This window comes from Solanum verrucosum, unplaced genomic scaffold (genome assembly GCF_900185275.1).
Source record: "Solanum verrucosum unplaced genomic scaffold, falcon-dt-bn FXZP01000078.1, whole genome shotgun sequence".
NCBI lineage: Eukaryota > Viridiplantae > Streptophyta > Magnoliopsida > Solanales > Solanaceae > Solanum > Solanum verrucosum.
This window is the reverse complement of record NW_026020150.1, coordinates 1,326,266-1,398,354: the sequence shown is the minus strand read 5'-3', so window position 1 is coordinate 1,398,354 and position 72,089 is coordinate 1,326,266.

The following is a 72,089-nucleotide window of genomic DNA, read 5'->3' as shown; positions in this document are numbered from 1 at the left end:
ATGAGTTTGTTTGTTGTTGGGTTATCCCATCTATCAAGGAAAGAGGGCAGGGCAACGATGCTAATTGGGGACATGGATATATCGAGGTTAATGGTATATTTACAGCAGGTTGAGGAAGAGAAGTTGTGGGATAATGAGGAGTTTAGAAACAAGAAGGCTAAGACAGGGAATGAGTTCGTGCAACAGAACAGTAATGTGAACTGTTCATCCTTTCAGCAAAAGGAAAAGGGGCTTGCTCCATCATCTACTAGTGTACCTGCACCCAGAAACAAAGTGGAGTATAATAGTCAGAATTCCCAGCACTTCAGATCTAGACCTGCACAGTCTCAGAGTAGTGTGGCACAAGGAGTTAGCTAGGCTCCGACATGTGCTAAGTGTGGTAGAACCTACCCAGGTAAGTGTTGTGATGGTCAGTCAGGTTGTTTCAAGTGTGGACAAGAGAGTCACTTCATGAAAGAGTGCCCAAAGAATTGGCAAGGTAGTGGAAATCAGGGCAATAGAGCCCAATCTTCATTAGTTGCTCCACCAGATAGGGCTGCACCTAGAGGATCTACATCTGGTACTGGTGGAGGAACAAACCACCTTTATGCGATCTCTAGTCGCCAAGAGCAAGAGGACTCTCCAGATGTTCTCATTGGTATGATCCAAGTCTTTACTCTTGATGTTTATGCTTTGCTAGACCCAGGAGCAAGTTTATCTTTTTTAACCTCATATGTTGCAAATAGTTTTGATGTTCTTCCTGAGAAACTTTGTGAACCCTTTTGTGTTTCTACACCTATTGGGGAGTCTATTCTAGGTGAGCAAGTATATCGTGATTGTGTATTTTCCTTCAATCACAAGGACACCATGGCTGATTTAGTCGAATTACACATGGTAGATTTTGATGTCATTCTTGATATGGACTGGCTTCATGCATATTATGCCTTACTTGATTGTAGAACTTGAGTTGTCAAGTTTTAGTTTCCAAATGAGCTAGTCTTAGAGTGGAAAAGTAGTTCAGCAGTGCCTAAGGGTCGTTTCATTTCATCCCTTAAGCTAAGAAAGTTAGTTTCCAAGGCGTGTGTCTATCACTTAGTCTGAGTTAATGACTCTAGTATTGAGATACCTCTTATTCAGTTAGTTGCAGTAGTAAGAGAGTTTCTAGAAGTCTTTTCTGATGATCTTCTTGGAGTCCCTCTTGAGAGAGAAATATACTTCAGTATAGACATTCTTCCAGATACTCGTCCTATATCTACTCCGCCATATAGAATGGCTCCAACAGAGTTGAAAGACCTCCTTGATAAGGGCTTTATTCGACCAAGTGTCTCACCTTGGGGAGCTCCGATCTTATTTGTGAGAAAGAAGGATGGTTCCTTTAGGATGTGTATAGATTACCGTCAGTTGACCAAGGTTACCATCAAGAACAAATATCCTCTCCCAAAGATTGATGACTTTTTCTATCATCTTGAGGGTGCTACCTGTTTCTCTAAGATAGACCTCAGATCAGGCTACCATCAGTTGAGGGTAAGGGAGTGTGATATTCCAAAGACAACATTCAGGACCCGTTATGGTCATTATGAGTTCCTACTTATGTCCTTTGGTTTGACCAATGCTCCTACAACATTCATGGACCTTATGGATAGAGTATTCAAACCTTATTTAGATATGTTTGTTATCATCTTCATTGATGACATACTAATCTATTCAAGGAACGAAGAAGATCATGGTAGTCATCTCAAAATAGTTCTCCAGAATTTAAAAGATAGAGAGTTGTATGCCAAGTTCTCCAAGTGTGAGTTTTGGCTTGAGTATGTGGCATTCTTAGGCCACATTGTGTCTGGATAAGGAATTAAAGGTTATACTCAGAAAATTGAGGCAGTACAAAATTGGCTTAAACACACATCTCCAACTGACATTAGAAGTTTGTTGGGTTTGGCTGGCTATTATAGAAGGTTCGTAAATGGGTTCTCATTTATTTCATCCCCTTTAACCAAGTTAACTCACAAGACACCAAAGTTTCAATTGTCTGAAGCAAGTGAGAAAAGCTTTCAGGAATTGAAAAAGAGGTTGACTACTGCCCTAGTTTTGACCTTACCAAAGGTACTCAAGGTTTTGTGGTGTATTGTGATGCGTCTAGAGTTGGTTTGGGTTACGTATTAATGCAGAATGTCAAGGTTATAGCTTATGCCTCCAGACAGTTGAAAGTTCATGAGAAGAATTAGCCAACCCATGACTTAAAGTTGGCTGCTATAGTATTTGCTTTGAAGATATGACGTCATTATTTGTATGGTGTTCATGTAGATGTATTCACTGATCACAAGAGCCTTTAGTATGTGTTTACTCAGAAAGAGCTTAATCTCAAATAGAGGAGGTGGTTAGAATTACTCAAGGATTATGACATGAGTATTCTTTATCACTCAGGTAATGCTAATGTTGTTGTTGATGCTTTTAACAGGTTTTCTATGGGTAGTACCGCCCATATTGAGGAAGAAAAAAAGAGTTAGCGAAAGATGTGCATAGACGTGCATAGACGTGCATGCCTGGGAGTCCAACTAATGGATTCCACAAAAGGAATGGTAGTGGTGATGAATGGGGTTGAATCATCATTAGTGTTGGAAGTAAAAGAAAAGCAAGAACAAGATCCATTTTGCTTGAATTGAAGGCAAATGTCCATAAGCAAAAAGTAATGGCTTTTGAACAAGGGGGAGATGGTGTGTTGAGGTATCAAGGTAGGTTATGTGTGCCAATGGTGGATGAACTCCAAGATAGGATCTTGGAAGAAGCTCATAGCTCCAGATATTCCATCCATCTAGGTTCCATAAAGATGTATCGTGACTTGAGAGAAGTGTATTGGTGGAGTAGTATGAAGAAGGGCATCGCATAGTTTGTTGCTAGGTGTCCAAATTGCCAACAAGTTAAAGTAGAGCACCAAAGGCCCGGTGGGTTGGCTCAAAGTATTGAACTTCCAGAATGGAAGTGGGAGATTATTAATAAGGATTTCATCACAGGTTTACCATGGTTTCGCAGGCAGCATTATTCTATTTAGGTGATTGTGGATCGCATGACCAAATCAGCCAACTTTTTGTCGGTAAAGTCTACCCATACGGCAGAGGATTATACTAAGTTGTATCTTCAAGAAGTGGTAAGGGTTCATGGGGTTCCGGTCTGCATTATTTCAAACAGAGGTGCACAGTTTTGGAAGTCATTCCAAAAAGGGCTTGGGTTCAAAGGTGAACTTAAGTAGTACCTTTCATCCTCAGACAGATAGGCAAGCAGAGTGCACTATTCAGACCTTAGAGGATATGTTGAGGGCTTGTGTGATTGATATCAAAGTTAATTAGGATGATCACCCACCTCTCATTGAGTTTTCTTACAATAATATACCACTCGAGCATACAAATGGCTCCTTATGAAGCTCTTTATGGGAGAAGATGCAGATCTACTATTGGATGGTTTGAAGATTGTGAAGCTGGGTTGATAGGACCAGGCTTAGTTTATCAAGCTATGGAGAAGGTGAAGGTTATTCAAGAGAGGCTGAAAACAGCGCAGAGTAGCCAAAAATCCTACACTGGTGTTAGGAGAAGGGAGTTAGAGTTTGAAGTAGATGATTGGGTATACTTGAAAGCTTCACCGATGAAGGGTGTTATGAGATTTGGTAAGGAGGGGAAGCTTAGTTCCCGGTTCATTGGCCCTTACAGAATATCGAAAAGGGTTGGTAATGTAGCTTATCAGTTGGAGCTACCACAAAAGTTAGCAGTGGTTCATCCGGTATTTCACATCTCCATATTGAAGAAGTTCATGGGCGATCCTTCATTAATCATACCAACTGAAGATATTGGGATCAAAGATAAACTATCTTATGAGGAGATTCCGGTTCAGATTCTAGATCGTCAAGTTGACAAGTTGAGGACTAAGGAAGTAGCATTAGTCAAAGTTCTTTGGAGGAACCAGTCTGTCAAGGAAGCTACTTGGGAACCTGAGGAAGATATGAAAAAGAGTTATCCACATCTCTTTGAAACCGGAGAAATTCTAGATCAATGTACTAATTCTCTTCTTAGTACTCTTTAATTTATAAGTTTGCATGTTGTTTTTGCATTAGTTGTTGGGTGTTTGAGCTGAATATAGTTGTTACACCCTAAGCCTAGTAAAAGTGATCCCATTCAAGGACGAATGTTCCCAAAGGGAGATATTGTAATATCTCGCTAAATGAAAGAACTAGAAAGAGTTAGAATTGGGAATAATCATTTGTTTTTGGAAAGAATATAAAAATCTGGAAAATGTGTTAAGTATGTAATTTGAGTTTTTGGTCAACTTCAAAAGACCATAACTCCTAGCTCAAGATGAGTTAGGTGTTCTTCCAGATACCGTAAGAAAGATCGTTAAGTTATCTTTCCAACGCCGCAAAGTTTGCACGATTCCCAGTTCGTATGAGTGAGATATGCACATTGGAAGTTGAGTTGTTTGGATAAGTAAAGTCCAATCCAGATTTTTAAAGGGTAGTTTGGTCTTTTCCTTGCCCAATTATTTGATTTCGTTTTTGGTAATTAAGTTAGGGACTAATCTTAATTAGATCAGTTACGCTTTTACCAAAATATATTAGGGCTTAGAGAAAAGAGAAAAGAGGAGAAAGGAGAAGAAAAGTTCATAGTTCGTTGAGTTCTTCGAGATTTTCGTGTGGATTTCGCCAAGGGTTAATCCCTATAAGGTATGTGAAACTTTCATAACGTTGAGTTTGTTCACCCACGTGCTTGTTTATTTCAGTATGAATTCGTCCTAAAAGAGTTTGGAAGTTTGATATTCTTGATATGTATTCTTGAATTTGATGTCGTTTTTGAATTGGGATGAGATGGAGAAGTTTCTGAGATCATTACGTCGAATTATAAAGTTGTTTGGAGTTAGGTTCTTAGGTACAATTGTTGGGTATCTGAATCTAAAAAGAATTTGGGAAGAAGAACCGAGTTTAGGCAAATTGGGGCTAGAAAATGAAGAAGGAAAATAGTCGGGCGAATATAGGTACAGGCTCCGCGTCGCAGACCTGCTCGTCAGATTTAGCAAAAGTTCTTCGTGTCGCGTAGCTGTCATGGACCGTTCTGCCTCAAAAAGTATTTTCATGATCAAAAATTTAAATGCATCTCTGCGTCCCAGACTAGTATCCAGACAGTGATTTCTTGTTTTTTTTTCTCATGTTTAACTATCTAAAAACACTCCTAAACATCATGAGATCGTTCTTATCACAAATCACAATCCTTGAATCCATAATTCAATTCATGGAAAGTTAAAGAGTCGAGTCAAGGAAAGTCAAGAATTAAGTTAAGAGAAGTTCATAAAATTTTCAAAAGTCTTTCACAAACGTTTTAACTTTGTTTTAAGACTTAAGTTTCGAGTTGACTAAAGAGTTAAGAGTAAAGTTCATTTCTTCAAAGATTATATGGGAACTAACAATTCCCAAAAGTTAGAAATGTTTTCACATTTGAGCAAGAAAGGGAACATCGATTCTAAAAGAGCTTTTAAGCTAAGTTTTGGGTAATTGTTTCAAACCAAAGAAAGGAGTTTTTTTAAAAAAACATATGAGCTAAGCATATTTTGGGAGTAGTATTGAGCACCGATATGGGGATGTGAGTTCATATTAACTCAAGTCTCCATAAACCATTTAGTCATCATGGGTAGTAAAGGATCATACTTTTTAGAAGACTCCTAAAGTTGTTTCTTAGCATAGACTAGTGGATCCATTTAGTTAAGGCGTTCTATATGACGGCAAAGTATAGGACAGTTCTGGCAGCATGGGAAAGACACTGTATCACCACTTAGGCTCATAGTGGTGGTTGTCGGTTAGAGAAATTCCCACAGAAACTATATTACTTTATTACATGAGAAAAGTTGAGTTTGTTATTGCATTTGTTTAACAAAATGAGTTGCTTTCTACTGTTTTAAAAGTTTTCTATATATTGCATGTGTTTTATTGCTTTATATTGAGTTAAGTTATTCATGAGTTGAGTAAAGCCAAGGTAAGTGTTCCTTTCAGATTCTTTTCAAGCCTATGTATGTTTAGCATTTCAACTCGCATACTAGTACATTCAAAGTACTGATGCCTGTTGGCCTGCATCGTCTTATAATGCATACACATGTTACCAAGATCGGCATCCAGCACCTCGTTGATCAGGTTGAGCACTCAGAGTCAATTGGTGAGCCTCTTTGCTTTCCAAAGGGCTCCTTCTTACATTGCTTTCTAGTTTTCAGTTGTTAGTATGATCGGGGGTCCTGTCCCAACATCCCTCTTTGTTTTAGAGGCTTCATAGATAGTTAGTAGTTCAGTTGTCTTGACATGATTATTTCTTATGTTAAGACTTGAGTTGCCATTTTGTCCAAGTTGAATGTTTTACTTTTAATCGTTCTAAGTTATTTTATTAAACAAGTTGAGTAGATGTGTATTTAATCATTGTAATAATGCTTGGAGTCTTCCGTTGTGTAAGTAAGCAAAGCCAAGGGTTCGCTTGGGGCCAACAATGGTTCTCGATTGCCGGCCACGTCCAAGGTGTAGGCTCGGGGCGTGGCAGGTTCCATCTTTGTCAAAACCATTGGTAAAGGGGGATTTCTTCACACTTCTTGATTTACCTTCTCTTTTCACCACACCCACAACTTAGGCTCTTGGCCTAAGTTGGCTATTCAAACAAACCATAATTCATGAGGATTATGGGTAAAGGGATAAAGAGAGGTTTCATTTGCATCAAGTTTCTTCCTAGAAAAGGATAAGGCTCAAAGGTGTTCAAGGAAAGTTCACATAGTCACAAGGTAGGCCACAAAAGAGGTATAATGTCAAATTGTTTCACTCTTTAAACTCGTTGCCTAAGATCATTTCAAGAGCTTTCATCACTTAGTCAAATGGACCAACGGGGTAAATTCTAGGTGTCATCACACATGGTTCACGGTAAGCTCATCACACAAGGCATTGACAACAATATCAAACAAGACTCCACAGTTTCGTTAGTGTGCAATGTTCATCACAAGAGACTCAATTTGATAATTGGTTAGTCACAACGCGATGCAAAAAGTTCACAAATTGCCTATGCAACTTTATTTGGCCTTATCATAGCCGCACAATCATTTTTTTGTTCGATTGAGAACACTATTCAAGTCATCGGTATTGATCAAGACCGGCACTCAAATTTGCATAAGAACAGCCACATTCAAACATAATCAAGAGGTGGCAATTTTTTTTGAAGGGTCCAAAAACCATTTACATTCAAAATAATGAGCCACAAGCTCAAACATCACAAAACTATGCCAAAACACAATTTACAGCACACAGCCCAATGTATAAACAAAAGTAATAGTCACAAGAGGTAGGTATAGAAATACCTCACCCCACCACAAATAAAAAGCAATTGGTCCTCAAATGCAACAAAATACTAAAAATCAATAAAGAAGACAGAGAGTGAGGTAAAGAAAATCTTGTCTACGCAGTCACTCCATCTGTTGGGGCATCAGTGCCTGGTGTCTCATCAACAACACTCGAAAAATAAGGGCCTGCCATGGACGTCTCTGCCAGCGATGTCTGAATAACTGAGTGTACAATCATCTCCTCCAGATCTGGCAGGTCTCTATAGATGCTCTCCTCTCGCACCTCAATCTGCTCCTCGTCGTCTCTGCCTCTGCCTCATCAGCTGCCACATCATCCATTGGCACATCTCCGGTGGTGATCGGAGGAATCTCAAAACTGGCCGGGGCATCCACATCATCTACTACCTCAAATAATGAAGTGACGTTAGTGGACTTCAAGTAGTCCATGTCCTTCCTCAAATCTGCAACTTTGTCTTTCAAAGGCTTCACCTCATAAGACTACCCCTGTCTATGCTCACAAGTCAAGACTCTCACTGTCAAATCATTAATAGAATTCTGGAGGGGTGTCAATGTAGCAAGAATGACCCTCTCAATCATCCAGGGTACCTCAGCGTCCAATCGAGTAGCCCCTCACATTCACAATATGGGCTAAGTGCCCTATCTTAAGGATCATGGCCTGCGTAATCCTAAGGGGTAGGGAGGTAGTGGACGCACTAGGAGTTTGGGAGAAAGTGGAGGTACCTGAAGCCCCGAAGGCCGGAGTACGCAAAGATGCCTCTATAGGTATAGAGTCTATATCCACCTCTGGGATGCATCCATAGGGGATGCTCTCCTCCTGTCTGCCTCCTCCCGAGTGTACTCAGCCTCTATATGTCGGATTTCAGTGGAGGATGTAGGAGTGACCTCAAAATCTCGCGTCTCATCACGAGAAACCCCAACTCACCAGTACAACTCGGTAATCAAAATCGAGAAGGGAAGGGATGTCTGATGTTGTTTGGACCTCATGACCATCTCCTGCTTTATGATAAGTCCCATGTCGATGCTCCTCCTAGATATGATAGACCCAAGGCAGGATACCTTAGGATGGCGAAGGATGGAATCATTCTGCGATGGCATGATGGAGCTGCTGATGAATCCGAACCATTATCTCGCAGCTACCTTTAGCTCTTTCTTCTCAATGGGAGCTCCTGCCTCTATCCACCTCGGGGTGGTGCAAGCCAACCCTTGAGATCATCCAAGGGAGTCGTAGTGGTGGCCAAGTTTAGGTAGTCAAAGACTACCCCTTTCTCCAACAAAGCGTTGATATGATCGCGGCTGCATCTCACTACTGCCCCTCGTACCAAAACGGAATCTACCGGCCGGAAGGTGCTGGCCTTCTTCTTCCCCTTGGGTACCAGCTCTCTATATGCTATGTAGAACTCATAAACCCTTGTAGGAATATAGGGGCCTCGAGGCCTGGTGAACTGCTCGAACTAGTGGAACTGGAGGGTGTCCCTCACTGTGGAGTATCTACCCATTAAACCCTCCATGGATAGTAGCTTCTCCTCTAGGATAGTCCTCAACTTATCGGCCTTTAATTTGTTAAGTAGCCGGGGAGGAGGAATCCGTACTGCTGGCACTGGGGCCACAGGTGGTGCCGAAACAGGTACTGTATCTGCTGTAGGAGGGGCGGCTGCTGGAGCTCTCAATGAATCAGGACGAGACCTAGTACGGTTCTCCGCTCGCCTGGACTGCAGTGGCTGGTCATCATCCAGCTTGGGAGTCAACGGACTCTCCCTCGCTGCCGGAGTTCTGCTCCTAAACCTCAGTCACGGGCTTCTTGCCGTAGCCCTTGCCTCCCTTTGGAGGCTTTGTCCATACCTTATTAGGAGTATTTCTCGCCCTTCATTTATCGCTATGCCCCGTGCTTTTTTACAGGGTGGCATGTGGAGGTTGGTTCTAGCCATATCTGCAAAAACATAAAAAAAAGTTATATTTATTTTTAAAAATGTTGCAAAAAAACATTTGCAGACAGACTTACCGAACGCATTGGCTAGTCACCGAATCACTTTGGCGAGCCAGATCGGGCTCGCCGAAAGGATTGGCTCAAATATTCCCAAAAACATTGGCATCTTGGCGATGGGAAGGGTCTTTCGACGAATTGTCAATAGTATTTGGCGAGCACAGACTAGGCCGCCAAAAATTACAGTTTATTTTAAGGATTAGGGGCGCAGAAAGGGCGATCAAAGAAGAATTTCAGCGAGTGGCTGAGTGCACTTGCGAACTCAGGCTTCTTGCCGAAAGTTACTGAACCAAAACTCAAGAAATTCATGAAAATAAAGGCGATCTAGGGGGATTCGGTGAACTGTCGAATGGTTCAGTGAGCTCGACCCAGCTTGCCAAACTGCCCAACATGCCTATTTTCAACCCCGACTTCCAAAATCAACCCTGCAGCCCTCGAAAACAAAATCAAACCACACACTAGTTCAATTAGACTAAGGCCCATGCTACCCATGCCCCCCGGGATACTCAAACTTCTCCTGGTTTGGCTAAATTTGACCATTTGACGACTTTAGCCCTTAAGAATGACATCAACCGCTCAATCATTAGGCAGAGCACGGCATTTGGTAAAAATTTGGGTTACTCAAACTTCACTAGACTAGAACCAACATTAATTACACACAACCCAACAATTTTGATCAATTTTAAAGAACAAAAATCGAGAAAATCGACATTAAAGGCAATTTAGGCATGATATTCAAATTAAAACAGGCACAGAAGCACACAATTACAGATCAGAGAGGCCCAACACAGATCACTAACATAAAAACAATTACAAATTAGTAAAATTGCTAAATACGAGTTCGGGGTTCGGAAAAACCAACATTTAATGTCGAATAAATAATTTGAAATGCTTGGCGGCAAATATATCCAACTCCAAACACACAATCGACAACTAAGATGTAGTAAAAACACGAAAATATGGGAAAATATAGTGCAGGTGTATTTTGGGAAGTTAAAAAGTGAGGGAATGTGAAAAAGTTTACAATTTAAACCTTTGGCCTTTAAAACTGTCCAGTTCTCGCCATTTCGGCGATTTTAGTTTTGCTCGCCGACCCACTCGGTGACACGCCGAGTGGGCACTTACCTCGCCGAGTTTTACAGGACCTCCAGTTAATGTTAGCGTCCAAACGGTGGACAAAGTCGTGATCGGCGACGTGTTCGGCGACACGCAGATTTGCTCCTGGGCTCCCCTAGTTTTACAGATTCCAACCTTAGAATTTCTTGAGTCCAACGGCGGTCCAAGTCTGGCTCACCGATATCTTCGGCGAGTCGTCGACTGGACATTTTGCTTGCCAATCTGCACTTTTCAAACACATTCCACACTTTAACCTGCACAATCAACACATGATTATTTCTAAAACAAAAATAAAGAAAATAAAACTTGGGTTGCGCCTTTTGGGCACCCAAATTTTTTTCGGTTCAAATTATATGAGGACCTCCGTAATGAGTTGGGGAAGCATTACGTACAATCCCACTATTTTTTATGAATATTTTCACATTTATGAGCCAACTTTTACGAATTACCTGAATTTCGCCATTTTTTGTGTGTATTAGCCCATAGATCAGGCGCCTTTGGGGCACCAAAAAGTTTTCTGAAAAAACTATATGAGGACCTCTGTAATGAGTTGAGAAAACATTACGTACAATCTTGTCATTTTTTTCACGCATATTTTCGCATTTATGAGTCTAGTTTTACGAATTACCTGAATGTCACCATTTTTAGTGTGTATTAGTCCATGGTTCTGGAGCCTTTGGGGCACCAACTTTTTTTCCTGAAAAAACTATATAATGACCTCTGTAATGACTTGAGAAAGAATTATGTACATTCTCATCGTTTTATTCAAAAATATTTTGGTACTTACGAGTCAACTTTTACGAGTAACTTGAATTTTGAAATTTTCCATGTGTATTAGCCATGGATTTGGCGCCTTTGGAGCACACATTGTTTTCTAAAAAAACTATATGAGGGCCTCTGTATTAAGTTGGGGAAGCATTACATATAGTCCCACTTTTTTTTCATGTATATTTTCATATTTACGAGCCAACTTTTACTAATTACCCGAATCTCACCATTTTTCATGTGTATTAGCCCACAAATTTGACGTCTTTAGGGCAACAAAACTTTTTTCGCCAAAACTATATAAGGACCTCCATAATGAGTTGGGAAAGTATTACGTACAATCTCATCTTTTTTTTATCACATATTTTCGCATTTACTAGCCAACTTTTATGAGTTACTTGAATTTCACCATTTTTCATGTGTATTAACCAACGGATCTGGTGCCTTTGGGACATCCAAATTTTTTTCTGAAAAACTATATGAAGACCTCCGTAATGAGTTGGAAAGTATTACGTCCAGTTCCTCCATTTTTTCACGCATAATTTTGCATTTACTAGCCAACACCAACATTTACGAATTACCCAAATTTTACCATTTTTCGTCCATGGATCTGAATCCTTTTGTGCACCAAAATTTGTTACTGCAAAAACTATATGTGGACCTCTGTAATGAGTTTGGGAAGCATTACGTATAGTCTTAAAGTTTTTTTCTCGCAGACTTTCATATTTACATGCCAACTTTTACGAATTACCTGAATTTCACCATTTATCGTGTGTATTAGTCGATGGATCTGATGCCGTTAGGGCAACAAATTTTTTTTTTGAAAAAACTACATGAGGTTCTCTGTAATGAGTTTGAGAAGCATTACGTACAGTCCCGTCATTTTTCACGCATATTTTTGCATTTACAAGCAAACTTTTTACGAATTACAAGAATTTCATCATTTTTCGCGTGTATTAGCCGATGGATCTAGGGCCTATGGGGTACCCAAATTTTATTTCTGAAAAAACTATATGAGGACCTCCGTAATAAGTTGGGTAAGCATTACGTACAATCCCGTCTTTTTTTTCAAGCAATTTTTTTTCATTTTACGGACCAACTTTTACGAACTAACCGAATTTGGTGTGTATTAGCCAATGAATCTAGTGCCCTAAGGGCACCCATATTTTTTTCTGAAAAAACTATATGAAGAACTCCGTAATAAGTTGGGAAAGCATTATGCACAATCTTGCTATTTTTTCATGCATATTTTCGTAATTACGAGCCAATGTTTACAAATTACCCAACTTTTGCTATTTTTCATGTGTATTAGCTCATGCATCTGACACCTTTGGGGCACCCAATTTTTTATTATGAAAAACTATATGAGGAGCTCGGTAATGATTTTGAGAAGTATTACGTACAATCCCTTAATTTTTCCATGCATATTTTCGCATTTACGAGCCAACTTTTACGAATTACCTTATGTTTGGTGTTTTACGTATGTATTAGCTCATGGATTCAGCGCCATCAGGGTAACACAATTTTTTTTCTAGAAATAACAATATGAGGACCTTCGCAATGAGTTGGGGAAACATTATGTACAGTCCCACCATTTTTCGCTCATATTTTTGCATTTATGGACAAACGTTTACGAATGTGAAGAATTTCACCATTTTCGTGTGTATTAGCCCATGAATCTGATGACTTTGGGACATCGAAATTCTTTTTCAAAAAAACTATATGAGGAAATCTATAATGAGTTTGGGAAGCATTATGCATAGTCTCGCCATTTTTTCACACATATTTTTGCATTTACGAGCAAACTTTTATCAATTAGCTGAATTTTTCCCTTTTTGTGTGTATTAGCCCATGGATCTAGTGCCTTAAGAGCACCCGAATGTTTTTCCTGAAAAAACTATATGAAGACCTCCGTAATAAGCTAGGGAATCATTATGTACAGTCCCACTATTATTTTCACGCATATTTTCATATTTACGAGCCAACGTTTACGAATTACCCAAATTTCACTGTTTTTCGTGTGTATTAACCCATGGATCTGGCACCTTTAGGGCACCCATATATTTTTTTCTGAAAAACTTTATAAGGACCTATGTAATGAGTTGGGGAATCATTACATACAATCCCGCCATTTTTCACACATATTTTTGCATTTACGAGCCAACTTTTACGAATTACTTTAAGTTTGCATTTCTAGTGTGTATTAGCCAATTGATCTAGCGCCATTAGGGTAACAAAATCTTATTCTGAAAAATTATATGAGGATCGCCATAATGAGTTGAGAAAGCATTACGTACAGTCCCGCCATTTATTCACACATATTTTTGCATTTATGAACAAACTTTTATGAATATCAAGAATTTCACCATTTTCGTTTGTTATAGCCCATGGATCTAACACCTTTCAGGCACCAAAAAAATTTTCTTATAAATTTGTATGAGGAAATCCATAATGAGTTTGGGAATCATTATGTACAGTCTCGGTGATTTTTTCACACATAATTTTTGCATTTACAAGCAAACTTTTACGAATTACCTAAATTTTGCTATTTTTCGTGTGTATTAGCTTATGAATGTTATGTTTTGGAACATCCAGATTTTTTTCTGAAAAAACTATATGAAGATCTCTGTTATGAGTTGGGGAAGCATAACATACAGTTGCAGTATTTCTCCACTCATATTTTTGCATTTATGAGTCAACTTTTACGAATTACCTAAATTTCACCATTTTTCGTGTGTAATAGCCCATGTATTTATTGACATTGGGGCACAAAAACTTCTTCTTTGAAAAAATTATATATGAGGACATCTATAATGAGTTGGGAAAGCATTATGTATAGCCCTGTCATTTTTCACTCATATTTTTGCAATTACGAGCCAAAATTTATGAGTTACTTGAATTTTGTCGTTTTTCCTATGTACTAGCTCATGGATCTAGCGCCTTTGGGGCACCCAATTTTTTTCTCTAAAAAAACTTTATGAGAACCTCTGTAATGAGTTGGGAAACCATTACGTACAGTACCGCCATTTTTTCCATGCATATTTTCGCATTTACGAGTTAACTTTTACGAATTACCGGAATTTTGTCATTTTTCGTGTGTATTAGCGCATGGATCTGGCCCCTTGAGGGCACCCAAAATATTTTTCTGAAAAAACTATATGAGGACATCCTTAATGAGTCGGAGAAACATCACGTAGAGTCCCCTCATTTTTTCACTTATATTTTCACATTTACGAGCTAACTTTGATGAATTACTCAAATTTCGCCATTTTTCATTTGTATTAGCCCATGGATCTAATGCCTTGAGGAGACCCGAAATTATTTTCTGAAACAACTATATGAGGACCTCTACAATGAGTTGGGAAAGAATTACATATAGTCCCACCATTGTTTTGACGCATAGTTTAGCATTTGCAAGCTAACTTTTATGAATTACTCAACTTTCGCCATTTTTTGTGTGTATTAACCCATGGATCTGGCGACTTTGGGGCACCTGAAAGCTTTTTCTGAGAAAACCATTTGAGAACCTTCGTAATGAGTTGGGGATGAATTACATACAGTCTTGTCGTATTTTTCACGCATATTTTTGCATTTAAGAACCATTTTTTACGAATTACCCAAATTTCACCATTTTTCGTGTCTATTAGCCTATGGATCTGTAGCCTTTAGGTAACGTAAATGTTTTCTTGAAAAACTTATATGAGGACCTCCTTTATGAGTTGGGGAAGCATTACGTACAGTCTCACCGTTATTTTCACATTTACGAGCCAAGTTTTACGAATTATCCAAATTTCAAGATTTTTCATGTGTATTAGCCCATGGATCTGGCGCCTTGGGCACCTAGACATTTTTTCTGATCTACTGTATGAGGACCTTTGTAATGTGTTGGGTAACCATTATGTACATTTCACTGTATTTTCATGCACAATATCACATTTACTAGTCAACTTCTACGAATTACCCAAATTTTTCATTTTTTCGTGTGTAATGTCCACGGATTCGGCGCCTTGGTGACCTGAACATTTTTTCTGAGAAAACTATATGAGGACCTCCATAATGAGTTGGGGAAACATTATGTACACTCCCGCCGTTTTTCACCCATATTATCGCATTTAGTATCCAACTTTTACGAATTACCCAAATTTCACTGTTTTCGTGTATATTAGCCCATTGATTTAGCGCCTTTGGAGCACCCAAAAAATTTTTAAATAAAAATTATATGATGACCTCCGTAATGAGTAGGGAAATCATTACGGACAGTCCAACAATTTTTTTCACGCATATTTTCGCATTTACAAGCCATTTTTTTAATTACCCGAATTTCACCATTTTTCTTGTGTATTAGCCTATGTATATGGATCCTTTGAAGCACCCAATTTTTGTCTTCTGAAAACACTATATGAGAACCTTGGTAATGAGTTGGGGAAAAACTACAGAGAATCCCACCATATTTTATGAATAACTTGAATTTCGCCATTTTTTTTGTATGTATTATCCCATAGATCTGGCCCCTTAGGGGGACATCCAATTTTTTTCTCTGAAGAAACTATTTGGGGACCTCGATAATGAGTAGGAGAATCATTCTGTACAGTCCTGCCATTTTTCAAGCATATATTCGCATTTACTAGTCAAATTATACGAATTACCCTAATTTCTCCATTTTCATATGAATTAGCCCATGAATCAGGTGCCTTAGACACACAAAAAAAATTCCGAAAATTATATAAGGACCTCTGTCATGAGTTTGGGAAGCATTACGTACAATCCAGCCATTTCTTTCACGCATATTTTCGCATTTACGAGCAAACTTTTATGAATTTACCTAATTTTCGTCGTTTTTCGTATGTATTAACCCATGGATCTAACACCTTTGAGGCACCTGAATTATTTTTTGAAAAAATCATATGAGGACCGCTGTAATGATTTGGGGAAACATTATGTGCAGTCCCACCATTTTTCATGCATATTTTCGACTTTACGAGCCAACTTTTTTGAATTACCCGAATTTCACCATTTTTCATGTGTATTAGCCCATGGATATGATGCCTTCCGGGCACTAAAGATTTTTTTCTGAAAAAATTGTATGAGGACCTCTGTAATGAGTTGGGAAAGCATTACATACTGTCCCTCCATTTTTTTTACGCATATTTCTCACATTTCCAAGCCAACTTCTACAAATAACCTAAATTTCACCATTTTTTGTGAGTATTAGCTTAAGGAACTCCCGCCTTGGGCACCTAGAATTATTTCAGAAAAAACTATATGAGGATCTTCGTAATGAGTTCGGAAAGCATTACGTACAATCCCATCAATTTTTTTCATGCATATTTTCGCATTTACAAGCTAATTTTTACAAATTACTCAAATTTCAGTGTTTTTTGTGAATATTAGCCAATAGATCTGGCGTCTTTGGGGCACCTAAATTTTTCTTTTTTGAAAAAACTATATGAAGACTTCCTTCATGAGTTGGGGAAGCATTATGTACAATCCCGCTATTTTTTCATTCGTATTTTCAAATTTACAAGCCAACTTTTACGAAGTACCCTAAATTTGCCATTTTTTTGTGCGTATTAGCCCATGAATCTGGCGCCTTTGGGGTACCCAAATTTCTTTCTGAACAAACTATATGAGGAATTCTGTAATGAGTAACGGAAAAATTACATACAATCCTGCCATTTTTTCACGCATATTTTCGCATTTACAAGCCAACTTGTTACGAATTATCCAAAATTCGCTATTTTCATGTCTATTAGCCCATAAATTTGGTGCCTTTATGGAACCCACTTTTTTTACTAAAAAAACTATATGAGGATCTCCGTAATGAGTTGGGGGAGTATTACATACAGTCCCGCTGTTTTCCATGCATATTCTCATATTTACGAGTTAACTTTTACAAATTACCCAAATTCGCCATTTTTCGTTTGTATTAGCCATGGATCTGGCGCCATGTACACCTAAAATTTTAAAATATATATATGAGTACCTCCAGTTGGATAAACATTACCTACAGTACCAGAGTTTTTCACACGCATATTTATGCATTTATGAGCAAACTTTTACGAATTACTCAAATTTCTCCATTTTTCGTGTGCATTAGCCCATTAATCTAGCACCTTTATGGAACCCAAAATTTTATTCTAAAAAATTATATGAGGACCTCATTAATGAGTTGGGGAAGCATGACTTACAATCCTTCCATTTTTTCACACATATGTTCGCATTTACGCGCCAACTTTTACTATTACCCAAATTTCACAATTTTTCGTATGTATTAGCCCATGGATCTGGGGACTTAGGCACCCAAATTTGTTTTTCTTAAAACACTACAAGATGACATCTATAATTAGTTGGAGAAGCAGTATGTACAATCCCACCATTTTTTTGACGCATACTTTTCACCTTTACGAGTCATCTTTTACAAATTACCCGAATTTCACCATTTTCGTGTGTATTAGCCCATGAAATTTTGGCGCCTTTGAGGCACTTGAAAATATTTTTTGAAAAAACTATATGAGGACCTCCGTATTAAGTTGGGGAACCATTACGTATTGTTCCACCATTTTTTCACACTTATTTTAGCATTTACGAGAAAACTTTTACTAATTACCCAAATTTCACCATTTTTCGTGTGTATCATCCCATGGATCTAACGCAATTGGGGCAACCGAAAACTTTTTCTGGAAAAAACTATTTGAGGACCTCCGTAATGAGTTTGGGAAGCATTACGTATAGTCCTACCATTTTATTCACACATATTTGGCATTTACAAGCAAACTTTTACGAATTACCCAATTTTCGCCATTTTTCGTATGTATTAACCGAAGGATATAATGCCTTTAGGTCACCCGGAAACTTTTTCTAGAAAAAACTATAAAAGGACCTCCGTAATGAGTCGAGGAAGCATGACGTACAATCCCGCAGTTTTTTCACGCATATCATCGCATTTACGAGCCAACTTTTATGAATTACCCATAGATTTCCCTTTTTTTCGTGTTTATTAATCCATGGATCTAATGCCTTTGGGGCACCCTAAAACTTTTTTTGATAAAAATTATATGAGGACCTCTTTAATAAATTAGGGAAGCATTACGTATAATCCCTCCCTATTTTCATAGATATTTTTGCATTTACGTAAAACTTTAATGAATTACCCAAAATTTGCCATTTTTCGTGTGTATTAGCCCATGAATCTGGCACCTTTGGGGCACCTGAAATTTTGTTTCAAAACCTATATGACGATTTTTGTAATGAGTTGGGAAGCATTATGTACAATCTTGACATTTTTTCCACGCATAGTTTTGCAATTACGAGCCTACTTTTACAAATTACATGAATTTTGTTGTTTTTCGCGTGTATTAACCAATAGATATGATGCCCTTGGGGCACCCGTAATATTTTTCTGAATAAACTTTATGATGACCTCCATAATGAGTTGGGGAAGCATTACATACAGTCCAACCATTTTTCACGCGTATTAGCCCATGGATTTAGCGACTCGGGAACCCTAAATTTTCTTTCTGATATGAGGAGTTTTGTAATGAGTTAGGGAAGCATTACATATAGCCTTGTTATTTTTGTAATGAGTTGGGGAAGCATTACATACGAATTACCTAAATTTTGCTTCTTTTTTTGTGTGTAGGCCCATCGATCCGGCGCCTTTGGGGTACCAGAAATATATTTCTGAAAAAACTATACATGTAGTTCCATAATGTGTTGGGGAAGCATTACATATGAATTACCTAAATTTTGCTTCTTTTTTTTCGTGTGTAGGCCCATGGATTCGGCGCCTTTCGGGTACCAGAAATTTATTTCTGAAAAAACTATATGTGTAGTTCCGTAATGAGTTGGGGAAGCATTACATGCAGTCCCGCCGTTACTTTCAGGCATATTTATGAGCCAACATTTACGAATTACCCAAATTTTGTCATTTTTCGTATGTATTAGCCCATGGATCTGACGCCTTGGGAACCTAAAATATTTTTTCTAAAAAAACTATATGAGGACCTTCGTAATGAGTTGAGAAAGCATTACGTACAATATCACCATTTTTTCATGCATATTCTTGAATTTTCGAGTCAACAGTTACGAATTACACGAATTTTCCCATTTTTCGTGTATATTAGCAATGGATCTGGTGCCTTTGGCACCTGAAATATTTTTGTAAAAAAATTATATGAGGACCTCCGTAATGAGTTGAGAAAGCATTATGTACAATATCACTATTTTTTCACGCATATTTTGCATTTACAAGCCAACTTTTACGAATTACCCAAATTTTCTCTTTTTTTGTGTATTAACCCATGGATTTGGCGCCTTGGGCACCGAAATTTGTTTCTTGAAAAAACTATATGAGATCCTCCGTAATAAGTTGAGGAAGCATTACGTACCGTCCCACCGTTTTTTTCATGCATATTTTCGTATTTACGAGCCAACTTTATAAATAACCCAAATTTTCCCATTTCTCGTGTATATTAGGACATGGATCTGGCGTGTTTGGAGCACTCAAAATGTTTTTTTGAAAAAAACTGTATGAGTAACTCCGTAATGAGTTGAAAAGGTATTACCTACAATCCGACCGTTTTCCACGCATATTTTCTCATTTACGAGCTAACTTTCAGGAATAACCCGTAGTTCACCATTTTCGTATATATTAGCCCATAGATCTGGCACCTTTAGGGCATCCAAAATTTTTTGCTAAAAAAAATTATATAAAGAACTCCATAATGAGTTACAAAAGCATTACGTATAGTTCAACCATTTTTTTCACGCATATTTCTGCATTATAAAGCCAACTTTTACGAATTACTAAAATTTCGCCGTTTTACGTGTGTATTAGCGGATGGATCTGGCGCCTTTTAGGTACCCAAATTATTTTTTCTTAAAAAAGTATTTGAGGGTCTCTGTAATGAGTTGGAGAAGAATTATGTATTGTCCTATCATTTTTTTCATGCATATTTTTCCATTTACTAGCCAACTATTATGAATTACCCAAATTTTGTCATTTTTCGTGTATATTAGCCCATGGATCTGGTGCCTTGGGCACCTGAAATTTTTAAAAACTATATGAGGACCTTTGTGATAAGTTGGGGAAGCACTACGTACAGGTTGTCCATTTTTTACATGCATATTTTCGCATTTACGAGCCAACTTTTACTAATTACTTGATTTCTATCATTTTTTGTGTGCATTAGCCCATTAATCAGGCTCGGTTTGGGCGCCCAATTTTTTTTTCCTGAAAATACTATACGAGGACCTCTGTAATGAGTTGGGGAAGAATTACGTACAATCCCACCAATTTTTCATCCATATTTTTTTTTTCCTGAAAATACATTACGCAAGGGGCTTCTGTTTTGCGCAGGATTGGGAGTTAGTCGACCGATGGCTAAGAGGAATCTCTCCTTTAAAGCAGTCCGAAGGAATCGCTTGAGAACTAACTAGACTAAGAAGTCGTCCTATCGTGCTACTGGCTCCCTAAAGTACTCCAAAGACTCAAATATAGTAAATAAAGAAGGTGGTAAGACCCTTGCAGAGTTCCCCAATGTCGCAGGGGTACCTTCCCTTTTAATTGAGAGAAGAATCAACCCACTTTATTCCCATGAAGGTTTCTCATTCGGTGAAAGACTATGTCAAGTGTTATAGACTTTAGGGTAATTGGGATGACCAATTGCCTTTAATAGAGTTTTCCTCCAATAATAGTTATCACTCAAGTATTGGTATGGCTCCTTTTGAAGCCTTGAATGGTACGTGATATAGGTTTTCGGTCGGTTGGTTTGAGGTGAGTCAAATTGCTTTGATCGGTCCCGAGATAGTTTATGAAGCCATTGAGAAAGTTCGGCTTATTAAAGAGAGGTTGATAACGGCTCAAATTAGGCAAAAGTCATATGCTGATGTCAGAAGAAGAGATCTAGAATTTGAAGTTATTGATTGGGTCTATCTAAAAAATATCACCTATGAAACGGGTGATGAGGTTTGGCAAGAAGGGGAAACTTAGTCCCCAGTATGTGGACCCATACCAAATTTTGAAACGTATTATGAAAGTTGCCTATGATTTTGACTTTCCAAATGAGTTGGCTTCGGTTCATCCTGTATTTCATATTTCTATGCTTAAGAAGTGTATTGGAGATCCGGTATTATTCCCCTAGAAGGGTTGGGAGTTGACGAAAGTCTTTCATATGAAGAGGTTCCGATAGAGTTTCTAGGCCAGCAAGTCAAGAGATTGATAAACAAGGAAATAGCTTCTGTAAAGGTTTTATGGAGGAATCACTTAGTTGAGGGTAGTAATTGGGAGGCCAAGGCCTACATGAAGTCCAGATATCCTCATCTCTTTCTTTCTACTCCTATTCAAGCTTGAGGTAAGTAGTTCCTCTTGAGTTTTCCTTGTTTTGGGAGTCATGTGTTATATGTGTTTTCCCATGATATCCTTATGTTATGCATATTCTTGAGAAATCCTTGTTTAATAAGAAAATGAGGTTTTGTGATGATTTTCCTCATGTTGTTGTGCATTGAGTATGAGTTGCCTATTGACTTTATGAGATCAATTGATGAACTTGCTTTAGTATGCTTTTGAGAGTAGTTGCATATTGGCTCCATGATATTGTGTTGATCATGCTTTTAGTTGGAGAAGGTAGTTCCTCCTATGAATATGTGAAATGTTGAATTTTCATGCATAATGGGTTGTTATATGTAGTTCCTACTTCCTTATGTTGCATTGATTATGTTGAAGATGGAGTTGAAGTTTCCTCATTTGAATTATGCATTATTTTGATGTTTGATGCATGATGGGTTGCTAGTCTTGAGTCTTTAATTCCATAAGGTGTCTAGATCATCATTCGAGGACGAATGTTCCCAAGGGGGAGATATTGTAACACCCGGGAAACTAGTAGGCTAAACTAGAGCTTGACGTTAGGGTTAGAGTATTGAATGTACCTCCCCCTACCATAAAATAAATGTTTTTGTGTTAGAACGTCAAGGTTCAAACCCCAAGGCCCAACCATGGGTCCTTGAGGAGGACCCTAAGGAGGCTTCCTGGGCAATGACCCACGAGGGAAACTCATGCCCCGTAGGTCCACCCATGCATCGTGGGTGAGGGGCCGTAGGTCAAGGTCCCATGAACCAAGTCTCAGAACCCCAAACCACGTTCACCAGCACGGGCAGTGGGACCAACCACGATCCGTGAGTGGTGGGGCGTGGGTAAGGCCTGGAACTGCTTTTTGGCAATTAAGTTTAGGGGCATTATGGGGTTTTGTAGTTTTAAATAATATTAAGTGACGTTGTTTTATACTAAATTAGAACACCTATATAAGGATTTTATTTCACTAAATTAAGTCATCCAAGCCATTATTTCTAAAAATCCCAAAAGAACTCTTCCTCTACAAAAATGCTATCTCTAAAACTTCAATGAATGAGAAAAAGGAAGTTGAATCTAGGGTTTTAAGGAGCAAGGTTTCCACTCAATTTCTTTCGAGATTCATAGCTAAGGTATGATAGTCCTTCATCCATGGATACTCTTCATTCATGGAATCCCTTCAAACTCAATTTCAAAACTAGTAATTCCCCAAAAGCTAGGGTTTTACTCCATGTCATGGATTCCTTTCAAAAAACAATTCTAATGATTTAATTACTCTATATTATGATTGGATTGATGATTTATTAGTGTTTTTATGTTTAAATCCCCAAGAATCCATGAAATCCCCATATTCCCAACGTATGACCTTGTGATGTGGGTGAATTGATGAAAGATGGATATTATGAAATTATACTTGTAGTATCTGAGTTATTTGAATAATGTTATTATGAATGTCTAATGTAGTAATTCTAGATGTGTTAATTTGACATGAGTTTTGACCTTTGAAAAGGCAAGATATGATATAATGCATGAATTATGAAGGTTATGTACATGCTTTAAGAACACTTTGAGAGGGAAGTGTCCATGATTATGATAATGTTGTTGTGTTGATTGAAAGACTATTCTCATGAACACATAATGAACATAATGTGAAAGGTTTTTCTCAGAATATTATGATTCTACGGTTGAAAGGCAATTCTCACCTAATTGAATCTAATGTTACATGAACACATGGAAGGTGAAAGGCTATTCTCATGCATGATCTATTGAGCTATTATAATGAAACAAATTATGACATAATAAGTACTCTGTGGGATAAATGCATAGCACCGAATGAATATTTTTATGAGATGGAAGCTCCATCGTCAAAAGGGCGGGTTTCTAGAAGAAATCTATTGAGATTGAAGCTCCTCCGTCAGAAAGGGCCGGTTTCTAGTAGCAATCTCCTTATCCCATAAACTATGTGCCCCGATATGTCTTTAGCAAGTGGATCCACCTAAAAGTTAACAAACCATGGTCTTACCTTAGGCAAGTAAGATACCGTTTTTCGATGTGGGTAACACCGGATTCCATGTTAAGCTCCCATGGTCTATGTCAGTTAAGGCTTATTACTACTTCATAACGATATAAACAAGAACATGAATTATGAACTATGGTTACTCAAGAAGCTTTACTTATGAAGAATGGGATTATGGGATCTTATTCATGCATTGCACGAGTTGACTTTGATGGTACTTATGGTATGCTTCTTCTATGATATGATGATCTATGTAATGAACATGCTTATAACTTATGTTTTTCCTTTACCTTCAAAATGATGCTTTAACTTAGTAAATTGCATGCATTCAACTAAAATGTCCCTTTTAGCATGTTTTCATGATTTTATGCATGGCTATCTTACTTGGTGCATTTTTGTACTAAACCATATTTTCCTACATTTTCCCCAAGTGTAGGGTTTGATTCTCAAGGTGGTCTCCATTGTGGCTAGAGCTTCGATTTGATCATTTCTCCTAGCTTGTTGGTGAGTCCTCATAATTCGAGGAAGAATACTATCTTTGTAGTTTCTTTCATTGTATTTCCATTTTCGGACTATGTTGTATGAACTGTGTCCCTTCTCATTAGAACTATTGTAATATATGTCTATATTGAGACAAGTATAGACTTCCACTTTCCTTTAAGAAAATTTCGGACTTGACATGCGTTTTCTTCTCTTTATTGTTCTATTCCTATGTTATGATATGCTAGGTGGCTTACATGATGCCTTTCTAGGTTCTATATGCCTTGTTACATCTAGGGGGTACCCTTGGGTCATGACACTAGAATCTATACTACAAAGTTGAGTTGAAAGTTTCCTTACCGATTAAGTTTTGATGAAAGATTCTCTTTGGGTCAACTTCAAACGACCATATCTCTTAGAATATAAAGTGTTATGTGGCCCATAACCTATCAGATTAAAGGTATTTAAATCCTCTTTCCAACACCACCAATTTTGCATCAATCCAATTTTTGAGTAAAAAGTTATGACCATTTTAGTAACTGATGTAGTGCAGTTCCATTTTAGCCGCGGGAAAAATACTAAATAAGGTAACTTTTTTCTCCTTAAACTACTAGGGAAACCTTAAAAAACGGATTTCTTAACTCATATAAGGCCCTAAAAATGTCCTATTTCCATCTTTTAATTCATCATTCATTTCTCTCTCAAACCCTAGGGCAAAACACTAAAAAAAAATCAAAGTAGAAGACTCCATTCAAGATTCTCTCAATCTTTTTCAAGATTCTTCTTCAAGGTAAGTCCTTCTCCAAGAATTTCATTCCTTCCTACTCAAATTCCTCCATAAAATTATGAATCACTAATGAAAATCATAATTCTTGGCCATAGAGTTTCAAGAAACTAATTCAAGAAATCTCAAGAAAGGTTTTCTTAATTGTTCTCCTTCAAGCTAGTGTTTCAAGGATTCTAATCAAGTTATTCTTCAAGATTCTTCAAGAACCTTGTTCTTCCAAGTATGTAAGGCTATCATAGTATTGTACTAGTTCGTCCCCACGCCCTACAACTACTTTCATATCAGAAAAAGAGTAATCTAGGATTCTTTACCTAGATTTGATTATTCTTGGATAAGTTGATTTTGAGTTCTTGAGTTCATTTTTCTTTTAAAAAATCTATTCCTAATTATTGAGTTTCTATATTGTTATTGAGACCTTTGAGTTGATTTGTTCATGTCTATATTTCAGCATGAACCCTATTTTGAGTTTTAAATTTTGAAAAGCTTTTTTAAAGCCAATACTTGAGTTTTAAACTGAATTTTTGAGAAAGTTAAGATGAGTTTTGAGAAAGAGTTTCTAAAACATGATTTGTATGAAAATCGAGTATGACATCAATGTTTAAACAATATGTTATCTAGTTATGTCATCAATGTTTAAGCAATATGGTATCTAGTATGCCATCAATGTTTAAAGCAGTATGGTATCTGGATATTCCGTCAATGTTTATGCAGTATGACTTCCCTAGTCAGCATGATCATATCACAATATGATTTTGATATATTTTTGAAAAGTGTTTTCAAGTATGAATTGAGCAAGAGTATATATTATTGTGAGTAGTATTAAGCATCGATATGGGGGAGAGTTCAGACAACTCACAGCCCCCATAAACCATGTATGTCAACATTTGTAAAGGGTCATACTTTTTAGATGATTCCTTATTGAATTTAAGAATAGCTTAGTGGATCCACTTAGTTGAGGAGTTTTATACCTTGACAACGTATAGGACAGTTCTGACAGTGTAGGCGAGACGTTGTATTATCACGTAGCTCATAGTGATGGTTGTCGGTTAGAGAATATCCCAATAGAGTTAAAGTGTATTTTTATATATCACTTATGATGTTGAGTTAAGAGATGAGAAAGTATTTTGTATAGCTTTAAATGATTTAACTCTTTTATTTCTTTACATTCAGTTGAGTATATATCTATACCTACAGTTGTCCTTTCATTCCATTTTTTTGTTATTCAGCTTTATTACATGCTCGTACATTCAACGTACTGATGTCATTCGACCTGCATCTTTTAATGATGTAGATACATGTTCTTATGATTCTCAGCAATAGTCCGTTGATAGCTTGTCATCAACTTTTAAGTAAGACCTCCTTGCTTCTGGAGGACTCCAATTTTTATAAGTTGTTACCAATAGTTCTCTTGAGCTGTCGTGGGTCTTGTCCCAACACTCTTCCTTGTATACATTAGAGGCTTCATAAATAGATAGTTTTGGATTGTTTTTCAGTTTCAGATATTTTATTTAAAACTTATGATTATACTCAGTATATTAAATAAGGTTTTAAGATTCAGTAAACTATTTTTAAGCGCTTATTTCATTTGATGCTTATGTATGCTTGAGTTAGTCTTCTGTTTGTAGTCTGCAAGGATGAGGGTTTGCTTGGGACCAACAATAGTGCCAGCCATTTCCAGGGTGTAGGCTAGGGTCATGAGAGTCTCAACATCTTTTCACACATATTTTTTCCTTTATGAGTCAACTTTTTTGAATTATCTATATTTCACCATTTTTCGTGTGGATTAGCCTATGGATCTGGCGCCTTAGAGGTACACTAATTATTTTCTGAAAAAACTATATGAGGACCTACGTAATTAGTTGGGGAAGCATTACGTAGAGTCCTGCCATTTTTCACGCAGAGTTTCGCATTATGAGCCAACTTTTATAAATTACCCAAATTTCACCATTTTTGTGTGTGTTAGCCCATGGACATGGCGCCCTTGACACAATTATTTTTTCTAAAAAACTGTATGAGGACCTCAATAATGAGTTGGAAAGCACTAAGTACAATCTCGCCTTTTTTTCACGCATACTTTCCTATTTACGAGCCAACTTTTACGAATTACCCGACTTTTGCTGTTTTTCGTGTGTATTAGCCTATGGATCTGGCTCCTTTGGGGCATCAAAAATTTTTTCTGAAAAAACTATATGAGGACCTACGTAATGAGTTGGGGAAGCATGAAGTACAATCCAACCATTTTTTCAAGCATATTTTCACATTTACAAACCAACTTTTATGAATTACCCAGATTTTGTTGTTTTTCGTGTGTATTACCCCATGGATATGGCGCCTTTGTGATGAGCCCAAGATTTGGACTCATTTAGTGCTTCATTTATATAGATTTAGTGTCCTCAAATACTTATTTTGTGCCAATAACTGATGTAAAACCGTTGATTTCCAGGTATATGGATTGAGGAACAGAGCAAGGACACTAATTTGCAGAAATGAAACAAAGCAAGATAAAAGAATGAAGAAAAGCAAGACTGGTGATCACCAAGTTCACTTGGCTAGTCGCTGAATGGATATTTGACCGCCTAAAGTTCTAGTGTGCCAAGCCTTGAAGGAAAGAACCAAGTTGGTGAGAGAAAGAAGTAGTCGACAGACCGCCGAGTGGTTCTGCGATGGAGTGTTGGATCTCCCAAAATTACAGACCTTGAGGATGCTGAATGCCAAGACAGAAGGGTGATGGAAATGACCAAAGGGCGGATCGCCGAGTGGTTCTGCGAGCCGGACTTACTTCGCCGAGTGACTATTCGCATCACATTTTTGGCGACTATAAATTTATTTTTGAACATTTTGTTTAGCATCAAATATTGTTGAGAACAATCTATTATTGAGCTTTGGTCTTGTGAGATATTATTCTCGAGTTTTTCCTAATTTTTGAAGAATTGAAGTTTTTCACTTTTTAAGAAATTGGAAGTGGGTCTTTGAGATTCTTGGAATTGGATCATTGTAAGGACGTATCTACACTTACCCAGTTGATGGCTAATCAATTTGGTAATTTTTTTACCTATTTATGATGTGTAGCTAAAACCCAATTCTTGAGGTGTGATTATGGGCTGATTCAGTTTCTGGGTATTGCTAATTGTTAGTTTAAATGTTATTTAGAAGTGAGTTCTATCTTTAATTGTGGTTTAATTTAAGAATTTTAGTTGCAAATACAATTCTACCCTTGCATTTTTGGCTTGCTCGAGAGAGAAATTTTGAAACTAAAATTATTGATTGATGGTTTGTGGGTATTGAGTTGACCTAAGTCCAGCTTGAGAGAGTGAATCCTAAACCCAATCCCACACATTCAACTCGAGAGAGTGAATGGACAAAGGTGTAGGTTGTTCTTATTTTGCATGCTTGTTGATATTCTAGAGAAATCAACTTGATTCGGAGTAAATTGTTCGAGAGAAAGTTTACCTCCATTATAGCCTAGCTTACTAACTAATATCTAGCTATTTGCTAATACTTGCAATTACCCATTTGTCTATACTAGCGTATAATCTAATCACATCCCAACAACCTGTCTCATTATTGTTATTTCATTGTTTGTCCCTATTTGTAGTTGATAATCAAAACCAAAACCCCCCATTTGACATGCGTGTCACTCCCTGATTTGAATGATGTTTTTATTCGACAAATTTTATTCCAATGACTGATTTGAACATGCCCATACTTCCCAATTGAATCTTATTTGCGTACCGCTCACTGTGGGATTCGACCCCAACTCATTTAGTTGAGTTATAGGCTGTCTAACGATCATTGACGCTCTTTGATAATGTGTTAATCAAAATGGCGCCGCTGCCGGGGAGTGGTGTTGATTGAGATTCTATTGGTAAAGTTGATTTATTTTCTTTTTGGTCATAGTTGAATCTATATACTTTCAATTTTGGTTTGTGTGTTGCTATTGAAACAGAGGGAATGAGTGTCAACGGAAGCAATGGTAGCCAAGTGGGCCACCAAGATGACATCGGCAATCTCCATGATGTCAATTAGCAGAATGTTACTGACCCTAATCTAGTGGGTGGAGTTGGTGCCATTCACTTTCCTCCAGCTGAAGGGAACGATGTGTTCCACATTACAAGCACTATGTTGCAGCTCTTACAATTGAAAGGGTTGTTTGGTGGGTTGGCTCATGAGATCCCCACGAGCACATAAGGAACTTTGTTGATGTTTGTAGGCCGTTCTCCTTTAAGAACATATGTCAAGAGTCGGTCTGGCTGAGGTTGTTCCCATTTTCTCTAATGGGAGAATCGTCCAAGTGGTTGGCTGAGCTGCCAAGAGATTCTATCACTTCATGGGAAGAGCTCATTATCGCATTTCAAGTGCGATTATTTCCCCTTTCGAAGATGATGAATCTTCGGGACAACATCCAAAGCTTCAAGCGTTTGGAGGGTGAGTCAATCCATGAGACTTGGCTAGGATTTAAGAAGTTGGTGCTACAATGCCCAAATCATGGATTGCCCGATAACGTTTTGCTGCAATGCTTTTACCTAAGCCTTGATTCGGTGAATAAGCGAGTAACTGATCAACTTTCTCTGGGAGGTTTAATGCAACAACCTTACATTATCGCAACCCAACTTTTGGATGGCATGGCCAAGATTGACAGAGCATGGTACACCCGCGAAGATCAGGTCTCCCCTCTCACTTTTAAACTGACCAAAGAACAGATTGAAAAAGATCAAGAGAGGGACCAGAACATGGAAAATATGAGGACTCAGCTGAACATTTTGCCAAAAATGTCATAGGTACTGGTACTAGGAGTGTAAATGATATCGGTGTTGGTGGTGTGAACCCTGAAGAAGCCAGTTTGAAGCAATGTACAACGAGGAAGTAAACTTTTTAGCCAACCAAGGAGGTGGTTATCGTGCAAACTACCCAAGGCAGGGTGGTAACCAAGGTTGCAACATAGACGAGGGTTGGAGAGATCGTGATAGAGAGTAGAGGGATCGTAACCCTAAATGAAAGAAAAGAGATGAGGAGAAGGATAGGTATGTTCCTCCCCACGAGCGTCAAATCCCCAAAGATTACGAGAGTGGCCGGTCTAAGAATATGCTCTCTCGTATTCTCAACAAGGTTGAAGGGTTCGATAAAATTTTGAAGGAAATGAAGGAAGATGTTTTGACTCTTAACCAGACGGTGACCTCTCATTCCGTCCTCTATCAAGCAGTTAGAGACCCAAATGGGTCAAATTTCCTCTCATTTAAACCTGACACAACAAGGGGGGTTACCTAGTGATACTATGGAAAACCCCAAGAATGAAGTTTGAGTGAGGACCTGTGTCGTGCCATAACGTTAACTAAGGCACTGCTTAGGAGGCAACCCAGGTTATTATTCACTTTATTTTTGTTTTGGGAATAATCATGTATTGATTATGCAGTTTAAAAAGTGGAATGTGTTTGAAATATGCAGTTTGGCGAGCCAAAACTCTAGTCGGTGACTCACCGAAGAGGTCAGCGAGCCTGACTCGAACCGCCGTTGGGCTCAAGAAAATATTAGGTTGGAGTCTACAAAACTCAGCGGGGCCACGGACAAGTCGGCGAATCACCGAACAGGTCGGCGACCCCGACTTTGTCCGTCGTTTGGACACTCATATTAGCTGGAGGTCCTGTAAAACTCGGTGAGGTAAGGACCAACTCGGCGTGTCGCCGAGTGGTTGGCAAGGAGAAATAATGTCGCCAAAAGGGCGCGAACTGGACGGTTTCTAAAAGGCCAAAGGTTTAAAATTTCAAACTCTTTCACATTCCCTCACTTTTTAACTTCACACAATCACACAGTCTGTATTTCCCATATTTTTGCATATTTACCTCTTTGTAGTCGTTGATTCTGTGTTCGAAGTTGGATACTTTGCCACCTAGCTTTACAGATTAATATATTCAGCATTAAATGTTTGTTTTCTGAACCCGAAACTCTAATTTAGCAGTTAAAACTCGAACATATGGTTATAAATTGTGTTGATGTGTGTTGGGCCTCTCTGAAATCGTATTTGTGTGCTTGTGTCCCTATTTTAGTTTTGATTCCATGCCTAAATTATCTAAGTGTTGATTTCCTGAATTTCATGCTTTAGAATTGATTGGAAATTGTTAGGTTGTGCTAAATTGTTGTGGAGTCTAGTCGGGTGAAGTCTGAGTAACCCAAATTTGTGCTAAATAATGTGCTTTACCCAATGATGGAGCGTTTGACGGCATTCTTAAGAGATAAAGTCATCAAATGGCCAATTTTGGCCAAACTGGAGTAAGTCTGAGTACCCAAATAGGCACGTTGGGCAATTTGGCGAGCTGGGTCGAGCTCGCCGAACCAGTCGGCGGTTCACCGAATCCCCCTTGATCGCCTTTAATTTCATGCTATTGTTAAAGTTTGGTTCTGTAACTTTTGGCGAGAAGCTTCAGTTCGCCGAGTGCACTCGGTGACTCGACGAATGTATTCTTTAATCGCCCTTTCTATGCCCCCAACCCCTAAAATACACTGTGATATTCGGTGGGCTAATCTGTGCTCACCGAATGAGGTCGGCAACTAACCTAAAGGGCCTTCCCATCGCCGACAGGTACATTTCTGGAAATTTTTTGAGCCAATCCTTTCGGCGAGCCCGTTCTAGCTCGCCAAAGTGATTCGGTGACTCGCCGATTGGTTCCACAAGTCTTTCTACAACTTATTTTTTGAAAGTTTTCTTGAACTGTTTCTAACATTTTATGATGTTTTTGCAGATATTGCCAGACCAAAAGTGGCACGTAGAAACATGTCGCCCGCAAGAGGGAAAAGGGAATCACAATAAATGAGCATGCAGCTGCATCCCCGACAAAGGCAACCAAGATGCCTACCACCGTTGTGAAAGGTAAAGGAAAAGGCAAGGCACTTGCATCACCGGAGGCCAGCTGCGATAGTGAGGGGATATATGCCACTAACCTCACCACCTATGAGAGTGAGGGTAAGCACCAAGACCCTCAGGCTACAATTTATGAACCTGAGAATGATTAGTTATTGTCAGCCTAGAGAGCTGAGTTGCGTTCAAATAAGTTGAATGATCCGTCTAGGATCAGGAATCCCCATGACACCACTCCTCCTACTATTCCAAATCAGGTTGTGGTCCCAGCACCACCAACACAAGGTCCTCCTAACCGGCCTATGAATAAACTGAGACTGAGGGATTAAGGACCATCATCGAGGAGAAGAGGCTTTCTACTAATGGAGTAATAGAGAGACACTCGGAGATTATGAGTTGCTTGAGGTCCCACAAGTTCCAAATATTCACTAGACCCCGTGGCCCTTACATTCCAAATTGGTTATAGGAATTCTACACTGCCTACGGAGCCTTGGTACCACAAGGGAAGAAGCAGGTCGATAAATTCAAGCCGGTTGATTATGTGGTCGTTAGGGGCAAAAAGGTAAAACGTGATAGTGATGACATCAACGCAGTCTTGGAGTGCACCAGCAATACATGATCAAGACAAAGTCATTCGAGACTCTGAAGACGTGGTTGGCCCCTATGATATTTGATGGGACTCCTCGTTGATTGGAGGCAGGTGCTCCAATAGGGAAGAAGGACCTCAATGTAGCAGGGAGGTACTGGTTTGGATTTAGAGCAGTACTTTCATGCCATTCTAGAATGAGTCTATTCTCTGCCACACGTAGGTAGTCTGTCTTGGTTGCATTATTGACACACGCAATCTTAACTTGGGTATGATTGTTGACCATAAGGGCTACGCAGCGCCAAACCTCTCTACCTTTCCCGGTGTTGATCACCGAGCTGTGCAAACAAGCCCGAGTGCCCTTTGATGCGAAGAAGTATATGGAAGTGATTCCCACATCCTGTACCGACATTCAACAGATAGAGGCTGAGTATTTGAAGAATGAGGCCGAGAAAAAAAAGGTTGCCCCGGTGGACTCTTCATTGGTTGTTGATACTGAGACACTACCTGCAAAGGAAATATTGCCTACTCCGGCCCCTAGGCCTTCAGGTACATCTAGTGTTGTCCCTTGTGTGACTCCCAATCCCTCTACAACTTCCCTGCCTCCTAGGTCTACTACTGCTGCTTCCCGACCACCACTCACCCAGGTTGCGTTACTATGGATGGGGCATCTAGCCCACTCTACTGATAGGCGTGCCTCCTGGCTTAAGGCCACCATCCCTGGGATGATTGAAAGGGTTCTTATTGCTGCTGTGACACCCCTCAGTGCGTCTATTGATGCCCTTGCGGAAGGGATTGTGGTGTGTGAGCGAGGCCAAGGGGCCACTGAGGAGGTGACGACTCTAAAGGCCACAATTGCTGAGCTAAGGAAGGATGTGGACCAGCTGAAGTCCACAGATATGTCCATGATTTTTGGGGCTGTGGAGATCCTTTACATGCCAGCTGATACAGATGTGCCTCTGGCTACCATCGGAGATGCGGTTCGAGTTGAGGAGATGGCTGCTGCTGAGTCCGAGACTGATGAGGAGCAGTTTGGTGTCGATGAGAAGGCTACTTATGTCGGCCTTACAGAGGTTGAGGAGGCAATGGTAGATTTAGTTGTGCAGATCTCATTGGCAGACACACCTATGGATGACCCTCGTGGAGCGAGTAGTGCTGATGTTGCACCGGGCACTGATGCCCCGACAGATGGAGCGATTGAGTAGACTTGACTTCCTCTTTACCTCACTCTCTTTCATTTTTATTGACTTTTAATTAGTGTTTTGTGCATTTGAGGACAACTGCAATTTTTTGTTTGTGGTGGGATGAGGTATTTCAATACCTACCTCTTGTGATTATCTTTTTGTATAGATTGGGTTTTGTGTTTAAATTGTCTTTTGATATTGTTTTGTGGATGTTTGAGCTTATGGCCCCTTGTTTAGATTGTAAATGGTTTTTGACCCTTTTTAACAAAATTGTCACCTCTTGTGTATGATTGTGATTGTTCTTGTGCAAATCTGAGTATCGGTTATGATGAATACCGATGACTTGAATAGTGCTCTTAATCGAACAAAAATGAATGTGCGACTATGATGAGGCCAAGTGATGTTGCATAGAGAATATGTGGGCTTTTTGCATCTCGTTGTGACTAGCCGATTATCGGATGACTCCCTTGTGATGAACATTGCACAATAGCGAAAGGGTGGAGTCTTGTTTGATATTACTAGCAATGTCTTGTGTGATGAACTTACCGTGAACCTTGTGTGAAAACACCTGGAGTTTACCCCATTGGTCCGGTTGACTAAGTGATGGAAGCTCTTGAAATGATCTTAGGCACAATTTTGAAGAGTGAAACAATTTGACAATATACCTCCTTTGTGGCCAACCCTGTGAGTGTGTGAACTTTACTTGAAAACCTTTTTAAGCCTTATCCTTTTCTTGGAAGAAACTTGATGAAATTATAACCCCTCTTTATCCATTCACCCATAATTCTCATGAAATGTGGTTTGTTTGAATAGCCAACTTAGGCCAAAAGCCTAAGTTGGGAGTGTGCTGAAAAGAGAAGGTAAATCAAGACGTGTGAATAAGTCCCCCTTGATCCATGGTTTTGTAAAATATGGAACCCCTCCATATAAAAAAAAGAGAGAAAATGAAAAAGTTGGGAAATAAAAGTTGTAAAAGTTGCAAAAGAAATGGGGTGTCCGATATTCCATTGGAAGTGAATAATGGGGTGAATTTTGAGCACAAGTGAAAATGTTGAAGAAAAGAAAGAAAGTGTTGTTCATACCACATTTCATGAGGAGAGCAGCCACTGAACCTATAGAGGATCTATCAAAAACAACCTCACTATCCCACAAAGATAGTGAGGTTATTGGAGCTTATATTAAGTTCAAAAGAAGAAAAAACAAAGTGTTAAAATGTCTTAAAACGTTAATGTGTCTTTAATTGGAGCGAGTGCACAATACATGAATTATTTTGAAGCGTATACTTATTTTTAGAATATTTAGCTATATTTTTCAAGACTATTTATTTGATCATCTTAATATCTAGTAATTAAGAAATTGGATTTCAAGACCATAATGTTGAAAATGGAATACATATACTCCCTCCTATCCGTCTCAAAATATTTATCATTTTTATTAAAAATATTTATGTCAAAATATTCCTTCCATTCAATTTACTTATTCATTATTCCTAAAATATATTTTTTCAATTTTACTTGTCACTTTTAACGTATCAAGAATTATATATATATATTTTACCCTTAATATATTACATACTCTCCAAAAAGTTCCAAGACTATATGAATATTATGATAAAATACAATCATATTCATCATTTGTTTTAAGGGACTTGCTAAGTTTAGTAACTGGATAAGTAAAAGTGAATCGAGAGAATGTTAGTAATTATTCTTAAGAATACAAACACCACAATTAATTAAGAAAAGTTATATCTTAAGAGATAATAAGAAAACTAGTCAAATACCCTCCTAACTAATGTTTAAGGGACGTATAAATAAAAAAATATGACAACTATTTTGAAGCAAAGAAAGTATTATTTTTTTCTACTTCCAACAAATAACTCGAAACACAAGACATAATTTAGTTACTCCATTTTCTTTTTGATGTTTAACTACGTAAACATTCACTTCAATTTTCCTTTTGTTTCTTACGTTTTGCAAACATTTATAGATTAATTAATTGTAATTCTAATTAATTGTACTACCCCCTTCCTATTCTGATTTTTCATAGTATCTCAACTGTTAATTAATACGATATTCTGAGTAATATTTTAGCATTTCCATGGCTAATCAAGCATTTATCTTCACAAAACAAAGGCCACAAAAGCAAAGTAAGATACATTCATTTTTGGAGAACTCGATATGTCTTACATAATATTACATAATTTTAAACTATATATATATTAACAATGGAAGTCATAATAATGACTAGTGTTTACTTCCATATTTTGCGGGGAATTTGTCACAAACACTCATTACTTTTATTGGTGACGGCATGAGTCAAAAAGAAAGTCGTCAGTTAAAATTTCATTTCTTGTTGTGGTTATCAAAAGTTGAGCTAACTATTGGAAAGGGGTTAACTGAATCTCTTTAGTTGCAATATAGTATTGAGTAAATAAGATAAAATAGTTTGTATATATACACATTGTTGGATTCCCTTAATATTTCAGAAACTTTTAGTATTGTAGTAAAGGTGATTTAAAAATTAGTTTATGCCTCAATTCAAATTTCAAGTAAAACATTTTTTAAATTCTCCTGTTAGAATTAATAAAATTCCCAGTTCCGCCACTAATCGAATTTATGTTATTTTTGTGGGCAGTGCTAACAGTAGATACAAAGATGAGATGCAAGTTGATGCTAATTGTTGTTTTGCGAGTTGCAGTGCAAACTTCCTTTGCAAGGAAACTTCTTGACAATCTATTACTACCCAATTTACCTAACTTCAACGGTGGATTCGACCAAAATTTAGGAGGTCTTGGTGGAGGTGGTAATGGTGGCAAGGGCAAAGGTGGTGGAGGTAGTGATGGTGGCGAGGGCGGAGGTGGCGGAGATAGTGATGTTGGACTTGGTGCTGGATTTGGATTTGGATTTGGCGAGGGTCATGGATCGGGTGAAAATGATGGATTTGGCCGAATTGTAAGGGGCCTAATTGGTGGTGGTGGAGGAGATGGTAGTGATGGTGGATTTGGTTTTGGCATTGGATATGGCGAGGGTCATGGATCGGGTGTAAACGACGGTAGCGGTGGCGGTGGGGGTGGAAATGGTGGTGATGGTGATGGTTAAAATGGTGGTAGTGGTTTTGGTGTCAGAGGAGGATGGGGCAATAGTGGTCGTGTCAATTGATCCAACCATTTGCTCAAATAACTATTTTTCATGTATGTGTTATTTCACCTATGGTTATTATTTATACATTTACCTACTGCCAACTTTTTGGTTCTTAATGTCACGCCCCAAGCCTACACCTTGGGCGAGAGTGGCACTCGAGAACAATTGTTGGCCCCAAGCAAACCCTTGGCCTGGATAGACTCTCAGCGGAAGACTTTAAGCATTAATAAAGAAATCAAATGCACTTAGATCAATTGTCCCAAAATAACTTAGAATGCTTTATGAATAATCATTCAACTAGCCGAAGTGGAAACTCGAGTCTTATAACAAAACAACCGAAATGCAAAGACTAAAGAACTATAGCTATCTGTCTATGAAGCGTCTAAAGCTATGTGGGTTGTCGGGACAAACCCCCCGATCATCCTAACAACTTAAAATGCTAAACAAATTATAAAAAGGGATCCTCCAGGAAGCAAGGAGGCTCACCAAAATGACTGTTAATGCTCAACTGGATCAACGAAGTGTTGTATGCTGATTCTGGTTACCTGTATCTACATCATAAATCGATGCAGGAGAAATGGCATCAATACATTGAATGTACGACTATGTGAGGGTAAAACTAAACATGACATAAGCTTGAACTTAAAATCTGAAAGGAACACTTACCTTAGCTTTACTCGACTCATGGATACTCAATTCAATGCAGAATTAAACAACAATAAAGATGAAGTTTATATAAAGAATTTAAAATAATAGGTAGCAACTCAATGTATTGAAGAATACAATAACAACTCAATTTATATATAATAAAGTATAATATAACTCTGTGAGAGTTTCTCTAAGCGACAACCATCACTATGAGCTATGTGATGATACAACGTCTCGCCGACGCTGACAGAACTGTCCTATAACTTTCCGTGATATAGAATGCCTCAACTAAGTGGATCCACTAATCTATGCTAAAAAACATTAAGGAATCGTCTAAAAAGTACGACCCTTTCTACCCACGATGGCTACATGGTTTATGGAGACTTGAGTTATTATGAACTCGTCCCCATATCGTGCTCAATACTACTCCCAAAATTTAGTCAGCTCATATGCTAAAAACTATAATTCTTTCTCTATGGTATGAGGTTATTACTCAAAAAGCTTATCACTTAAAAGAGATGGAACTCAAAACTACTCATGAAAACTCATTTGGATATCGATGTTCCCTTTCATCTTAAATGTGAAAACATTTACTCTTTGGGAGTACTTAGTCTCCATACATCATTTTAAACAAATGAACTCGGCTCTACTGTTTCTCAAACTCAATACTTAAGTCTTTAAACAAGTTTAAAACAATTGTAAAAGACTTTTGAAAAGACTCTAAGAACTTTCTTGACTTGACTCATAGCTCTACCTTAAATTTAAATTATGGATTCAAGGGTTATGATCTCATGTTATAGATGATCTCTCGACATTTAAACGTACCTTAGAGTGTAGAAAACAACTAGAAACATAGTTATGATTCGAGGAAACTCAAACTGAAAGAAGTGGGAAATGGTGTAGGACATGGCGACCTTGGCGTACTGAGTGGCGCAGGGTGCCAACCCTTGAACTACAAAAGTTGGATTGGGGCGCACTGAGTGGCGCGGTGCCCTAGAGCCCATCCTACAGACACCTCATGCTGGCGCATTGAGTGGCGCAGTGCGCCAACACCCCCTGCCCAGAAAACCTATGAATTTTCTTGTTTAATTTTCGACCCTAAATCGTCTAGATTCGACTGGTTTTTTCCCCAAACACTTAGATTCGAATACGCAACCAAAGTATACTAGAATCTACTAAAAAAACCTTAAATCTCATCAAATCATCTCAAGAACTCCTCTAAAACCCAACAATCAAGATTCAAACAAAACTTCAACAAAAACTCATCAAGAATTCATATACTCTACTTTCAAAAACATAAATACACTGAATTTAATCATGATTGGCGCGTGGGTGAACGAACCCAATGCTATGTGATCTAACATACTTCGTAGGGATTAACTCTTGGCGAAATCCGCAAGCAAAACTCTAGAATGCGACGAACCTTGGGTTTTCTCCTCTTTTCTCTTCTCTCAAAGCCCTAGCGTAATTTTGTAAAGCGTAAACTGAACCAAAATAGTTTAGACCCCAATTTAATCACTAAAAATGAATTAAACTAATTGGGTAGTTAAAAGACCGTATTACCTGTAAGACCCCTAAATACTAACCAAGAGTCGAATGTCGATACACCATTGCTTAATTACTACATATGTTTTATTCTCATTTTGGGAACTTGGAATTTTATGATATTTGCAGACCTACTTAACATAATTGTGATCGTAATTAAAGGTATTGTATTGGGGTATTTATGTAATTTTCTAATTGGAATTATTTATAACTTGGAAGGGAGGTGAGATATATACATATTGGGATATATGTATACTTTTGGGCAGCCAACTTTGACTTTTGGCTATATCTAGTAAGTGATAAACAATACTTTTATAATATATATTGCCACACCTCCTCTATAAGAATTAGTATTCCTTAACTCTAAGAAACCTATAGAACTTCTTCTAACCATATTACTCACAAAATTTCAAGAAAACCTTGGTCCTTTTGGGCTGGAATTCGAGACCCTTCTCTTTGGTAAGTGATGAAATCTATTTCTGAGCCGGGTAGTGTTTGATATTTTATGCATATCTCATTCTCTAGAACTTCGTTTACAGTAAATAAATATGATTTGGAAAGATAATGCGTATACCTACAACTCTTATGTTTATGTAAAACTCTAATTTATCTGTTATGGATTCAGAATATGGGATGCAACATAGGGCACGTTCTGTTCAGATTTTGGAATTTGAAATCCTGTATGATCAATTGTTAGTGTTTTGAATATATCTTTTTGTACAAAATATATTTTGCGGTGATTCTTGTTTATTTGCAACCTTAAGAGATGTACCTACATCTTTCATGAAGGATATAAAGTCCAGTTTTGTAATTTTTGTTTCAAATATAAGTTGCGACTTGAGGTACTAGGCTGGACAGATTCACTGTTTTGGGAGCATAGTTGTATTTGTACTTGCTAGGCTTACTTGTGATGATGATCCTGGTTTACGTCAACATTATTGAGCTAATAAAAGTTAAAGAAGTTATTTAATTGTATTTTTAAGGTTATATATACTCGTGTACTAGTTGAGAACCTTGACACGTTGGTCGGGCTATGGTTTGAATTATTGATGTTTTGTTGGACTGTTTCTATACTAAAGCCCGAGTTTTGTGTATAAAGTTGTACTTGTACTCTTGTTATCTGCTTGTATATTTGAAGGGGTATCTCGATACCTTGGTTACTTCTTGTCAAGTTGTATTGTCTTATTGATATTCTCTGAGACTTTCAAGACACTTGTGTAACTCGCTCACTTATACGACTTGTTTGATCACCTGGCATTCTTGTTGGGACTTTGTCCTTCTTGTGGATTTGATTTTATCACTATTAGCATACCTATTGATTCGGATTATTTGTCATTTTGACTCTAGATTTTTGGTTCGTCTTAAGAATGGAAGTTGTCCATTTTAAGTATGAACTAGGATGCCATTTTTAATATGGTTCTTGATTCTCTTGATTATTGGGATTTGACCCTTCTTGATACAGGGATTCGGTCCTTCTTGATACTTGGTTATGCTGGGTGTGACGGTATGATGAATATATTGGGCAAGCCTTGATATTGGATCTCTTGGGAAATGGTGCTATGAACGTTCTTGACACTTGGATCTTTAAATATAGAACTTGATACCCTTAATATATTGTTTACTTGATTTATTTATTATGTTTCAATTGTGCTGTCCATTACTTTTGAAAGGTAACTTGGTGAATCTAGCGGCTCCACGCATATAGTTTTTACACCACTAAGCTTTATGCTTAGCGATAGTTGTTTCTATCGTAGAGAACGTTCGAGGGGATACTTGAAGCTGGCCATTGGAGGCAGAATTTTTGCGAACTTTATGGGAAGATCACATTTGCATATAGGCATCTATAGTTTTCATAAATCTTGGGACTTGTACATGATCTATATGTTGTACATTTACATCACATTTTGAAGGCTAATTTGATCATGTCACTATGGGTTGTAATATAAGTATGGCTATATGTTTTGTTCTTTTTGGAGTGTGTAAATCCAAGTCTTGTAATATACTAAATTTACTATTTGTTTTGAATGTTTGTGTGAAGCATGAACCGGCAAATGTTTGTACTCGGAAGTTGGTAATATTCTTTTATATTATTTTAAGTGTGAGGATGAAATATGCACGAAAACCTAGTAAGTTATTTGCTTAGATTATTTTGGAAGGGTTCTTCCGCCATAAGATAAAATGTTATGCAGTTTCAGTTTAGCATCAAATTAATGTGTAAATGGGCAGGTTTCACTTCTTTAACTATTTTTTTTATGAACCTTATTCCTCTACTAGATAAAATTAATATGCCCTTTGTAAATCTCTTTTAAATGTCGTAAGTATTAAATTAGATTTCTCCTTTAAGTAGTAGCATCCCTCTGAGAAGGTTGTTACATTACCCCCTCTTAAATCCCGGTGACTTTCCTTATCCAGGCAAACCAATTTCAAATGGGCTTATATCCCTCATACGAACTCGAAAATTAGCAAACTCGGTGGCGTTGGAAAGATAATTTAAAGATCTTTCATTTGATATCTTGTAGCCCACCTAACACATCATGTACTAGGAGTTATGGCCATTTGAAGTTGACCCGAAACTCATGCTTAACATAACTTGCCAAATTTCAGATTTTCATTCTTTCAAAAAATTGTTCTTTCTAATTATAGCTCTTTCAAATAGCGGGGTGTTACAATATCCCCCCTTGGGAACATTCGTCCTCGAACGAGATTACTCTTAGTAGGCTAAGGGTGTAACATCTAATATTCAACTCAAACACCCAACAAGCAAAATATAAATACAACATGCCAACTTAAAACAAATGCCAAGGATTCGAAGAGATGTGGGTACCTCTTCTTCATGTCCTCCTCTGCTTCCCAAGTAGTTTCCTCAACAAACTGATTCCTCCACAAAACTTTGACCGATGCTACCTCCTTGGTTCTCAATTTGCAAACCTGATGGTCTAAATTCTAAACAGGAATCTCCCCATAATAAGCTATCCTTAATACCAATATCTTCAGTAGGTATGATAAGTGAATGATCGCCCATACACTTCTTCAACATAGAAATGTGAAATACCAGATGGACCGCTGCTAACTCTTGCGGTAGCTATAACTCATAAGCTACGTTACCGATCCTCTTGGATATCCTGTAAGGACCAATATATCGGGGACTCAATTTCCCCTTATTACCAAATCTCATAACACCCTTCATGGGTGAAACCTTCAAATAAACACAATCATCTACTTCAAACTCTAAGTCTTTTCTCCTAACATTTGGATAGGATTTCTGACGACTCTGCACTATTTTCAATCTCTCTTGAATAACCTTTACTTTTTCCATAGATTGATACACTGAGTCTTGTCCTATCAACCTAGCTTCACAAACCTCAAACCATCCAATAGGAGATCTGCATCTTCTCCCATAAAGAGTCTCATACGTAGACAACTGGATGCTAGAGTGGTAACTATTGTTATAAGCAAACTCAATGAGAGGTAGGTGATCATCCCAATTACCCTTGAAATCAATCACATAAGTCCTCAACATATCTTTTAAAGTCTGAATGGTGCACTCTACTTGACCATCAGTCTGAGGATGAAAAACAGTACTCAAGTTCACCTTTGAACCCAAACCTTTCTGAATGACTTCGAAAATTATGCAGTAAATTATGCACCTCTATCTGAAATAACGAACACCAGAACTCCATGAAGTCTGACTACCTCTTGAATATATAACTTAGCATAATCTTCGTCCGAATGGGTAGTCTTTAGCGGTGAGAAATGGGATGATTTGGTCATTCGATCAACAATTACCCAAATAGAATCATGTTGCCTGCGAGACCGCGAAAAACCTGTGATAAAGTCCATATTAATCATGTCCCACTTCCATTATGGAATCTCTATATTCTGAGCCATACCACCGGGCCTCTAGTGCTCTACTTTAACTTGTTGGAAACTCGGGCACTTAGCAACGAACTCTGCAATGCATTTCTTCATACTACTCCACCAATAGACTTCTCTCAAATCCCAATACATCTTTGTGGAACCTGGGTGGATAAAATATCTGGAGCTATGAGCTTCCTCCATGATCCTCACTTGGAGTTCATCCACCCTTGGTATACACAATCTACCTTGATACCTCAATACACCATCTCCCCCTTGTTCAAAAGCCATCACTTTATGCTTAGGAACATTTGCCTTTAATTCAAGCAAAATAAGATCTTGGTCTTGTTTCTCTTTCACTTCAGACACTAATGATGATTCAGCCTCATTCATCACCACTACTCCCCCTTCATCGGAATACCTTAGTAGAACTCCTAGTCGTGAAAGTCTATGCACATTTTTTGCTAACTCTTTCTTGTCTTCCTCAAAATGGGCGATACTACCTAAAGAAAATCTGCTCAAAATTGGGTAGAGAAAAGACCAAAATACCCCTCTTAAATCCGGGTGACTTTCCTTGTCTCCCTCATACGAACTACAAAATTAGCAAACTCGATGGTGTTGGAAAAATAATTCAAAGACCTTGTAACACCCCGTATTCGAAAATATACCAAACCAGCAGATTTCCAAAAGTTGAAGGTGCAATCCACAGTTGCCACACACGACCGTAGGGTGACCCACTGTTCGTTCTGGTGGTCCGTGGATGACCACCTGCAGCCCTCCCCAGAAAGAGTCAGAAAAATTGGCTAAGGGTATACCCACACCAGGACCTACAGACCGTAGGTCAGACCACGGTCCGTGGTCTAGGACCTTGGGTCGGACCCCCAAAACCCACTCTTTGACACTAATCGAGGGACTGACATGATAGGCCGTCAGTCTATCAACGGTCCGTCAGTCAATCCCGTCAGTGGATTAGTAGATTTTAAGTCAGGGGTCGTTTTGTCTTTTCTGTATGCATTAAATCCCTAAACTACGTCATTTAACCCTTAAACTATGTAGTTTTGGTGAGTTTTAGCCTAATAAACAAATTAGAAGCTAACCTAATCAATTATTCACAAAAAATCATCAAACATAATGAAAAATAGAGGAGAAGAAGTTGACCAGCCCTAGTCCCAAAACGTAACAATTTTTTATTAGTTCCAGCCCCAAAATCAAAAGATTTCTCTGTGTAATTCATCAACAGTTATGTGGGATTTCACTAGTAGGTTCCTTTCACCCATTAGGTCCCTAGATTTCAGTTAGAATCTTGATTCCCTTACTATTATCTAGACCTAAGGTTTCTTGAATGTTAAAAATTAGTGGGTTTTAGCTGTTACAATGATCCAAATCAGATTATCATGATTTTAGTATTGTTTTGTGTAGATTTTTTCATAAATTAAGAACCGTAGCTATGTAGTTCTATTTGTTCATGAATTACATATGTTAGGTCGGTTATTGCAGATATATATACATGATTCAGTTACGAATATTACATTTTAAGTTATAATTGTAGCATTATCAGAGTTTGCATGTCAGTATTTTAAGCTATCCAGTATTACAGAAATTCAGTCATAAATTGTTAGTTACATAATTAATTGGTAGTAGCTTAGTACCGAGTGGACTAGGGTCAGTCATCCTCAAGTCCCAGAACAACGTGCCCCATAGGTTAAGTCCCTACTATTGGGCATTACATTTTAATGATCACGCCAATCATGTCTCTATACCTCTGGCAGGGTATATTGGGTCCTCTCGATGGGGCGTATACATGGGACTCCACATTTACCTCATGTGGTTTTCTGTCAGTTATTAGTAGCTCCCGTGGTCCAGTCAGATTTTATTGCATTGACCATGTTATTAGTTACAGTCAGATTTCAGTCTCCGCATGTTATAAACCTGGTCATTGCATTCAGTTAGTCCATATTTAGTATATTTAGCATATTTATCATATTCAGATCTTATCATTACTTAGTATGCTTTGTTCAGTTATGTTTATTATTTAACTTTACTCTATCTTACATGCTTAGTACCTTTCAAGTATTGATGCATACTCTGAGTTACATCTTCTCATGATGTAGGTTTAGGCCCTCAACTTCCTGATCATGCATAGATCGGTTTCTGATCTTCAGCTTAGCAACATCAGTGGTGAGTCCTCATTCTCCGAGGACGACAAACATGTTTCCTTCACTTTTAGTCTTAGTTTTAGTTTTGCTAGATTTATCTCGGCCATGTCCTAGCACTTATAGTCAATTAGAGTATATTTTCAGACATAGTTAGATTCAATTTTAGCATTGGAGTTTGACTTTTCAGTTGTTGTTAAACTCTCAGTTTTATGTATTCAAATAGTTTATGGGTATCCCAACCATTTCATTTTTCATGATGATATAGCTTCCGCACAATATTTCTTTACTTCATTCTAGTTAGTATGCTTATGATATGCCAGCACGGTTAGTTTGGGGTCACTCGTGATCCTAAGTCACGTGTCTGCGTCCTAGGGTAGCTTCGGGCTGTGACAAACTTGGTATCAAAGCATTATGTTTAAGAGTCCTAGGATTTCTGAATAACCACACTATGTAAAGTCATTTTTATGGGTGTGAAGTGCACCACATCTAATGAGAGGGAGGGTGCGAAGTGTATTCTGTAAACTCCATATTCTTGTTACACTTAACGTGTGTAAGGTATGATCTAATTCCTTGTTCTAATCCTTCATTATGCGCTTTTAGATCCTGCTTCCTCATAGATCTTATGAAAGGAATCAAATGCCTGAAACACTAACGCAACTCCTCCATTCCCAGATCAGGAAGTTTTGAATGCAGAGGTTTGGAATGCTATCCAACTTTTGGCTCAGAGTATGACAAACCTGAAAAACCAGCAGGCTCCAGTTCCTACAAATGCTAGTGGTGGATCATTGGCAACCATGGTTCGTGATTTTTGTTGGGATGAATCCGCCTGAGTTCTTAGGATCGTAGATTGGTGAGGATCCCCAAAACTTTATATATGAGGTCAAGAAGAACTTTGGAGTGATGCGGGTGACAAGTAATGATAGGGTAGAGTTGGCATCCTATCAGCTTAAGGATGTAGCTTATATCTGGTATACTCAATCAAAATAGAACAGGGGTACATATGCAGGTCCTATCACTTGGGAATGCTTTAGCGAGATCTTTCTGGACAGGTTCTTCCCAAGAGAGTTGAATGTGGCAAAAGCTCAAGAATTCATGAATTTGAGGCAAGGTTGTATGACAATCCAAGAGTATGGACTCAAGTTCACCCAACTCTCCAGGTATTCTCCACACATGGTTGCCGATTCCAGGGCTGAAATGAACATGTTTTTGTATGGGGTATCCGACCTAGTGAAAAATTAATGTAGGAATGCTATGCTGCTGGAAAATATGAACATCTTTAGGCTCATGACTCATGCTCAGCATGTTGAGAGAGATAAGCTTAGGGAACATGCTAAGGAGAACAAAAAGGCAACAACAGACAACTATGAGTATGCTAAAAAGAAATTGGGTGGTGGTAATAGCTCATAGTTTCAACAAGTCTTCAACTCCAGCACCTTCATCAGCTAGTGCTCCATCTTCCAGGTTTCGACAGGAACAAAAGGTAGGGTATCGGGTTCTAAGTCTCGGGGAGTGTTTTAGGCACTAGAACCTACCCAACTTGTCCCAAGTGTGGTAAGAACCATCCAGGTGAGTGTCTTGCACGAAAGAAATGATGTTTTGGTTGTGGTCAGACTGGTCACAGGTTCAAGGATTGTCCTTCTTCTAAACAGGGTCAATGAGGTAATAATGGTAGAGCTAAATCCATAACTTCAGCAGCACCAATAGGTCACCCAACTCAGCAGGGTAACTCATCTGGTACAGGTGACGGACAACGCCAAAACAGGTTGTATGCTCTTCACGCTCTCTAGGAACATGAATATTTTCCTAATATAGTCACCGGTACGTTACAAGTCTTTAACTTACATTGTTATGCATTGTTAGATCCAGTGGCTACTCTTTCTTTTGTAACTCATTATATAGCAGTCAACTTCGATGTTAGTCCAGAAACTCTTTAAGAACCCTTCACAGTCTGTACTCCAGTCGGTGAGTCAGTAATAGCTAGACGGGTATACATAAATTATCGTGTCGCAGTCTCTTAGAAAGTCACCTTTGCAGATCTTGTAGAGTTGAAAATGGTAATTTTCGATATCATTCTAGGCATGGATTGATTACATTATTGTTATGCCTCAATCGATTGTAGAACTAGAATTGTTCATTTTCACTTTCCAGATGAACCAATCTTAGAATGAAAGGGTAGTAGCTTAGCGCCTATGGATTGATTCATTTCTTACGTTAAGGCCAGAAAGATGATTTCTTAGTGGTATCTCTATCATCTAGTTCATGTTAAGGATTCAAGCTTAAAAACCCAAACTTTTGAATAAGTTCCTGTAGTTAATGAGTTTCCATAAGTGTTTCCAGAATATCTTCCCTTAGTTCCTCCCGAAAGGGAAATCAACTTTGGAATTGATATCCTTCCAGATACCCAGCCTATTTCTATTCCTCCCTACAGAATGGCTTGAGCTGAGCTTAAGGAATGGAAAGAGCAGTTGAAAGACCTTCTAGATAAGGGCTTTATCTAACCTAGTATTTCCCCATGTGGTGCACCAGTGTTGTTTGTGAAAAGGAAAGATGGTTCCCTCAGAATATGTATTCACTATAGGCAGTTGCACAAGGTCACAATCAAGAATAGGTACCCTATCCCCAGGATTGATGACTAGTTTGACCAACTTCATGGTGCTAGTCATTTCTGAAAGATAAATCTCAAATCTGATTTTCATCAGCTCAGATGCAGAGATATTGACATCCCCAAAATAGCCTTATGGCCATTATGAATTCGTGGTTATGTCAATTGGACTAACCAATGCTCCTGCAGCTTTCATGGATTTGATGAACAGAGTGTTCAAACAGTATTTGGACTTGTTCGTTATCATCTTTATTGATGATATCCTCATTTTCTCTAGGAATAAGGAAGAACATGCGAATCATTTAAGAGTTGTCCTGCAAACTCTCAAAGATCGCCAGTTATTCGCTAAGTTTAGAAAATGTGAGTTTTGGTTGCAATTTGTTGCTTTGTTTGGTCATATTGTGTTTTGGAAAGGAATCCGAGTAGATTCTCAGAAAATAAAAGCAGTTAAACAATGGCCCAGACCTACCTCTCCTACAGATATCAGATGTTCTTGGGTCTAGTGGGTTATTACAAAAGGTTTGTGGAAGGATTTTCATCCATAGCCTCTCCATTAACTAAGTTGACTTAGAAAAAAGTTTATGTTTCAGTGGTTAGAGGATTGTGAGAAAAGATTTGCAGAACTGAAAAATAGGTTGTCTACAACTCATGTTTTGACTCTACTAGAGGGTTCAGACGGTTATGTAATCAATTATGATGCGTCCAGAGTCGGCCTAGATTGTGTGTTGATGCAATGAGGTAAGGTTATGCTTAAGCTTCTAGACAGCTTAAGGTGCATGAGAAGAACTATCCAACTCATGACCTCGAGCTTTCAGCAGTGGTGTTCGCACTTAAGATTTGGAGACATCACTTGTACGGTGTTCAGGTGGATGTGTTCACAGACCATAAGAGCCTTCAGTGTGTGTTCACCTAGAAAGAGTTGAATCTTCGCCAGAGGAGATGGTTTGAGTTCCTCAAGGATTATGATATGAGTGTGCATTACCATCTTGGTAAGGCCAACGTAGTAGATGCTCTTACCAGACTATCTATGGGTAGTGTAGCACATGTTGATGAAGAATGAAAGGAGCTAGCAAATGATGTTCACAGGGTTGCTCAATTGGGAGTTCACCTCATGAGCATAACAGATGGTGGTATAACAGTTCAGAATGGGTCAAAATCTTTATTGGTAGAGGAGGTTAAGGAAAAGCAAGACAGTGATCCGATATTGCTTCAACTAAAGGGGATAGTTCATCATCAGAGGTTTGAGGTTTTCTCCCAAGGGGGAGATGGTGTGCTTCGCTATGAGGGTCGATTATGTGTTCCTAAAGTAGGTAAGTTGAGACAATAGATTCTCGTAGAAGCCCATAACTCTAGGTATTCTATTAATCCAAGTGCCACTGGGATGTATCGTGACCTGCGAGAAGTCTTTTGGTGGAATTGTATGAAAAGGGATATAGCGAATTTTTTGGCTAAGTGCCCTAATTGCCAGCAAGTGAAGGTAGAACATCAGTAACCAGAAGGTATGACTCAAAAGATCAACATTCCTTCTTTGAAGTAGGAAGTGATCAACATGGACTTCATTACAGGTTTACCTCGTACTCGTAGACAACATGTCTCCATTTTGGTGATTGTTGAAAGAGTTACTAAGTCTGCGCTCTTTTTGGCTGTCAGGACTACAAATTCGGCGAAGGACTAGGCCAAGATTTATATTAATGAGATAGTCAGGTTGCATGGGGTTCCTTTGTCTATCATTTCAGATAAAGGTCCTCAATTTACCTTTCATTTTTGGAAGTCATTTCAGAAAGGTCTTGGTACTCAGGTTAACCTTAGCACAACATTTCATCCACAGACGGATGGTCAGGTAGAGCGTACCATTCATACCTTAGAGGACATGTTGAGAACTTGTGTGATCGACTTCAAGGGTATTTGGGATGATCACCTTCCTCTTATAGAGTTCGCCTACAATAATAGCTACAATTCGAGCATTTAGATGGCCCCTTATGAGGCATTATATGGGCGTAGATGTAGATCTCCAGTTGATTGGTTTGAAGTAGGTGAAGCAGCCTTGATAGGGCCAGATTGGGTTCAAGATGCTATGGAAAAAGTCCAGCTCATTAGAGATAGACTTAAGACTGCCCAGAGTCGCTAGAAGTCCTATGAAAATGTAAGGAAAAGGGAATTAGAGTTCCAAGTTGATGACTGGGTTTTCCTGAAAGTGTTACCTATGAAGGGGGTGATGAGATTTGGCAAGAAAGGGAAGCTCAGTCTTTGATATGTAGGCCCATACAAGATCTTGAAAGGTGTTGTTAAAGTGGCTTATCAGTTAGAGTTGCCAACAGAACTAGCAGAAGTGCATCCGGTTTTTTACATTTCGTTGTTAAAGAAGTGTGTGGGTGATCCAGCAACTATTGTACCTTTAGAGAGTGTGGTTGTGAAGGATAGTCTCACTTATGAAGATGTACCCGTTGAAATTCTTGAACATCGGGTTCGAAGGTTAAGAAACAAAGAAGTCGCTTCAGTTAAGGTTTTGTGGAGGCGTAAGTCCATAGAGAGAGCTAGTTGGGAAGTAGAAGCAGCCATGAAGGACAAGTATCCTCATCTCTTTCCTTCCGATTCCATTCTAGCTTGGGGTAATAGTTCCTCTTCAGTTTTTTAGTCATTCATGCGCAGATTCAGTCTTAATATCATGTTCCTTCAGTTTGTACTTGCATTTTTAGCGTATTTCCATGTCCTTGGCTCTTTCCCTCCCTATCCAACTAGTTTAGACTTCATTCGAGGATGAATGTTCCTAAGAGGGAGATAATGTAACAACCCGTATCCAAAAACAGACAAAACCAGCAGATTTCTAGAAGTTGCAGGTGCAACACACGTTTGCCACCAACGGATCGTAGGGTGACCCACAGTCCGTCCTGGTGGTCTGTGGATGGCCACCTGCAGCTATCCCCAAAAAGACATCAGAAAAATTGGCTAAGAATAGACCCACGGCAGGACCTATGGATCGTAGGTTAGACCACGGTATGTGGTCCAGATCCGTAGGTCAGACCACCAGAACCCACTCTCTGATGCTGATCGCCTGGCTAACAAGATGGGCCGTCATTCGATCGCCGGTCTGTCGGTGGCTTCAACCGATTTTAAGTCAGGGGACGTTTGGTCTTTTCCATATGCGTTGGACCCCTAAACAACGTCGTTTAGCCCCTAAAATACGTAGTTTTTGTCAGTATTGGCCTAATAAACAAATTAGAACCTAACCTAATCAATTATTCATCAAATTTAGAGCAAAATAGAGAAGAAGAAGTCGACTAGCCCTAGTTCCAAAATGCAACAAGTTTTCATCTGTTCTAGCCCTGAAATGGAAAGATTTCTCCGTGGAACTCGTCACCAGGTATGTGGGATATCACTAGTGGGCTCCTTTCTCCCATTAAGTCCCTAGATTTCAATCAGAATCTTGATTCCCTGAATTTTATCTAGACATACGAGTTCTTGAATGTTGAAATTGTTGGGTTTTAGCTGTTAAAATGATCGAAATAAGATTATCATGATTTTAGTATTGTTTTGTGTAGATTTCTTTGTAAATTATGAACCCTAGCTATGTAGTTCTTTGAGTTCATGAATTACACATGCTAGGTCAGTTATTTCAGATAGATATATATATGCTTCAGTTACGAATGTCACATTATCTGTTATAATTGTTGCATTCTCAGAGTTTGCATGTCAGTATTTTGAGCTATGTAGTATTACGTAAATTAAGTCATAAATTGTTAATTACATAATCAATTGGGAGTAGCTTATTACCAAGTGGACTAGGGTCAGTCACCCTCAAGTCCCAGAACTATGTGCCCCATGGTTAAGTCCCTTCTGTTGGGCATTACATTTTAGTGATCACCCCAGTCATGCCTCTATACCTCTGGCAGGGTATATTGGGTCATCTTGATAGGTCGTATACATAGGAATCCACATTTAGCTTATGTAGTTTTATGTCAGTTATTAGTAGCTCCCACAGTCCAGTCAGATTCTATTGCATTGACCATGTTATCAGTTACAGTCAGATTTCAGTCTCAGCATATTATAAACCTGGTAATTGCATTCAGTTAGTTCATATTCACTATGTTTAGCATATTTATCATGTTTCTATCTTATCATTTCTCATTATCCTTTTTTCAGTTATGCTTATTATTCAGCTTTACTCTATCCTGCATGCTCAGTACATTTCAAGTACTGACGCACTACATCTTCTCGTGATGTAGGTTTTGGCATTCAACTTCCCGATCACGCATAGATTGGTTCCCGATTTTCAGCTCAGAAGCATCAGTGGTGAGTCCTCATTCACCGAGGACGACAGACATGTTTCCCTTACTTTAAGTCTTAGTTTCTGTTTTGCTAGATTTAGATGGGGCATGTCCAAACACTTCTAGTCAGTTTGAGGCTATTTTCAGACATAGTTAGATTCAACTTTAGCATTTGAGGTTGACTTTTCAGTTGTTGATAAACTCTCAGTTTTATATATTCGGATAGTTTATGGTATTTCCCATCATTTCATTTTTCATGATGATTTAGCTTCTGCACAATATTTATTTACTTCAGTTTAGTTAGTATAATTATGATAGCCAGCAGGGTTAGTTTGGGGTAACTCGTGATTCTAAGTCCCATGTCCGCGTCCTGGGGGTAGCTTCCGGACGTGACAAACCTTTTATCTGATATCTTGTAGCTCACCTAACTCATCTTGTACTAACAGTTATAGTCATTTAAAGTTGACCCAATACTCATGCCTAACATAACTTGACAAAATTCAGATTTTCATTCTTTCCAAAAATGGTTCTTTCTAATTCTAGCTCTTTCAAATAGCAGGGTGTTACAATTAGATACATCGTCACAATGATGACATGATCTAGTTCTACTCATATCTTGACCGATACAACTATTATGTAGTAATGAATATTTTTTTAATACACAATGACATATTTATTCGCTAGTCAAGATCATCCATGATTTAAACAATAAATTTCGTAGTTGTGGAGCTAACTATTGTAACATAATATTTTTCTAGAATACTATAACTTTTCGCAGTAGCTTTATCTCGTTCCATACCTTTCTTTTAGATTTATCATTCAAACTATAGATGTGTGACATTATATAACGACATAAAATGATATAATTTATCCAAACATTGCATTAATTAAAATAATAAGTACCATACAATACAATACATTATGAAACAATACATAATAACCATCCAAATAAACATTGTGTAACACCTAGGATTTGAAAAGGCAAGAAAATTCAATTTTTACCAAATTTGGTGCCAGTTTCTATGGTGCCATCCATGGCCCATGGAACGACTCATAGACCGTGGATCAGGTTCGTGGTTGGCCAGGCAAGTCTTCCCAAATTGTCAAGTTCCAGTACTTTTTCAACGGTCCAACAGGATGGACCGTCGTTCAATGCATGAGCCATAAATAGATTTTGTAGGTGAGATCCAGACTTAGGGAGATTTTGAGGCCAAAAATTGTGGACTACGGTTGGGACCTACGACCCATCGATTGGACCATGACCCAGTGGTGGGTCCCGTTATTAGGGGTCCTGATTTTTGAGTCTCTGACACCCAACGACGGATGACCAGGACACCTATATAATTGTTTTAACCTGTAGGTCGTCAACGTCGTTGGGTCGGCAGTTATTTTTTTAGGGGCTTTTTGGTCTTTTCGTAATTATTCTAGCCTAATACTATGTCATTTTGGCCTTCACCAAAACACCTATCTAATTGTTTTAACCTCCAATTTTCCCTAATTGAAATCATTCTCTAATTCCTAAAAAAAGAACAAATCTTCCTCTCAAAAATATTTCTCTCTCTAGAAAGCTTGAAGAAGAATGAGTCAACCTAGGGTTTCAATTCAAGCCTCCAATTCCACCATTAAAGGCAAGCTTTTGGCAATGAGGTATGATTTGCTTCATCCATGGAGCCCTTTCCTCCATGGACTTCCTAAATTCTTCAATTTACAAAGTTAGAAATCCCTAATTGAGTTAGGGTTTTTCATCCATGTCACGGGTTCTTTTGAATGTTGATTTATGAAGTTTAATGCATGAATTGATATAATCTCATGATTTTAAGATGAATCCCCATGAACCTATGCTTAACCCATGTTTTCTAGATATTGATGATTGAATGTGGGTTGTAAACTATGAAAGGTAAATTATGAAATTATGCATGTTCTTATGGAATTGATGAGATGATGTAGATTGCTTTGAGAGTAAAAGCCTATATGTTGTCATTGTAGTTAATTGTTGTGAAAGGATGGCTCACATAACTACCTCATGCATGAATGCGGAAGGTTTTTCTCACATAAAGGATTCTAAGGTTGAAAGGTGTTCTCACCTAAAATGAGTCAAAGATAAGGAGCTATTCTAATGGAACCTAGCTTGGATTGGTTACTTATTTGTACCTTTCCATGGATGACATATCACTTAGCTTGGATTGGCAAGATGACGTACCCTTCCATGGATAGTAAGAACAAGTTAAGAAAATGACTATTATGTGGGATTTACGCTAGCACCAAGAGGATATTGAGATGGGAGCTCTCCCGTTAGTAGAGGTCGGGTTTCTAGAAGCAATCTCATAGATAGACATTGGCTAGTGGATCCACATAAGCTAGAAGTTCATGGTCTTACCTTGGCAAGTAGGACACCCCTTTTCGGTATGGGGTAGACACCAAATTTTGTGTTCATAGCTCACATAGTTTTATATGTCGATTAAAGGTATATCTCCCACAATAATGAACTAAAGTTACTTCAAGAACTATCTTACACATGACTTTAGATGATGTCTATTTGCATTGACCGTGTTTAATGACTTATGTCTTCTAGTTCTTTTAAATTCATGATTTAGCTTTGTTATTTCCCTTTATGAAAATGTCCCTTTTTCTCATGTTTTCAAATGTTTTATGCATGGCTATAATTATTGGTACATATTTTGTACTAACACATACTTTTCCCTATATTTCCCCAAATGTAGGGTTCGACAGTCAGGGTTCCCAGTTTCGTGGCTAGAGTTCTTTGAGGAGACTCCGAGCTTTGGTGAGTCCTCATGCTGCAAGGACAGAAAATTTATTGTTTTTAGTTTTTCCTTGCTTTCTGTTTTTGAACTTGATGTACGGGCTACGTCCCAATAAACTCTTATGTGCTAGATGGCTTTGAGACGATGTTTAGATTTCCGCTTTTCTCTATAAAACCTTGCTATGTTGAAATTGTCTTTAAATCTCTTTATTCTACTATTTTGGATGATGAATGCTAAGTGACTTGTATGGGGCCTCTCGGGGTCTGATGTTCCATGTTATGCCTAGGGGGATACCTTGGGTTGTGACACATTGTAATATAGCAAAAATAGAACAATTAAGATCCTGATAGAACAAAGCTCAAAGTGACTTCTTTCAAGAAATTCATCAAACACTTAGGGAAGAAATAGTTTTGACTAACAAAACCAATGTTGGGATATTCTATCATCTCGGTGGCCTGTCCCTCCTTTGTTGCTTCCACCGTTTGGACCATTACTAGACCTCCAACAATTAGTTGAACCTTGCGATGCTAACACCAATTTAGGCAGTTCAGAAAATATTCTCACTTGTATTTTTTCCCTTTGGTGTGAATAATATTCTTTTTTGGTCCTTTGTTCCAGGCTCTCCCTCCAAGATTGAAGATTCTATTGTTCTTTTCGGGGAGGAATCTTCTTCTGACATTCCGACATCCTTTCATTTAAAATTATTAATGTTGTAAGAATACATAAATTATATATAATAAAAATTAAAACCAAAAAAATAGTGCAACTACAAAATTAGTCACCAAAAAGCTTAAGACTAACAAGTATTTTTTGATAATTTGTTGTTAATCCGTTATTAAATAAGATTATATAATGATAACTTTTTTTATTTTAATGATGAGATTTATCAAAATTTCTAATTACTATATTTTCTATAGTGGTTTTTTTTTTTTATAAAAATAGTTTCTAATAGCTAGCGTAACATTAACTTACCTTATTTTTGTGTTTGACATCCCTATTCATGAGGTTGTTCATTTCTTTACCAAGAAACTTTTTGACTTTCCTCTTGCCATAGTTGTTGCTTTTCTGTTTCTTTGTTGCAGACTTCCCTTTCAATATGGAACGTTCAACTTTTCTTTTCATGGAGTGCTTTTTAATAACCCTGACATTTAGTTTAATAAGAAAAATTTAATAAGAATAATGTAAATGTCTTTGTTTCTTAACATGACAATAAAAGTTATTGTCATATAGTTAGGAGGTCATCATGGAAATCACTTATTGCAGAAATGCAAGGTAAGACTTACTAAATATTTCTTACACACATATATATATGTGCGCAAGAAACTTAGTCAAACAAGCTATAGTAGTCCAACAAAATGCAAATATTGTAAGAGCTTACCTCTTTTACTTCAGGGGTTTGTTGATCAACTTCAAAATTTGATAAACCTTTGAATACATATTTTCTTACCTTCAAAATAGAACGATATTGTTTTCTCTTAAGATAGTAATACTTTAATCCAACAAAGATTTTTGTTAAGAACTACATATATATGATTTTACAAAGTAAAAATTGCATATATTACAAAGTAATTATATTACTAGCTCTCATTTTCTTGATATATCATTGGTTAGAGATTCACTGGTCCTTAATTAGGATAAAAACTAGTTGTATATAAAAATTTAAACAACTAAAGAAAAATATACAATATAAAATCCAAATAAGTTTGAATGTGATAGTATAGTTGTAGTTTAGTAGTCCAGTTTTAAATAAGAAAATAAAGTTTAAGTATTGTCTAACACACACAAAACAAATGTTGTGATTCTTTTTTCTTTTTCTTTTTTAGGAAAAAGAAAAGATAAAACAAGCAATAATATAATTAAGTAGAGGATTCACGACATTGGTAGTGATCAATAAATCCAAAACATTGTATTTACCATGTCAGATGCTCAGGATCCATTTTCATGTTGTCTCTTTTTAGATACCCATCCATGTAGCATCTCCTTGTATTTACGGTTAAGACAAACACAAATTGGTTCTTCTGTAGGATTTGTACTAACCGCTTCTGGATTATAAATGGTGTAACAATTAACTTCACCTTTAGAAGGTTCAATTCGGATGCTAACATTACAAAAAAAGAATCACAACATTTGTTTTGTGTATGTTAGGCGAGAATTAAACTTTATTTTCTTATTTCAAACTGGAGTAGTAAACTACAACTATACTATCACATTTAAACTTATTTGGATTTATATTGTATATTTTTATTTAGTTGTTTAAAATTTTATGTATAACATGTTTTTATCCTAATTAAGGACCAATGAATCTCTAATCAATGATATATCAAGAAAATGAGAGCTAGTAATATAATTACTTTGTAATGTGTACAGTTTGTACTTTGTAAAATCATATATATAGTTAGTTCTTAACAAAAATCGTTGTTGGATTGTAGTATTACTATCATAAGAGCAAACAATATCGTTCTATTGTGGAGGTAAGAAAATATCTTGAAGTTGATCAAGAAGCCACTGATGTAAAAGAGGTAAGCTCTTACATTTCATTTCTGCAAGAAATGATTTTCATGACAACCTCCATATAACACTAATTTTTATTGTCATGTTAAGACGCAAAGACATTTACATTATTCTTATTAAATTTTTTTATTTATCCAAGGGTTTGGGCTATTAAAAAGCACTCCATGAAAAGAAAAGTTGAACATTCTATCTTGAAAAGGAAGTCTGCAACAAAGAAACAGAAAAGCAACAACCATGGAAAGAGGGAGGTCAAAAAGTTTCTTGGTGAAGCAATGAACAACTTTTTGAATAGGGATGTCAAACACAAAAACAAGGTAAGATAATATTACTCTAACTGTTAGACAACGTTTTTTTTATTCAAAAAAATCACTATAGAAAATATAAGAATTATAAATTGATAAATCTCATCATAGAACAGAAAAAATTATCATTATGATCTTATTTAATAACGGATTAACTACAAATTATCAAAATATAGTTGTTAGCTATAAGCTATTAGGCGACTATTTTTGTAGTTGCACTATATTCTTTTGGTCGTAAATTTTTTATACATATTTTATGTATTATTATAACATTAATCATTTTAAAATGAAATTAGGAAGTTGGAATGTCAGAAGAAGATTCCTCCCCAAAAAGAAAAATAGAATCTTCAATCTTGAAGGAAGAGCTTGGAACAGAGGAGCAAGAAAGAATAATATTCACACCAAATGAAAAATAAAATCGAGAATATTTTTTGAACAACCTAAATTGGTGTTGGCACCACAAGGTTCAACTAATTGTGGGAGGTCTAGTTGGCGACGACAACAAAGCTAGTAATGGAGGAATTGTTGGGTTTAGGTTCTTTTTTTCCCTTCCTATGTGGATAAATAAAAGTTTTATTAGGACCAGGCCACTTTATCCCATAACCCAAATATTATGTGGCATGTATAAGGCTTATTTGGCCTTATTTTCTGAAACACAAGAGAGAAAAATCAAGAGAGATACGTTTTAGAGATTGAGAGGAAACGAGAAAAAATCCCCTTTTTTGCTTCTGGAAATTTTCTGCTAAGGCAGTCCGCTTCAGACAGAGTTTTCCACTTTGTTAACCATTGGATTGTGCTCAAATTTGAACTGAAAGTTCTCAGTATCTGATTCGTGCAATTCAACGGTGCAGATCGAATTTGGAGGTCTGTAGCTTCTGTTTTTGGGGCGTGAACAGTAGCGCGTTTTTGGTGAAATTTCTTCTTTAATTCTCTAGTTTTGGTGAAATCTTGATTTGTTGTTGCTCGTTGTTTGGCGCTTGTTTTGTGGCCAATTTTGGAGAACAATTTTGTAACCTTGGGGTTTATAGTAGAGCTTTTGGTCCTGTGCTTTTTTACTCTTCACATCAAAGGGTTTTCCACGTAAATTGTTGTGTCTTGTGTGATTTGCTTATTCTTATCTTGTTGTTTTAGTTTGGTTGATATACCTATTGTCCATTCTTCATATTACTTGATTTGGTTTGTCTTCTTTTGATTCGAATTGAAAGGGAAAGTTTAGATTTTGGTATTATTCCGCTGATATCTTGTCTGACATTCTTGTTAGTGCCTTGCCTTTCCCAACAAAGTGGTATCAGAGCATTGCTTATTGATTTATTGTTGATAATTGATTTGAATGATGGAGGTAAATATGAGCAAGATGGTTTGTTTGAATGGTAGTAATTATCATATTTGGAGAGGCAAGATGACAGATCTTCTATTTGTCAAGAAAATGCATTTACATGCGTTTACCTCTAATAAACCCCAATCCATGACGGATGAAGAATGAAAATTTGAGCACTTGCAGGTTTGTGGCTATATTAGACTATGGGTTGAAGATAATGTTCGAAATCACATTGTGAATGAGACACATGCCAGAAGTTTGTGGAACAATCTCGAGACTCTATATGCTTCGAAGACTAGCAACAATAAGTTGTTTCTATAGAAACAATTGATGAATATCAGCTATAAAGAGGGCACTCCTATTTCTGATCATATTAATGATTTTCAGGGTGTTCTTGACCAGTTATCTGGAATGAATGTAAAATTCGATGAAGACATACAGGGACTATGGCTTCATAATACTCTGCCAGACACTTTTGAAACTCTTCGAGTTTCTTTGACTAATTCTGCTCCCAGTAGTGTTGTCACCATGGAATATGCTAAGAGTGGTGTCTTGAATGAAGAGATGAGAAGAAGATCTCAAGGCTCAACTTCTTCTACTTCACACTCCGATGTTTTGGTTACTGAAGATACGAGGGAAACAAGTTCAGAGGTCAGAATGACAAAGATAAAAGTAGAGGTAAGTCAAAGTCTAAATACAAGAATGTTACATGTGACTATTGCCACAAGAATGGGCATATCAAGAAATTTTGTTTTAAGTACAAGAGAGATATGAGACAACAAAAGAAAGAAGGTGACAATTAAAATCATGTTGTTGTTGTTGCTAATGATGATCTTCTTGTTTCTTATGATGAAAAAACCGTCAATCTTGTTCGTGATGAGTCTAGCTGGTTTGTGGATTTTGGGTCTAATTCCCATGTCATGCCCAAGAAGGAATTATTTTTTTCTTATATTCCAGGTAATTTTGGGATCTGGAAAATGGGTAATAATCAAGAGGTTGCAGTTCTTGGTATTGGGACAGTTTGTTTGGAAAGTAGTAATGGTTCCAAACTAGTTCTCAATAATGTCAAACATTCTCCAGATGTTCTCTTGAATTTGATTTATATGGGATACCTTGATAATGAGGGTTGTGTTAATACCCTTGGTGCTGGCTAGTGGAAGCTTACTAGAGGTTCGATGGTTGTAGCCCGTGGTGATAAGTTGTCTAACTTGTATGTTTTTCAGGGGTCCATTTTTAGAAGCTCAGTGAATTTGGTGGAGAATGATACTTTATCATTATTATGGCATAGAAGATTGAATCATATGAGGGAGAAGGGGATGAACAATTTGGCTAGGAAGAATTTGCTTTCTGGAGTGAAACAAGCAAAGTTGAACAAGTGTGTTCATTGCTTAGCAGGTAAACAAAAGAGAGTTTCTTTTCAGAGTTATCCGCCTTCAAGAAAGCTTGATTTGCTGGAGTTGGTGCATTCTGATTTGTGTGGTCCTTTTAAGGTAAGGTCTCATAGTGGTGCACTTTATTTTGTGACTTTTATTGATGATTATTCTCGCAAACTCTGGGTATTCTCTTTGAAGTCCAAGGATCAGGTACTTTATTTGTTCAAGAGTTTTCAGGCCTTGGTTGAGACAGAGATAGGGAAGAAAATGAAATGCATTCGTTCTGATAATGGTGGTGAGTATATTGGGCCCTTTGATTGATATTGCAAAGAGCAGGGTATTCGGCATCAGAAATATCCTACAAAGACTCCTCAGCTAAATGGTTTGGCGGAGAGGATGAATAGAACTCTTGTTGAGAGAGTTAGATGTATGCTTTCGGATGCTAAGCTGCCAGAGTCCTTTTGGGCAGAAGCACTTAATCCTTTTGCATATGTTATCAATTATCTCCTACTATTGCTTTGAATGGTGATGTCCCTGACAAAGTTTGGTCTGGTAAGAATGTTTCTTAATATCATCTTAAAATTTTTGGGTGTAAAGCCTTTGTGCAAGTTCGTAAGGATGAAAGGTCATAGTTAGATATTAAAACTAGGCACTGTATCTTTGTTGGTTATGGTCAAGATGAATTTGGCAATCGTTTCTTTGATCCAGTTGAGAATAAACCTATTAGAAGTTGTGACGTTGTGTTCTTTAAAAACCATACAATTGAAGATCTTAACAAAGTTGATTCTCAGAGTAGTGACAACCTAGTTGATGTTGATCATGTGTCTTTGACTATTCCAGCAGGTGAAAATCTTCATGAAAATCAAGTTGATATTGAAGATGGTGATCATATTCAGAATGACCAGTATATTGTTGATGCTCCAGTTCAAGATGATGTGGTTTGTCTGCAACCAACTATTATTGATGCTCAAGAGAGTTCTCTCAAAAGATCTACTAGATAGAAAATACCTACATCTCGTTATTCTTCTAATAAGTATGTACTCTTGACTGATGGGGGAGAACCAAAGAGTCTTGATGAGGCCATGCAAATTAAAGAAAAAGAAAACTGGTTTGATACTATGGAGGATGAAATGAAGTCTCTACATGATAATTATACATTCGATTTGGTTATGTTACCGAAAGATTTAAAAGCTTTGAAAAAGAGGTGGGTTTTTTCGGTGAAACATGAAGATGGTAACCCAGTTCCATGGTACAAGGCTAGATTAGTTGTGAAGGGTTTTAGCCAGAAAAAAGGGATTGATTTTGATGAGATATTCTCTCCAGTTGTGAAGATGTCATCCATTCGTGTGGTTCTAAGCTTGGTTGCAAGTCTGGACTTAGAGGTTGAACAAATGGATGTTAAAACTGTTTTTCTCCATTGTGACTTGGATGAAGAAATTTATATGGAGTAGCCGGAAGGTTTTGAAGTCAAGGGAAAAGAGAATTATGTTTGCAAATTGAAGAAGAGTCTGTATGGCTTAAAACAAGCTCCCAGGCAATATTACAGGAATTTTGGTTCTTTCATGAGCTAGCAGGGCTTCAGGAAGACTTCTTCAGACCATTGTGTTTTTGTGCAAAAATTCTCTGATGGTAACTTTATTATTGTTTTGCTTTATGTTGATGACATGCTTGTTGTTGGTCATAATGCTTGCAGGATTAAAGAGTTGAAGCAAGAGTTGAATAAGTCTTTTGTTAAGAAAGACTTGGGACCAGCAAGCAGATTCTTGGCATGCAGATTGTCCGTGATAGAGATTCCAAGAAGTTGTGGTTGTCGCAAGAGAAGTATATTCATAAAGTACTTCGTAGAGTCAACATGGACAAAGCTAAGGTTGTCAATGCACCTTTAGCTATGCACTTCAAATTGAGTACTAGATATTGTCCTTCCAGTGATGCTGAGAAGGAAGATATGAAGAAAGTTCATTATGCTTCAGTTGTTGGTAGTTTGATGTATGTAAAAGTGTGTACAAGACAAGATATTGCTCATGCTGTTAGTATTGTTAGTCATTTTCTTTCTAATCCAGGAAGAGAGAATTGAAATGCTGTTAAATGGATTATGAGATATCTTTGTGGCAGTTCTAGTTTGAGTTTGTGTTTTGGTACAGGGAAGCTTATTCTTTGTGGTTACATTGATTCAGACATGGCTAATGATGCTGATACTCGTAAGTCTGCTTCAGGCAACTTGATTACTTTTGTAGGGGGAGCTGTGTCTTGGCAATCTAGGTTGGAAAAATGTGTTGCTTTATCTACTACAGAGGTTGACCTTATTGTTGTTGTTGAAGCTTTCAAAGAGTTGATCTGGATGAAGAGATTTTTGGGGGAACTTGGTTGTGCTCAAGAGAGGTATATGCTTTATTGCAACAGTCAAAGTGCTATTCATCTTGGCAAGAATCAATATTTCATGGTCGGTCTAAACACATTGATGTAAGGTATCATTGGATTCGAGACGTGTTCATTCAAAGTTGCTTGAACTAGAAAAATTCCATACCAATGATAATGGTTCCGACATGATGACTAAAGCTTTGCCAAGAGGGAAGTTTGAAGATTGTTGCATGATTGCCGGGATGGCGGTCTCCTCCACATAGTTGTGAGGGGAGAATTGTTGAGTTTAGGATCTTTTTTTCCTTCATATGTGGATAAATAAAAGTCTTATTAGGACTAGCCCACTTTAGCCCATAACCCAAATATTATGTGGCATATATAAGTCTTATTTGGTCTTATTTTTAGAAACACAAGAGAGATTGATAGAAAAATAGAAAAAATCCCATTTTTTTTCTTTAGGAAATTTTTCTGCTCAGGCAGTCCGATTAAAACAGAGTTTGCCGCTTCGTTCACCGTTGGTTCGTGCCCATATTTGAACTGGGAGTTCTTAGCATCTAGTTTTTGTAATTCAAGGATGGAGACCAGATTTGGAGATCAGTAGATTCTGTTTTTGGGGCGTGAACAGTAGCGTGTTTTTGGGTGAAATCTCTTCTTTAATTCTCTAGTTTTGGTGCAATCTTGATTTGTTGTTGCTCGTTTTTTGGCGGTTGTTTTGTGGCCAATTTTGGAGAACAATTTTGTAACTCTTGGTGTTTATTTTGGATCTTTTGGTCCTGTGATTTTTTATTCTTCACATCGAAGGGTTTTCAACGTTAATCATTGTGTCTTGTGTGATTGGCTTATTCTTATCTTGTTGTTTTAGTTTGGTTGATATACTTGTTGTCCATTCTTCATATTTCTCGATTTGGTTTGTCTTCTCTTGGTTCAAATTAAGAGGGAAAGTTTAGATTTGGGTATTATTCCGCTGCTATCCTGTCTGACATTCTTGTTAGTGCCTTGCCTTTCCCAACAAAGTGATATAAAAACATTGCTTATTGATTTGTTGTTGATAATTGATTAGAATGATGGAGGCAAATATGAGCAAGTTGGTTTGTTTGAATGGTAGTAACTATTATATTTGGAGAGGCAAGATGAAAGATCTTCTATTTGTCAAGAAAATGTGTTTACCTGTTTTTACCTCTAGTAAAACTCAATCCATGACGGATGAAGAAAGGGAATTTGAACACTTGTAGGTTTGTGGCTATATTAGACAATGTGTTGAAGATAATGTTCGAACTCAGATTGTGAATGAGACACATGCCAGAAGTTTGTGGGACAAGCTCGGGATGCTATATGCTTCAAAGACTGGCAACAATAACTTGTTTCTATTGAAACAATTGATGAATATCAGTTATAAAGAGGGCAGTCATATTTCTGGTCATATTAATGATTTTCAGGGTGTTCTTGACCAGCTATTTGGAATGAATGTAAAATTCAATGAAGAAATACAGGGACTATGGCTTATTAATACTCTGCCAAATTCTTTAGAAACTCGACGAGTTTCTTTGACTAATTCTGCTCCCAGTGGTGTTATGACCATGGAATATGCTAAGAGTGGTGTCTTGAATGAAGAGATGAGAAGAAGATCTCAAGGCTCAACATCTTCTACTTCACACTCCGATGTTTTGGTTATTGAACATAGAGGGAGAAACAAATTCAGAGGACAGAATGACAGAGATAAAAGTAGAGGTAAGTCAAAGTCTAAATACAGGAATGTTACATGTGACTATTGCCACAAGAATGGGCATATCAAGAAATTTTGTTCTAAGTACATGAGAGATATGAGATAACAAAAGAAAGAAGGTGACTATGAAAATCGTGATGAGTCTAGCTAGTTTGTGGATTCTGGTGCTACTTCTCATGTCACGCCCATGAAGGAAATATTTTCCTATTATACTCCAGGTAATTTTGGGATGTTGAAAATGGGTAATAATCTTGAGGTTGCAGTTCTTGGTATTGGGACAATTTCTTTGGAAAGTAGCAATGGTTCCAAACTAGTTCTTAATAATGTCAAACATGCTTCAGATGTTTGCTTGAATTTGATTTATGTGGGATACCTTGATGATGAGGGTTATGTTAATACCCTTGGTGCTGGCTAGTGGAAGCTTACTAGAGGTTCGATGTTTGTCGCCTGTGGTGATAAGTTGTCTAACTTGTATGTTTTTTAGGGGTCCATATGAGCGAGAAGGGGATGCACAATTTGGCTAAGAAGAATTTCCTTTCTGGAGTGAAACAAGCAAAGTTGAGCAAGTGTGTTCATTGCATAGCAGGTATACAAAAGAGAGTTTATTTTCTGAGTGATCCACCTTCAAGAAAGCTTGATTTGCTGGAGTTGGTACATTCTGATTTGTGTGGTCCTTTTAAGGTAAAGTCTCATGGTGGTGCATTTTATTTTGTGGCTTTTATTGATGATTATTCTCGCAAACTCTGGGCATTCTCTTGGAAGTCCAAGGATCAGGTATGTGATGTGATCAAGAGTTTTCAGGCCTTGGTTGAGAGACAGACGGGGAAGAAATTGAAATGCATTCGTTCTGATAATGGTGGTGAGTATATTGGGCCCTTTGATTGATATTGCAAAGAGCAGGGTATTCGGCATCAGAAATATCCTGCAAAGACTCCTCAGCTAAATGGTTTGGCGGAGAGGATGAATAGAACTCTTGTTGAGAGAGTTAGATGTATGCTTTCAGATGCTAAGCTGCCAGAGTCCTTTTGGGCAGAAGCACTTAATCCTTTTGCATTTGTTATCAATTATCTCCTACTATTGCTTTGAATGGTGATGTCCCTGACAGAGTTTGGTCCGGTAAGAATGTTTCTTATTATCATCTTAAAATTTTTGGGTGTAAAGCCTTTGTGCATGTTCCTAAGGATGAAAGGTCAAAGTTAGATGTTCAAACTAGGCAATGTATCTTTGTTGGTTATGGTCAAGATGAATTTGGCAATCGTTTCTTTGATCCAGTTGAGAAGAAACTTGTTAGAAGTTGTGAAGTTGTGTTCTTTGAATACCAAACAATTGAGGATCTTGACAAAGTTGATTCTCAGAGTAGTGATAGCCTAGTTGATGTTGATCCAGTGCCTTTGACTATTCCACCATGTGAAAATCTTCATGAAAATCAAGTTGATATTGAAGATAGTGATCATAGTCAGAATTACCAGTATATCGTTGATGCGCCAGTGCAAGACGATGTGGTACGTCTGTAACCAACTATTATTGATGCTCAAGAGAGTTCTCTCAGAAGATCTACTAGAGAGAAAATACCTTTATTTCATTATTCTTCTAATAAGTATGTACTCTTGACTAATGGGGGAGAACCAGAGAGTCCTGATGAGGCCATGGAAAGTGAAGAAAAAGAAAAGTGGTTTGATGCTATGGAGGATGAAATGAAATTTCTACATGATAATCGTACCTTCAATTTGGTTATGTTACCTAAAGATCGAAATCATTGAAAAACAGGTAGGTGTTCCGGGTGAAACATAAAGATGGTAACCTAGTTCCACGGTACAAGGCTAGATTAGTTGTGAAGGGTTTTAGCCAGAAAAAGGGGATTGATTTTGATGAGATATTCTCTCCAGTTGTGAAGATGTCATCCATTCGTGTGGTTTTAGGCTTGGTTGTAAGTCTGGACTTAGAGGTTGAACAAATGGATGTTAAAACTGCTTTTCTCCATTGTGACTTGGATGAAGAAATTTATATAGAGCAGCCGGAAGGTTTTGAAGTCAAGGGAAAAGAGAATTATGTTTGCAAATTGATGAAGAGCTTGTATGACTTAAAACAAGCTCCTAGGCAATGGTACAGGAAGTTTGGTTCTTTCATGAGTTAGCAGGGCTTCAAGAAGACCTATTCAGACCATTGTGTTTTTGTGCAAAAATTCTCTGATGGTAACTTTATTATCGTTTTGCTTTATGTTGATGACATGCTTGTTGTTGGTCATAATGCTTGTCGGATTAATGAGTTGAATAAGTCTTCCGTTATGAAAGACTTGGGCCGAGCAAGGCAGATTCTTGGCATGCAGATTGTCCGTGATAGAGATTCCAAGAAGTTGTGGTTATCACAAGAGAAGTATATTCAGAAAGTAGTTTGTAGATTCAACATGGACAAAGCTAAGGTTGTCAATGTACCTTTAGCTATGCACTTCAAATTGAGTACTACATATTTTCCTTCCAGTGATGCTAAGAAGGAAGATATGAAGAAAGTTCATTATGCTTCAGTTCTTGGTAGTTTGATGTATGTAATAGTGTGTACAAGACCAGATATTGCTCATGCTGTTAGTATTGTTAGTCGTTTTCTTTCTAATCCAGGAAGAGAGAATTGAAATGCTGTTAAATGGATTATGAGATATCTTTGTGGCAGTTCTAGTGATGCTGATACTCGTAAGTCTACTTCAGGCAACTTGATTACTTTTGTAGGGGGAGCTGTGTCTTGGCAATCTAGGTTGCAAAAATGTGTTGCTTTTTCTACTACAGAAGCTGAGCTTATTGCTGTTGTTAAAGCTTGCAAAGAGTTGATCTGGATTAAGAGATTTTTGGGGGAACTTGGTTGTTCTTAAGAGAGGTATATGCTTTATTACGACAGTTAAAGTGCTATTAATCTTGGCAAGAATTCTTCATCTCATGGTCGGTTTAAACACATTGATGTGAGGTATCATTGGATTCGAGATGTGTTGGATTCTAAGTTGCTTGAACTAGAAAAGATCCATACCAATGATAATGGTTCCGACATGATGACTAAAGCTTTGCCAAGAGGGAAGTTTGAAGATTGCTGCATGATCGCCGGGATAGCGATCTCCTTCACATAGTTGTGAAGGGGAGAATTGTTGGGTTTTGGATCTTTTTTTCCCTTTCTATGTGGATATATAAAAGTCTTATTAGGACCAACCCACTTTAGCCCATAACCCAAATATTATGTGGCATATACAATGCTTATTTGGTCTAATTTTCAGAAACACAAGAGAGAGTAATCAAGAGAGATTCGTTTTAGAGATTGAGAGAAATAGAGAAAAAACCCCCTTTTTTGCTTCTGGAAATTTTCTGCTCAGGCAGTGTACTTCAGACAGCGTTTGCAGCTTCGTTAACCGTTGAATTGTGCGTATATTTGAACTGGGAGTTCTCAGCATCTGGTTCTTACAATTAAACGGTGGAGATCGGATTTGGAGGTCTGTAGATTCTGTTTTTGGGGCGTGGGCAGTAGCGCGTTTTTGGGTGAAATCTCTTCTTTAATCCTCTAGTTTTTGTGCAATCTTGATTTGTTGTTGCTCGTTGCTTGGTGCTTGTATTGTGGCCAATTTTGGAGGACAATTTTGTAACTCTTGGTGTTTATAGTGGAGCTTTTGGTCCTGTGGTTTTTTACTCCTCACATCGAAGGGTTTTCCACGTAAATCGTCGTGTCTTGTGTGATTGGGTTATTCTTATCTTGTTGTTTTAGTTTGGTTGATATACTTGCTGTCCATTCTTTATATTGCTTGATTTGGTTTGTCTTCTCTTGGTTCAAATTGAAAGGGAAAGTTTAAATTTGGGTATTATGCCGCTACTATTTTGTCTAGCATTCTTGTTAGTGCCTTGCCTTTCCCAACACAAACGGTGGCAAAAACAAAGGAGGGAGATGCCGCAGAGATGATAGTGGTAGAATTTGAATATACCAAACATTTGTTTCTATGTTGGTGGTGGAGTTATTAATGGTGAATTTGGTGATGTCATGGAATATGACGGGTCCATGAATCCGGTGCAAACCGTGGTGGCAATGAAAGGAGGGAGAGACCTTGGTAGAATTTGATTATCCCAACATTTGTTTTTCATATTTTATTAGATTTTTAAGGTTAAGTCTTTGTTCCCCAAGTAGTTGATGAATTTCTTGAAAGAATTTACTTTGTATTTTGTTCTATCAATAAGATTGTGTTTTTTTAATACAAGATTTTAGGTGTTCAATATTTGCTAGATTACAATATGTAAGGTTCAATCAAACTTTGTTTATTTTAATACAAGTAAGATTCAATCAAACTTTCTTGAAATCTAAATCTCAACAATTTGAAAATGAGTGAGGAAATATACATGAATTTTCTATATCAAATAGACATAAAGCAAACCTCAAATGGCATATACTTTTATTGAATAGTCAAATTCCTTCAAAACCACATAATCAAGACATGATAATTGGATTGAGGCAAACATGCTGCTAACATTTACTAACAGTCATTCCCTCAAGGAAACAACAAAAAAAACAATGTTTTGTTGGTAAATAAATAGAGTTCTTATTTATTTTCTAGTGTGTGACAAGTGAAAAATATATTATTCCACAAATATTTATGTATGAAATATTTTCCATATTTTTATTAGGAAAATAATTTTGAAAGAGTTTCTTTTTCTAGAAAAATTAATTTTAAAAATATTTGACCAACCAAATATGGAAAATATTTCCCTCCATACCAAACACACTTACTTTTTAAAAAATAATCTACTGTTTTTCAAAACCTTAATTTTGTTCATGAAATATATATATATATATATATATATATATATATATCTATCTATCTATCTTCTATACTACATTAAAAGCAAGAACTCCCTAACTTAAATGTTAAATTACTATAACAACCCCAACTTAAATCACCCAATTTAATAGATATTCTATATTTTATATTTATTTATTTATTTACTATATATTATATTAAAAGGTGACATCTTTTCAAATGGATGGGTAGTAACTTTTCTGAAGGGTTATGACTTTTCTATAGAGTTGTGACTTTTTCGAGGAGTTATGACATTTCTGAAGAGTTGTGATTTTTCTAAAGGGTTGTGACTTATCTGATAAGGCATGATAAGCACTTTTTTATTCTATCTTGTGTTGTCTATCTATATAGGGGTTTTCTCACACTTCTATACTATGAATTTTGTATGTTTTCTGTTCTTCTTCTTAAAACAAGGAAGATTGTGAGAGTTGTTCAATTACGCAATTAGAATATATTTTTTTGGGTAAATTAGATAGATCAGCAAAAAATGGTTCAACAAGGGGAGTGAGATAAATCAACTTCAAATGAGAAAACTATCTTGATAATTAATATACTTTTGCAGCAACTTCAACTTGACAAGAATTTTTATGATTTAACGTTACACAAACTACAACTTGCTGTTCAGGTTGTGAAAAGTCTTAAACTGTTGCAGAAAAATGATTTGATCAAAAACCTGTTTGAAGAGTCCAAAATAGATTTGACAAGTACTCCTTTCTTTCCAATTTATTTGTTTTACTTTTATTTTTATTCAGTTAAATATAGAATGTTCTTTTTTCTTCTGGGTGGGGGCGCATCTTTAACCACAAAGTTAAAAGACATTTATATATATTCTACATATGATCCTTTAATTAAAAGTCTTCTTTATCTTTTAAAATTTAATATGAAGTTAAAATTAGGCAAATCTTTAGCTATCTTTTTTTGTCTATAGTACCTTAAAGAATGAACTACCTAACTTAAATGTTAAATTATTGTAATACCTCCAACTTAAAACACCAAATTTAGTATATCTTCTATATTTTATATTGTATTATATTTATTTATATTATAGTAAAGGCAAATACCTTTTAACATGGAATGGTTATGACATTTCCAAAAAATTATAGCTTTTCCAATGAGTTGTAATATATCTGAAGGGTTGTGATTTTTCTGTAGTGTTGCGACATTTCCAAAGAGCTATGACTTTTATGATGAGTTGTGACCTTCTGGAAGGGTTGTGATTTTTCTAAAGGATTGTGATTTTTTTTATAAAGCACAATAAATAATTTTTCAGGCGTGAACAATCTCAAAGTTTAGTGATATTAGAACACTCCCTAATATGGATGTTAGATTAATCTAATTCTTCAACTAAAAACATACAATTTGGTATATCTTCTATATTTTATATCAATACTTATTTATAATATATTATAAAAGTAAGAACTCCAACAACACAATAATAACTAACTAATGCACTATGGGGAATGGAGGAGATTTTAATAGTGACTAACTTTTAGTAGTAATCTTAAGAAAGTTTAGATTCACTATTCATAGGAACATATATTTTATCATTCATTTTGTAATTGTTTACTTAATTTTTTTATTTAATAATATTTATTGCTCTTGTTGTTGGCTCTCATATTTGACTTCTCGATTGTCTGTGTACATAAATCAAAGATAGTTATATGACTGCCCATAGTTAACTGAGAAAGGTTTCCTTTTTTTTTATCGGAAAAACTAAAAATTAAAATTAAAGAATATATTCTATCTGTGAAATCATATATATAATCACATGTTTGTCTTACACCTAACAAAGATATATTTCATATACTTATAAACGATTTTCAATTTATTCAACCAAGAATGATTTGTCTAAGGAAAAATAACAACAACGTGTTATCACAAATATAGGGGTGGTAATAATATGAAAAATTATTAGTCAAAAGTTAATGTATGAAAAGATGAAAGATAGAAATAATCAATGTAATAACTATGAGAATTCATAATATTATAAGTAATGAATGTTTTAGTAATAATTATAATGCTAGAACTAAATTATTAATGTGAAATAGTTGTATTTCGAATGAATTTTATACTTACATAAATAAATAGACTTTTAATTAATGTTACTATATTTTTTTATAGTTATCAGATTTTCATTTAATGTAGGGACAAAATGAAAATGTTTATTCCATATTACTAAATATAAAATTTATTTTGTAAATGATAAATTTGAAGCAATTCATAAATATTCACATATTTTCACATTTGTTGTGAGTTTTTATTTTTTTTAAAAAGAACTTGAAACAATTTAAAATAATATATTTTGAAGTTAGAAGATCTTATTAAATTGATAATACATTCATGAAATATATATTACATTAATTTAAAGTATAGCGTTATTACAAGTCATATGGACTTTTCATCGTCTAAAATACTGAAATATAAAGAAATAGTAAATAAGTAAAACAAAAGGGCAATGTTTATATAGTGCTAACTATTTCTAAGAAAACTTCCTAACATTCTAAATCACACAAGTACCATTGATACATAAAGTCATTCTTTTCTCTTGAGCATCAAAAAATCGAATTAGGACAATTCTCTAACTCTTGAGAAGTTAAATAATTTTGGAAAAAGATATTCAGAAGCATATATTTAAATCACAAGAGAAATTGTTAAACTAAATAAATAAATTTAGACTACATAATGTTCAATTCATATATTAGAACATTACATACTAATGTATATATTAAGCAAAAAATAATTATTATATCATCAAAATTATTTTTCTCAAGTACTCGAGGTTATGGAATGTACCCTCTTAGGATAGAACAATTTACTTCATCAGAATAGTTGTACCTCATATTCCCCTAAACTTCGAACTCACTCAACGACAATAAATCACACAATTTTTTGTAAAATGGAAGAAGAAGAAGAGTAGAAGATTAAAAAATATTGTGGTTGAAAATTGAGATGAAGCCCCTCTATTTATAGTCAACAAAGGGTAGTATGAACAAGTGTTTCTCGTGTCTTATCTGAAAAGTCATGACCTTTCCGAGAAATCACAACCCTTTGGATAAATAACATCTTATTGAATAAGTAACAACTCTTCGGAAAAGTCACAACTCATAGAAAAGTCACAACACAAATTATCAGAAAAGTTACAACTCATCGAAAAAGTCACAACCTAAATTAGGGATATTATTGTCACGACCCGGGAGCACCCCCAAGTCGTAACAAGGCGTACTCGACCCCGAAGGGGTCTTATACAAGCCACATAGTCATTCATT